This window comes from Budorcas taxicolor, chromosome 1 (assembly GCF_023091745.1).
Source record: "Budorcas taxicolor isolate Tak-1 chromosome 1, Takin1.1, whole genome shotgun sequence".
Lineage (NCBI taxonomy): Eukaryota > Metazoa > Chordata > Mammalia > Artiodactyla > Bovidae > Budorcas > Budorcas taxicolor.
Genome location: NC_068910.1, coordinates 135,563,183 through 135,635,271, shown reverse-complemented (window position 1 = coordinate 135,635,271; position 72,089 = coordinate 135,563,183). Strand labels below are relative to the sequence as shown.

The window sequence follows — 72,089 nt, the reverse complement described above, 5'->3', positions numbered from 1 at the left end:
GGATATGAGTTTAAGCAAGCTCCGCAAGTTGGTGATGGATAGGGAAGCCTGGCGTGCTGCAGTCCATGGGGTCACAAAGAGTCGGACACGACTGAGCGACTGAACTAACTGACTGATGGAGAGTACAGTGTTCATTTTGTTTTTTGCCGATAAACATCTTCAAAGACTACATTGCTAAGAGAGTAATGTTCAAAATCTTCAGCTTACCTTCTCTCACGTTTTATTCCAAAGTCCACAGATGGTCCCCAACCCACCTTTCCAGCCTTGCCTCCCAGTAGACTTCAATGCACAGGTTGTGCTCCCTTCAAACTGAACTCTTCACTGCTCCCAAACCCTCCCTCTTTCCTTTCCATTGTCATTTCACTGTCAGGGCTTCTCTCCTATCCTTCCCACTACTCATCTAGCTCTGTGAATAACGTGCATTACACAGATACAAAACTAAGAAATAAAAACTGGCAAAAATAAAACAAGAACAGATGTGTTTCTAAAAAGCCAATAACTTCTTCATTATGTTTTATGTCTTTTGAATTTTGTACAATGTGCCTATACTGCATATTCAAGACACATTAATTAAATGGCTTTTTTCTTAATAAGAAAAAAATAGATTAGAAATACTGGAAATAGACTCTTTATTCAATGACTTTACAAATTTAGCAAACAGGAGCACAAAAAGAAGGTTTGTTAATTAAAATATGACAGAGTAGACACTACAAAAAACACTTTTTAAGTAAAAAAAAGGGAACAGCAGCCAAGTGACATAGAAAATAGTTTGAGTTTCTAATCCAATCTCTTTTAAAAATCTCATAAGAAAATAATTGGCAGAATTTTGAAGAAGAAATTTTGAAAATTAATTCATGTGTATATCTTCATGAGAAAAAATGAAGTTGGGCCCCTACCTTATACCCTAAACAAAACTTATCTCCAAATGACCATAGACCTAAATGTAAAACCTAAAACTAAGACTCTGAGAAAAAAACAAAGGAATAAATCTTTATGATCTCGGATTAGGAAATGATTTCTCAAATATGACACCAAAACTTCAACTGATAAATAAGAAATAGATAAATTTGACTTCATCAAGTTAAAAAATGTTGTACTTCAATAGTGAATAGTGAAGTCATGCAGTCGTGTCCGACTCTTTGCAACCCCATGGACTGTAGCCTACCAGGCTTCTCCAGGCAAGAATACTGGAGTGGGTTACCATTTCCTTCTCCAGGGGATTCTCCGGGGGATCTTCCCGACCCAGGGATCGAAGCCGGGTCTCCACATTGGAGGCAGACACTTTAACCTCTGAGCCATCAGGGAAGCCCCTGTACTAGGGCACCATTATTCCAGGGTATATAAAGAACCTCTACATGTCAAAGATTAAAAGACAAATTTTCTTATTGAAAAATGGGCAAATAATTTGAATAGACGTTCCTCTAAAGATCTTGTATGAATGCACGTAAATACATAAAAAGATACTCAACATTATTCAAAACCCACAAATTACCACTTCATACCCACTAGGATAGCTATAATTTAAAAAAAGAAAAAAAAAGCATTTGTGAGGATTTGGAGAAACTGTAACCCTCATACTCTACTAGTAGGAATGTTAAAATGGTGTGGTCACTGTGGAAAACATTTTGGCCTTTCCTTGAAATTTTAAACATAGAATTACTGTATTATCCAGCAATTCTATTCCTAGGGAATGCCACTGAAGGAAATTGAAAGCATATTTTCATGCATAGGTTTGTCTAAAAATATGGATGCAAATGTTCATCACAGCATTAGTAGTAATAGCCAAAAAGTAAAGACCAAAATGTCCTTCAACTGAGGAATGGACAAACAAATGCAGTATAGATATATGGAATATTATACAGCCATAAAAAAGGAAAGAAATTTGGCACATGCTACAACATGGATGAACCTTGAAAAAATTATGCCAAGTGAAAGAGGCAAGACAGAAAAAGTCACATATCACATAATTTAATTTATTTGTAATGTCCAGAATAGGCAAATATATCAAGATAGAAAGTAGGTTACTCGTTGCTAGGGAACTGGGGAAGGGAAGAATGGGGAAGGACTGCTAATGGGTATGAGATTTCTTTTTGCTGTGTTGAAAATATTCTGTGCTTAGATAGTAGTGATGATTATATAGCTTTGTGAATAAACTAAAAACCACTGAATTGCGTACTTTGGTGAATTTAATGGTATGTGAATTATAAAGCTATAAAAATGGTTGAAAGTTTTTTAGAATTGAAGAAAAATATGAGTCTCCATATGAAATGCACATGGTGAGTATCAAGCAAGATAAGTAAAAATAAATTCATATCTGGTTACATTGAAGTGAAATTGTACAATAATAAGTATAAAGAAAAAGATTTAATAGCCATAATGGAAGAAAAGATTAGCTATAGAGAAGAGAGAGTTAAACTGACAGCAAAGTTCTTATCCTGCCAGACAACAGTGCTATTTTCAAAGAGCTAAGGAAAAGGAATTGCTAACTTAGAATTTGTTTCACTAGTCACACTCATTCAAGCATTAGGGCAAAATGAAGACATTTTCTAGACATTCAAAGATAAAGAGAGCCTCAGGAAAAGATACCTGTTGAGTGCCCAGATACTGGTTTCTAAATGTCATTCCCCGCTAAAAGAACCAGGCTTCTTGATAAAACAATTGATTTCAGGTCTGGAAAAGTGCCAGAGGAGCCTAGGACATTTTGTCATGCTAGAAATTTATTTCATGTAAAAAAGATGACATATGGCGATTTCTCTGGTGGTCCAGTGGCTAAGACTCCATGCTCCCAATGCAGAGGGCCGGGTTCCATCTCTCGTCCTGGAAGTAGATCCCACATGCCGCAATGAAAACTGAGGACCTGGCGTGATACAACTAAGACGGAGAGCAGACAAATAAGTTTTGTTTTTTTTTTAAGTTGACACATGTATAAGGTTACCCATTGCAGTCTATCTGTAATAAGGAAAGACTGGAAATAAACTAAATGTTCATCAGTAAAGATTGGAAAAATAAATGATGGGTCTGTCATACAATGGATACCACAAATTCGTGTGAAAGAAGTCTGCGTGGCGATGCCGAGTGATAACTCTGGAACTAGACTGCCTAGACCAGAGCCAGACTCTGCCGTATCCCAGATCTGTGACCTTGACAAGTTATTTAAACTCTGTTGCCTCAATTTCTTTATCTAAAAGAGGGATAATAACATTACTTACCTCATAAGATGGTTCTAAGCCTGCTGAAAATGAGTTCATCATAGATAAATCAAAAGAATTCCTATATCCCCATAACTGATGAAAAAATGTAATGAGGAACTAATTTCATTCTCAATTTTAAAAGACCAACACCTTATATAAGGTATATAATATAAAGAAAGAATATTTCTTTCCTACTAGTAAGATTTCCATCCATTTGAAAGGAGCTCTACTGGTTAACAAACACTCCTAATTTCTCTGCCTCTTTCCTTCTTTTGCCTCTTGGAGTACTAAGTGTTATTAAGTAGTAAATTTAGGAAGAATAATTTGGACATGCTAGGTTCAGCTCTTTTTTTCTTCTTCTTGGGGAGCAAATTGCTGACAGTGTCCTGTACATAGCTATATCTATGAGATCTTTTGTATAAATCTTTTGAATGCCTACTAATATTTAGTACCAAGAACTTGACTATCTGACCTAAAACTATATTCTCTAACCTGGTCTCCATCAATGAAACATAGTATTTTTTGTCTCCTAAGTACTACTCCTTTATTTCTCAATTTTTCCAAATCCAAGTGGAAAGCCCTATCTAATTATCATACCCTCAAAGATAATACTGAAGGTCATAAAAGATGACAAGCTATACCATGATCATGGATGAAAATACACTTTATCATAAAGTTGTTTTTTAATATCATTTCTTCCCTAATCTGTTAATTAAACATGTATATTGATTTATATTTTCTGACATCACAATAGAACTTTCAGATAACTTGACAGGTTAGATATAACATTTACACAGAAGAACAAAAGAACAAGAAAAACCAAAACAATTGTTAAAAATCACAAGGATAAGGAACTTACTCTTTCAACAATGAAGATTGACAATAAAGTAAGAATATGACTATATGGTATTAGCCTATTGTAGAGATATAAACCAAAGGAATAGAAGAGGGAGCCCTCAAACTCATTATGTATGTATGAAAACTTGGTAAGTGATGAAGGGGATATTATTGCAAATCAGTGGAAGAAAGCATAAGCTATTTAATAAATAGGACTAGGATAATAAGTTAATCATATTTTAAAATAATAATATTTCTACTTTCTCCAAAACAAAAAGTTCTCAATAAAGACCTATATTAAAAATGTTAAAACGCCCTTTCTTCCTTTGAATCACAGATGTGGACAAGAAGTCTGAAGTATCTTTTCTGTCTTTCACAGCCTTTGATGCGCATTTGTCACAGTGCTGTCAACCGATACCTTCCCTGTGTCAGGAGTCCTGTGTTTAACAAGACTTCGGGGGCAGAAGTGTAACATAGAGAGAGAAACCAACAGTCTACTGGATGACTGCTGTGAGCCTCTTTCAGGCAGCCTACCAACGAGCAGGCTCTCAGGGAGGACCACATAGCCCAGTCTACAAATTTTCTGAATTATTGGACTGTTTTTGATGCATTACTCATGCCAGCAAGGCTAAAATCTTAATTATAAAGACAGCTTGTTCAGATGATTCTGATTCCTCCACGCTGCTGCTGCTGCTGCTGCTAAGTCACTTCAGTCGTGTCCGACTCTGTGCGACCCCATACTCCCCTGTAAATGCGTGAGGTCACAGGAAGTGTGTAGTCCCTCTCCTGTACACAATGCATAGTGTGTCCAGCTGTGCCTGGCCTGAGCACACTTCCTCAGGGAATGGTCAGTGTCTGTGGTACCACATGCATGACCTGCATTCCCTTATAACTGCAGGGTGACACATGCCTGTACCATTATCTGTGGGGTTTGACCTTGACTGCTTGATAAACAGAAATATTGCTAGTGAGAGTAAATTGGGCCAAATGTTTTGATAATTAATTAGGCAACACCTAACAAAGGTGAAGATGAGTATAACCTATAGAATGCCATTTCTAATATATTCTAGATAGACTATAGCATATATACATAACACAGTCAAGCTTTGTTTGTAATAATAAAAAATTGGAAATAACCCATTCGTCAACAGAAGAATGAATATATTGTAGTTATTTGTAAGATGAATACTGTAGAGAAATCTAAAATGAGTTAACATCTCTGTTTAGGTATGGATAAATCGTAAGGATATAGCATTACAGAAGGATGTAAACAGTATTATGATATGTATGTACATACATATATAGTTTTTAAATATGCAAAACAATGGTAAACTTTCGTGGAATCATGTATATGTAGAAGTGAAGTGAAGTTGCTCAGTCGTGTCCGACTCTTTGCGACCCCATGGACTGTAGCCTACTAGGCTCCTCCCTCCATGGGATTCTCCAGGCAAGAGTACTGGAGTGGGTTGCCATTTCCTTCTCCAGGGGATCTTTCCAACCCAGGGATCGAACCCGGGTCTCCAGCATTCCAGGCAGATGCTTTAACCTCTGAGCCACCAGGGAAGCCAAGTATAAAAATTAACATGGGAATGAGAAGTCAGATTCTGGAAAGGAAAGGAATCAAATCACAGGCAAGGGAATACAGGGGCTTCAACTGTATCTATAATATTTTGTTTCTGGGGAAAAATTATCTTAAGCACATATGGCAAAATGTTAAGATTTGTTAAAGCTAAACAGTGGGTGTTTGTTGTTATTCTCTTTATTATTCTGCTTATTTTAAAAATGTCAAAATTACACAGGAATAGTCATAAGATAGAGAAAGCTTCAAGTATGTGCCTGCAGAAAAGTGTGTGGGAATCAAGTCAGTGGAGTCGCAGAAGTCCAAGGATACAGAGAAATGAATTTAAAGTTGGTTGGAAGCTATTCATCAGAAAGGAGAAGGTTCAAAACAGTATTGTATCCAGATCCTGAACTCACCCCATCCCATGGGCACAAGAGATCTACAACTACATATGGAAGAATACACTCAGTAGGAAATCTGAAAACTGGATGACTAGAACTCATACAACGAAGGCTAAAATGACAGCATCAAGACAGGTCATAGAAGCAGAGAGACGGGCTCATCAAGGGAAAACGCACACCCCAGCTGCAGTGATCCTCACTCAGAGGGATCACAAAGGTATGAATCTTTTCCCCAAGGAGCAAGGGATTATAGCTCCACATCAACCATTAGATCCTACATTGGAGAGAAAGTCAGTCAAGCACCCCAAACACTTGGCTTTGAAAAAACAGTGGAAAATATGTTCAGCAAAACTATAGAAATTCAGGTAATGGAAAACCCACTTTTCTCCTGTTTTTTATTTAATTGAAGTATAGTTGATTTACAATGTTAATTACTGCTATATAGCAAAGTGATTCAGTTATACAAATACATACACATTATTTTTAAAGTATTCTATTATATCAGAGGATAGTGAATATATTTCTATGTTATATAATAGGACCTTGTTGTTTATCCAGTCTATTTATAAAAGCTTACATCTGCTAACCCTAACCTCCCACTCCATCTCTCCCCCGAACCCCTCCCGGTTGGCAAAACCACCAATATGGACAGTGCATGTGTGTGCTCAGTCGTGCCTGACTATTTGTGACCACATGGACTGTAGCCCGCCAGGCTCTGCCTGTGGAATTTTCCAGGCAAGAATACTGGAGTGCATTGCCATTTCCTTCTCCAGGGATCTTCCTGACACAGGGATCAAACTTGCATCTCCTGTGGCTCCTCATTGGCAGGCAGATTCTTTACCACTGAGCCACCTGGGAAGCTCTCCAATCTGGAAAACCCATTTTTAAAGGGCTCATGCACAGACTTAACCCAAAAAACAGTGCAAAATTATCAGATTGACAGTCATATGGACCATAGGTGATAGGGGTTCCACTTACTAATCTGTAAATTGGTGTAGCCACGATGGAAAATAATATGGAAATTCATCAAAAAATTAGGATTAGAACTACTATATGACCCAGATATTCTATTTCTGGGTATTTATCTGAAGAACATGAAAACACGAATTTGAAAAGACATGAAAGTTGCTCAGTCCTGTCTGACTCTTTGCAACCCCACGGACTGTAGCTCCCCTCTTCTCCCAGCCTCCTTTGTCTATGGAATTCTCCACGCAAGAATACTGGAGTGAGTAGCCATTCCCTTCTCCAGGGGATCTTCCTGACCCAGGGATCAAACCTGAGTCTCCTGCATTGCAGGCAGATTCTGCACCATTTGAGTCACTAGGGAAACCCACACTGTATGACCCAGCTATTTCACTTCTGAGTATTTATCTAAAGAACCTGAAAACACAAATTTGAAAAGATGTATGCACCACCAAGTTCACTGTAGCATTATTTACAACAGCCGAGATATGGAAACAAGTAGTCACTGATGGATGAACAGATAAAGAAGGTACGGTATATATACAACGGCGTGCTATTCAGTCATGAAAAAAGAATGAAGTCTTGCCATTTGTGGCAACATGAATGGACCTTGAAAGTACTATGCAAAGCGAACTATTCAGGTGGAGAAAGACAAATATCATATGATTTCACTCATATGCAGAGCCTAAAAAAACAAAATGGATGAACAAACAAGATGAAACAAAAATAGATTTACAGATAGAGAATAGATTGGTGGTTGCCAGAGAAGAGGGTTAAGGGGTAGGCAAAATGAGTGAAGGGGGTCAACTGTACGGTGATAGATGGCAGCTAGACTTGTGATGGTGATCACTTTGTAATGAATACAGATGTCGAATTACTACACCTGAGGCTCATACAATTTTTAGTTATTAAAAAAATAAAATTGGGTGGAAGAGAGAAATCAACTTTATGATATTTTTGACATCTGGGACATGAACATTGCCTGAGATGCTTTAAAATAATAATGAACAATATTTGGAAGCCTTGGTAAAACACAATTTGCTACAAATTCTATAAATAATTAGAACAAGATTTTAGTGAAGTGGTGGTTTGACAAACTGTAAACTGCTATTAATGAACTGCTGCTACTGCTAAGTCGCTTCAGTTGTGTCCGACTCTGTGCGACCTCATAGATGGCAGCCCACCAGGCTCTCACATCCCTGCGCTTCTCCAGGCAAGAACACTAGAATGGGTTGCCATTTCCTTCTCCAACTAGTGTTCAACAATTTGCTCTTTAGTAAATTGAGAGATGTTTGAGTACAATTTATCCTTTGAGGGTATGTTCAAAAGATACCTCCTCCATGAAGGTGCTTGGGTTGAACCTCTCCCTCACCCACTTCTTCTAAAGTCCCACAGCTTTCTCTCTGCACTTCCCTTAGGTGTTATTATTTTCTACTGTACATTACAGCTATTTAGGCAGATCTTGGCTTCCTTGGTCGGTCATGAGATCCTTGAGGACAAAGTTTTACTCATCTCTACCTGCCTGATAGTGTGGCAATCATAGTAGTTCCTTAGGAAATATCTGAATAGGGGAAAGGAGAAAGAGGGATCAGGAGTGATAACTGAGGAAAGGATCAAGTAACCAAAAGCTCCTGCTTTTTGCAACCTACAAAGTGAAAGGTATTTATAACAATCTGTGCTTTGAGTTTAGGCCATAGACTTCCACTGTTCCAACATTTTCTCCTCTTGGGCCACGTCCTTTGAGATGAAGTTCTGCCAATTTCTACCTGGATGCTCTGCCTACTCTGCCAGCCTGCCAGTATGGTGCCAGGGAAGTGCTATCAGAGGAAACAAAGCAAGAAAATATGATGAGAGCTTTTCTCTGCAGCAGTAGCAGACCCCACTCTCATGCTGGGGCATGTACAACAGCAGATGAGGAAGGCTTGGGTGGAGCCCAGGGGCCCAGAGCCAGGCTGCCGTCAGGATGCTACACAGAAAAGCCAAGAGATGAGACAGGTATGGCTGCTGACAGTCAGGACCAAGCAAGAGGTCTCTGGATGGGTTTAAAGTTGCCAGATTCAGCAAATAAAAATGCAGGACATCCAGTGAAATTTGAATCTCAGATAAACAATGAATAATTCTTTAGCATAAGTTTATCTTATGCAACATTGGGGCATACTTATACTAAATTATTCATTTATCTGAAATTCACATTTCACTGGGCACCCTGTATTTGACCTGGCAACCCAGACACAGGTTAAGGGTTATGTAGTTATTGCTGATCATAACTACCAGGCAGGGCACAAGGGGACAGTTCATAGACGTGAGAGAGGAAGCACAGACGCTGCATGTGGCTTGAGAGCACGGATGTGAGCTGTGCCCCTTCCATCTCCTCCCCACCCCTGACCCCCACCATCCTGACAAATAAAGCAGCTGTCAGAGTGTCTCTGTGATCCCGCCACCACCACTATTCGTGTCTGCCTCTTCGAGTATACTCACCTAGTTATAGGTTGTTTATCTGTTGACATGAATCTGCGTCCCCCCCTTGAGTGGAAAGCAATCAGGCTTTTGAGTCAGAGATCTGGGTCCAAATCCCAACGCTGAAACTTAGCGAGTCACTTATCCTCTGAGAGACTTGCGTCTCTCTTGGGAAAGGGTACCATTGAGCTGTTGTGATAAATAAATGAGAGGATGTAGGGAAAGCACACCACAGGTGCTCAGAAGCATTAAGCACAACACCTGTGAGGATGAAGAGTGTGGGGACGGAGTCTAGCATGGCACCATACAGGCTATGCTGGAGGTGCTGGATAGATGTGCGAGAGCTGAATGAACACCCAAGTGAGGAGGGCGAGCCCCACATTAATTCCCTACACTAGAGACTTTTGGTATTTAATTCTTGCTTCCCGTCATGATTCTGATGGAAAAACAGATAAGAAAGACGATCATAATTTTCCACTAGCCACCTCAGATAGGGCCCTGAATGAGAGACGTGCAGAGGACAAGACTTCGTAATACACTCGTCCTTTACCGTACCTTTGTGCTTCCTCACGGGAGATGCAGCTGGGTGCTAATGAAGCCAGATCAGCCAAACAAAAAGCAGATCCCAGAGCTTGCTTTCTCTTTGGATTTCAAACCTCACCAGCCTTTCGTCTCTCTTTAAAGCAGGGAACAGAAGCATGAGGCAAGAATCATAGTTTCTTTTTTCAAGATCCAAAAGACCTGAGCTTTTTATTCTTACCCTCGGTTTAGCAAACCAGCTCCTGCTAAGGTGCAGCCGCTGCTGCCCAGGCAGTGTCTGTTGCCTCTCAGGGCTGAGTCTGGCATGGAGCCGCCTGTCCTCTCGGGTGCTGTTTCGCTGTGAGCCTCAGCCTCCCCACAGGGTTGCCCTGCTCTCCTCTCTGTATCTCTCATTCTCCTCACCTCTTTCTGCCTCTTTTGTGTTCCCCCCTCAGAATCCCTAAAAGTGCTACTCTTCATATGGCCAAAGCACCTTTATTAGTGTTTGTGTGGTATCCAACCTCTCTTTGCTGTTACCCTGCCCACCCTCCCAGCCATTGGGTACAGAGTTGGGACCCTAGCAGCTTCCGGGGTATTAGTGAACCCACTTCCCACCCACCACACAATCACAGCTGACTGGACACCTAGGAGTGGGAAGTGGAGTCCCTATCCTTGGGATTTGGTATTGGGACTAAGAGTCCAATCTTATCCTTGGAAGGAGCGATATGGGCAGCCATTTTCCACAAAGTGAACAATGCAGAAAAGAAAAAGTGAAACGACGTCTCAGAGGCGAGGAAGAGGTGATACTGTTGAGCATCTAATTCTTTTCCCTTGCCTTGTCCAAGTCCCTTATGAAGTTCAACTGCCTTTTGGCCATTGACCTCTGTGAAACACCTCTGTATCTGTCTGATTAACTTCTTTTGTTTAAACTACCTGAAATTTCTATTGATTTGAATATTTAAAAATATTCCTTATTTTAGGACAAAATGAATTTAAAAAAATTTTTTACACACACACAGGAACACACAAAAATTGCTTTTCTCTTATGATTGACTCCTAATGTTATTTACCTATTATATAGTATAGAACAATAATAATAACAAGAAATGTACTGAATGCTTACTATAATATGTTCTCAGTGCTGTTCTAAAGCAGCTCAACATGCCTTTCATTTCAACCTCACAACATCCTTTAAAGCAGGAGCCCCCAACCTCCGGGATCTAATGCCTGGTGATTTGAGATGGAGCTAGTTTAATAAAAATAGTAATAAAGTATACAATAAATGTAATGTGCTTGAATCATCTCGAAACCATTTCCCACTTCCTGGTCCGTGGAAAAATTTAGTCTTCCATGAAACCAGTCCTTGGTGCCAAAAAGGTTGGGGACCACTGCTTTATAGGAGTTAGCACCCTCCTTTCACAGGGAAGAGAACTGGGGCATAGGCAAATCAAATGTCTTCTCCAAAGTTACAGAGCTAGTAAATGGTAGAACTGGGGTTGAGTCCAGGTAGTCTTGACTCCAGAATTCATGCCCTTAACCACTATGCTATGTACTTTATAAACTCTGAGTTACCAATGAAACCTGACAAAAGACCTTCCGACGAATCTGTAACACCCTCGAAAACAGTTCCTGGCCTTATCCGCTGATCCAGTGACCAAGAGAATACAGCATCAAAGTTGCTCCCAAAGAGAAATAAGAAAATTGGTAGAGCAAAAACTTACCAAGTATGTTAGTTTCCTAGGTCTGCCATAGCAAAATACCACACACTGGGTGACTTAGAAATTTATCTTCTCTCTGTTCTGGAGACCAGAAGTCCAAGATCAAAGTGTGGGCGGAGCTGGTTCCTTCTAAGAGTTGGGAGGGAGGAATCTGTTCCATGCCTTCTTTCTCCTAGCATCTGGTAGTTTTGCTGGCAATCTTTGACATCCCGTAACTTCTGCTGAATCACCTAATCTTTGCCTTTCTCTTCACGTGGTAGTCTCCCTCTATGCATGTCTGTGTCCAAATATACCCTTTTAGGCAACAATGGTTTAGAGGCTCACCCTATTCCAGTATAATCTTAACTAATTACACCTGCACTAACCCTATTTCCAAAAAAGGCCACATTCTGAGGCGCCTGGACTTTGACATATGAATGTGGAGGGTGGGGTGGGACACAATCACCCATAGCACCAGCTTTTATCATTTATCTCCTGTAGCAATTTTCAATGATTATATCTCCCTTTTTTCAGAGGTAAAAAGTTTGACTCTAACATGTGACAAACCATGGGTGCAGCTTCTCAGCTTTGGTTTAGCACTCAGATTTCATGATCACTCTGATTCAGGAAGGATACCAAATCCACTGTCCCTGAAAGAATCCTGCTAAGGACACTGACCTCTTAAATGACTGCCTAAATTTGACTCACTAAAGATGACAGAAGGATCGACAGAAGGATCAACAGAAGATATTTTAGATGCCATAGCTCCAGCTCAGGGTCTGCCACTGACTTGTTCTCAGTATAGGGCTAGAGTTTTATAAATGCATACAACATAAGGGCTTCTCCAGTGGCTCAGTGGTAAAGAATCTGCCTGCAATACAGAAGACATGAGTTCGATCCCTGGGTTGGGAAGATCCCCTGGAGGGCATGGCAACCCACTCCAGTATTCTTGCTTGATAATCCCATAGACAGAGGAGCCTGGTGGGCTACACAGTCCATGGGATCACAACGAGTCGGACATGACTGAAATGAGTTAGCATGCACACATGCATACAACATAAATTACATAAACATAAAAGTATATCTTATATGAATTATATATTTTCTCCTGGTCATAAAAGAGATTTTGCCACCACTCTCAGTCTCTTCAAAAGTCAGTTGTGGACTTCCTTGGTACAGATAAGAATCCACCTAACAATGCAGGGAACATGGGTTCAATCCCTGGTCTAGGAAAATTCCACATCATGGAGCAACTAAGCCTGTGCTCAACTACCAAACCTGCGTGATCTAGAGCCCATGAGACACAACTACTGAGCCTGTCAAGTGCAATTACTGAAGCCCACGCTCCCTAGAGCCTATGCTCCACCACAAGAGAAGCAACCGCAGTGAGAGGTCTATGCACCAGGAAGGGTAGCTTCTGCTCACTGCAACTAGAGAAAGCCCACTGGCAACAACAAAGACCCAGGGCAACTGAAAATAAACAAACAAAAGAAAAAAGTCATTCCTGAGTGGTGATTTCTAGTCAGGGGAGAATTACCTAGGAACTAAAAAAAAAGGGGGGGGATGACAGAGGATGAGATGGTTGGATAGCATCACTGACTCAATGGACATGAGTCTGAGCAAGCTCTGGGAGATGGTGAAGGACAGGGAAGCCTAGCGTGCTGCAGTCCGTGAAGTCGCAAAGAGTCAGACAAGACTGAACAACTGAACAATAACAAAAAAATCTAGTGATATTGATACCTGAGTGCATCCCCTCTCCATCTAATTTACTTGGGCATCTTATCATTTAGAAGTTTCCCAGGTATATATTATCTTGATGGTAATGGGTGTATACCTCTGTCAAAGTGTGCACTTGAAATAAGTGTAGCTTGTGCATGTGAAGTCGCTCAGTCGTGTCCGACTCTTTGCGACCCCATGGACTGTAGCCCACCAGGCTCCTCTGTCCATGGGATTCTCCAGGCAAGAATACTGGAGTGGGTTGCCATTTCCTTCTCCAGGGGATCTTCCCAACCCAGGGATCAAACCCGGGTCTCCTGCATTGCAAGCAGACGCTTTATCCTCTGAGCCACCAGGGAAGCCCGGTGTAGCTTACTGTATGTCAATTATATCTCAATAAAGCTGTTCAAAACATTAAAAGCTTCCCAGGTGCCTAGGAAATTCCATGGACAGAGGAGCCTGGTGGGTTATAGTTCACGGGGTTGCAAAAGAGTCAGACATGATTTAATGACTAAACAACAGGTGATTATAGTGAATATCCCAAAGTGAGAACCATTGAGCTAGGTCAACCTCATCACTGAAGCACATAAGGAAACAGCCCTAAAGGAAAGAAATCTGCTCTGGAATCATGTCACGGCAAGCAAGACTGCCAGGACTCAGAGCTCGTGACTCCTGAACTATTATTTCAATGTTCTGGACTTAAAACCAAGATGATAAAGCATTATCGAGCTCCTCAGAACATTTTAAAAGAGGCACTTGTAAAATCTGAAGTTCAGCAATTGTTACACAGAGATGTAAGCCATGAGTTAAAACCAAAAAACCATACCAGCCTTTACTTGGTAGTTCAGTTCAGTTCAGTTCAGTCATTTAGTCGTGTTCGACTCTTTGCGACCCCATGAACCACAGCACGCTAGGCCTCCCTGTCCATCACCAACTCGCGGAATCCACCCAAACCCATGTCCATTGAGTTGGTGATGCCATCCAACCATCTCACCCTCTGTCGTCCCCTTCTCCTCCTGCCCTCAATCTTTCCCAGCATCAGGGTCTTTTCCAATGCGAAGAGTCAACCCTTCACATGAGGTGGCCAAAGTACTGGAGTTTCAGCTTCAACACCAGTCCCTTCAATGAACACCCAGGACTGATCTCCTCGCAGTTCAAGGGACTCTTGAGTCTTCTCCAGCACCACAGGTAGAGTCACTACTTAAAAGCATAGTTGGTTGTCCTTTCAATATACTCCAGGTATACGCTCCCCTTACTCTGTCCACTCTGTTGTGAAGTCTAGTGGGGTTGGTAGAGCTCTGGACAATTTGGTTGTGAACTACATATATCACTCTCTGGACTGCCAAAGGGGGAGAGGAGTGATTGACCTCCCTCATTCCAACCCTAAGTATCCTTTCTTTCAAAAGTAAAGGTAACCAACAAAGGGCACAGATAAGTAACAGACCTCTTGAATGTTGGTTGGAAAACATGAATAACATTAGCTACATTAAAGATATCTGGCCTACTTCTATTGTTTCTAATTAATCTAATTGGATATTAGCATTTTAATAAAATTATTTCAGGAGCCTTTCTCAAGGGAGATAGGACCTCACAACTACTCGCATTACTCAAGTTTATCCTCCATTTCATTTATAAAGAAAAGGAGCAGAAAGACAATACAGCTTACTAGGTGTCTACCACAGAATAGACAGGACTTGACTTCCCTATCTTTCTCTTATGTTTTCTTCTTTTAAAAGAAACAGAAATTAAGGACTGTCAACAGAGTGACCTAAGAAAATCTCCCTAAATGATTATTGCTTCTTGAGTCACTCATTCATAGTGAAATCCTACACACACAAGCTGAATAATGACAATCTTAAATCTTGAGGGGCTAGTTCTTTTAACAAACCATATTCTGAAAAGCAGAGAACAGGTTGCTCTCACAAATTTTAATGAATACATTAAATAAAAAGCAAATGGCTTGGGGGAAGATTCATAAAAGAAATTAAGGCAACAGACTAGTTAAGCTGTTCCTGGTATCTCTTTCCACTAAACAAAAAGATAAATACTGCACCTACTTAATTTTCCTTTAGAAAATTAACTCTTTAATTGTAACATATTATTAATACATCAGGCAACTTTTAGCAACACGACCAACTGATTCTTGTAAGCTTTTGGATCACAGGAGCCATTTGTTCAGCCACTCCTGCTTCTTGTACTTCTTATAACTCTTGGCGAACAACTGCATTATCAAACAACTGTTAGCTGGGGGTGGAGGTGAGAGCAAAACAGGATCCTAGTGAATTACTATTCCCTACAGTCTATGTTCCATTTCAAATGTGGGAAACACGGATTCCATTGTTAAAAGCCATGGAATTTATAGGTAAATCCCATCAACACATTTGGCTATGAAGGTATTCTGCTTTTCTTTCTGACCAAAGTATAAAAAAAATTCCTTGTTTTAAATGTAAGCAATCACAAATAGTTAATGTTTGTTTAAACTTTTATTAAGAAACTAAAGCAAAAAAAGAACTTCAAAAAATTAATATACAGAATTCTAATTTTAATTCTAAACAAATAAGAAATCTACACCAAGAACTAAATAGCAGAGTTTACTGATATTCAAGAATAAAGGGGAATGGTTAAAATGCATTCACAGTCACTATTTTTTCCTTACACGCCTTAGATTTGGACAGGATATAAAAATTTGGACAGGATACAAAAATTTTTCTCATCTATCTTTTGTTATTATAGCCTATAAATTCAGAGAAGGTGTTTTCTTCCTATAGCATATATGCAATTATGCAATTCCCTGCTTACTGGGTTTGATGACATGGGTGTACAGATGAGTCCATCAAAGATTCTTTCTTAATGTGTTTAAGGAAGATAAGACATGAACAAATAATAAATATAAATAAATTTATACAAGTTATAAAGTAATACAGCATGAGTTGAGTATAGATAAATACAAAGACTAGGAAACTTCAAGGAAGAAGAAATTACATTCAGCTAGAGAAACTGAGGAATGCTTTATTAGAATAACATTTGGATTGGGTATGGACTGTTCCTTCTCAGAAGGCTTTATAGTGGTTCTGACTGTGGTGGTCTTGATTTCTAGAAAGTAATCTCAATACTGATCTTTAAAACTTAAGTTTCTATCTTATCAAACTGTTCATTTTTTAAAGTGATCAAAAATATAAATATTACAGTCTATATAAACAGCAGTTTGGGGACATAAATAAAAAGTTAATTATAATACCTACTATGTGGGTTAGGGCTCTATTATTTTCAAAACTCTCTTTCTCTGATCAAATCATATCTAAAAGTCAGAAGATGCCTAATCATAGAACCACGATTTTTAAGTATTCAACTGAGCAATACCTACTTGCTTTACATGCCTTATCAAATCTATATCCAAAATCACAGGAATAAGAATGAAGGAGATGAAATCAATGGTTTAACATTCAAAAGTCAGATAATGAAAAAATAACAGCAGCTACGAAATGATATATATTAACCACAGAACTCTTTGTATGAAAAGTTTTAATGAATTGTGAGCCATTGACCATTACAGACTTTAAACCTTAATATTTCTTCTTTCCTGTGTGAAACCAGATAATTAAACCAGTCTATCTCAAGTATGACAGAAGACCATAGTATGAATAAGAGTAATGTTTTCTTACCCAACGCATGCTTCACTAAAGTTAAGAACCAAAGAGAGTGCTCCTGGTTTCCCAAGTCAACAGAGCAGATCCAATTACACATTTCTTCCTAATCACAGTTTCAGTTGAAATACAACAAATACAGCTTTGCCTTTCAATAGCACTTTTTATCCACAGCACAAGCACTTTCCCATTATTTTCTTCTTTACCCTCAATATCCTTGTGAGGTAGTGAAGGGAGGGAGCAAGGATTTTTTTTGCAGATGAGAAAACTTAAGGTGAATCTTGATCAGTGGTTCTCAGCCTTGGCAACATACTGAAATCATCTAGGATTTTTAAAATCCTTATGGTCATGTCATACCCCAGACCAACAACAGAATCTTAGGGTATGGGACCCAAGTATCAATATTTTTCAAAATGCATATGACTCCAAAGTATGGCTAAGGTCGAGAACCACTGGTTTAGATTATTTTTATTTAGTTCAGACGTAACTGTCTTCTACTTAAGTGCTCTCTCAGTAGCAGTGAAAAAGAGACTCCATTTCCTCAAACACGGGAACAGTTTGTCTTAGTATTCTATACAACTACTATTGGTATCCGGTAACAATTTACCCGGTTATAAAGGAAAGCTCCTTACTCCCCTGATGCTCATGCTAAACAAGAACCTTCATTTTATAAAATTTGCAAATCAGATATTAAAGAATTTAAATCTCTGAGATAAGAATGGCTTTTTGTTAAATATTTAGGCAATTATTGGATTCTAGGTTCAATATGCAATAACCATGTGTTTCTGTTTTTCATTCAGCACCTTCAAAACTTTGTTACAAATCAATGTTTACTAATAAGACAAAACGTAAGATATAAAAAAAGCTCTGAGCAAAAGCTCTTGGAATTGATCATATCCCAATCTAGTTTTCTAATTAGTTCAGTATTTATCCTGAATCAGATCTCTTCTTTAAATTTTAACGTTTGCCAAACTGAGTTGTTCCACACCAAGAAAAAAATGCATTTCTGTAGCAGCTATATTCTCTAATATATTTAACATATAATTTCACTCTGTAGTATTAAATATGGTTCCTAGGAAGTTTCTTCCTTGATGTGGGTATCAAAAAGGATCTTTTACAGATTTCACCTTTAAGCAACATACCAAATATACAATAAATACTTCTGTACACCTTTCAGGTGGCAAAAATGAAATCTTTGCTCATGACTGAAATCCCTTGCTTCATGGGAGTACTGATAATATTAACTCTCAAGGAGCAACCCAAGAACCCCAGCCAACTGCTTGCTGTCCCTAATTTTATTAGATGCAAAACAAAATATGCATACAGCAAAACCTAAAAAGTACAAAGATCCCACTTGCCTTAGTCAATTCTTATCACAAAGATGTATCTGAAACCATACAGTTTATACTTTCATACAGAAAGATACTTGTTTCTGTTTCTTTTCTAACAAAAGAAATTTTCAGTTCATGTATGTTGACTTATTAATTTGAAAAACTATTAGTGAAATCAGATTAGTCAAAAATTCTGAATAGGAATTGATGTTAAACTCTTCTACTACAATGAAACCTTCAAAATATTGCCAACCTGAAGTTTCCAGCACAAGGTCTTTTATTTCAAGTCCCATGGGGGCAATTATCTATAATGAGATTAAGAACATTCTTAAGCTGGGTTCAGGCTGGCACTGTTTCAGGTGGGTGAGTAAACATTTTCTTGACAACCCCAATGACAAGTTTGAGGCTTAGACTGTTGCATGATGTAAACAATATGAACTTAAAAAGATTATAATATCTACAGCATTATAAAGTTACAAAATAAAGGATCATTGATCAATTATTTTCTTAAGGTCTGTGACTAACAACTTTCATATTTGAGGCCTATAAGAACAAATGGCAATGTTCTTTATTCTTACAAGACACTTTCTCAGAAGGTCAAAAAAATAAAACCAGATACTATAAGATGCACATTATTATTACTGATACATGTATGATTAGAAATAGATTTGCCTTCCCTCAATCTTAGCCTGGAGACGAGGGACCTTTACAATAATTTTGATGGTTAAAAAAATAAATCAGACTGTAACAGCCATGGAAACTGTAAGCCAAATATAATACGAAACGAGCCGATGCAACACATCTTCTCTCAAAATCCTCTTCTTTGTAGTTACCAAACTGTCCCTAATGTTTTCCTAATTTTGTACCATGTAGTGGTTTTTAAGAAACTGAACAAAGCAACTCCTTTGCCCTGTTTTTTTTAACAGTTTTTTTTTTTTACACACATACTGTATATACAACTTTTAAAATAGCTGCACAATTTTATATCTCACTGTTAGAGAAGTGCAGTCCAGGCAGACCATGCTTCTCAATATATTAAAAATATTAAATAAAACCCAACCAGTTTCATACTTTTCCAATAGTCAAGCTGGTTGGAAAAAAGGGTCTGGAGAAAAAACAGGCAGTTGTAAAACAGGATCAATCTTTCTTCACAAACACACTACTTAAAAACTCTTGCTAGTTCCTTATCTTATCCCTTTGACACCATCTCTATGATCTCACCTTAAAAGTTGGAAATAACACATTGCTAACTTACAGACAAAATCTGTTGAAACATGCATATGTCAACTGCCCACTCAACCAACTGCAACCCTGAGGATTTTTCTGGCCCAGTAGAAAGAGGAAACACTAAGATCATCTCTGCTGTAGAGTTGCTTCTCCAGTTAACAATATCATGTGTTTTTCAGGATGTTTCTTGGGCATGCATGTATGACACTGTCACTTCATGATTCTACTTCCCACAAGCAGATATCTCCTCCACTCTGTCTTTCATCCCAAGAAAGCCACTGTCATCCATCCAAAGGTTTTCCAAGGTAAACCAAAGTCACTTCTGTGTTGCCATATACAGCAGAAACTGCTGGATATAAGCAGACCTTTGGAAGTCCTCTAAAGGCAACCCCCAGGAATTCATATCCACGTTCAAAAGCTAGAGTCTTATCTTCCATGTCCAAGATGACTCGAATTCTTTCTCCTATCTGCAAACAGACATCAAAAGAAGGTTAGAAGAAACCCATCAAAGGCATAGCTAGAGGAAGTTAAGTTGAAAATATTATTAAGAATATACATCTCAAAAGTTATCTAGAAAAACCAACCAAGTTATTTGGTCAGGGAGAAACATCGAGAAAAACAACACACGTCAATTTCATCACAAATGTTTTGATGGTTTTTTTTTAAACTTAAGACTTGTATGGGATCAATATTTAATACTGAAAATTTTAATATTCTTTCTGAACAGTCCCAAGATTTTATTTATTCTTTTTAAGGGCTTTTTAAAGAAGGTTACCACTAAAACCTATAACTTGGCACATTTTACCAAAAAAGGCACTCTAAATTTTCTCAAATTACTACAGTAAATGCATACAATGGAATGTTATCCAGCCTTAAAAAGAAATTTTAGTATGTGCTACAACATGAGTGGACTTTGAAAACATTATGCTAAGAAAAATAAGCTAGACACAGAAACACAAGTATTATACTATTCCACTTATACCAAGCACCTGGAATATTCAAATTCACATAGACAGAAAATTGAATAGAGGTCACCAGAGGCTGGGGGAGGAAGAAATGTGGAGTTACTGTTCAGTGGGCACAGAGTTTATGCTGGGGTGATGAAAAAGTTTTGGGTATATGTTGGGTATACATAGTGGAGATGGTTGCACAACCCTGTGAACGTATTTAATGCCAATGAATTATACACTTACAAATAGTTAATAATAAAGACTGTTGTGTATATTTCACCAAAAAAATACTATAATAAAACATTCAGCCATTAAATTATACAAAGCAGTTCTATATACAATATGGAAATTATATAATTATGAATTGTCGAATCTGGCTATAGGTTCTAAAGACATAAAATACACTTATTAAACAATCACTTTGTGGTCGGTCCACTACTCTGAAAGGTCTGTTTGTTTAAAAAATAAAAAAAAGAGCAGCACTGATTGTTAAACTAAACAGAAGCACAATTATCCAGTTCTTTTCACATATGGAAAAGTAAGCAAAGAAGTAGCATGTTTTATCCTTATAATTTGCATATATTAGAGGTTGTTCCATCTATATACTTGGAGGCAGAAAGTCCTAACATTCTTCAATCAAAAATCATAATTGAACACTTTCCAGTTATGATATCCCCCAACTGCTATCATTACCTTCCTTCATTGTATTTCCTATCACAAACAACTACCAATATCTTTTCCTCTTTCTCTGCCCAACTCACAGATTAATCCCATTTTACGGACCTAAGAACTTCCAAATTACCAACATCATTACTTTACAAACAAAGCACAAACAACAACAAAAATAATGAGTATTTGTTGAGTGATTTTATATTATCTCATTTAAAATCTCACATCACTCCTAGGAGTTAGCCCTATTTTACAGAAGATGAAATAAGAAAACAGAACCACTCCCCATGAAATTTTCAAGTTTACTTTACCTTTGAGCATATAGCAAGCCACAGCACAAGGAGTAGAAAGGCCAAGTTTTAGGTGTCGGAGGACAAAATTTAGAGATAGATAGCCGCACAATTAGAAACTTAGAAGAACTCCAGAAGCAACAAAACCACAAAGAGGATGAGCCCCAAAATAAACTCTGCCCAAATCCTTGTGTGAGGACTGCATTACACAAACACAGGGAAAACCGCCAGGGAACCAGGCAGAAAAAGCAGCAGCTAGAAGCCAAAAAAATGAACGAAGACATTAACTGCTATATACAGTTTCAGTCCAGGCAAGTTAACTGCCTACTAGAACCAGAAAACCTACAGTTTTCAGCACAAAGCAGTTTCTAAAGGAACTAAACATTCCAGAGTTATTGTATTGTCCACCAGGTCCAGTTTTCACCAGTTTTCAATTTAAAAAATGAATGGATATGAAAAGAAGCAGGGAAGTACAACTTATACACGTGGAGAAAAAAGAAGTCAGTAGAAACAGACTCCAAGTGGGCCCTAGATGTTGGATTTGGAAAAGACTTCAGAGTAGTTATTATAAAATATATACAAAGAACTAAAGAAAAACACAGTATTAATAAATGAACAAACAGAGATCTCAGTAGAGAAATGGAAACTATAAAAATGAACCAAATGAAAATTTTAGAGCTCAGGGGCACAATCACCAAAATTCACCAGCCTGACTCAATAGTGTTGAAATGACCATTGAGTTTAAATGACAAGAAGAAGAAAAAAAACTATGAATTTAAAGATAGAACAACAGAAAGTAATAAATCCAAAAAACAGAAAAAGGGACATAGCTCCAAAGGCACAGAGACAAGGAGAATATCAAGCAGTTCAACAATTACATTAAATATAAATGGACTAACTACTCAGATCAAAAGATTGGGTTACATAAAAAGAAAGATATAAGCAGTCTGGGGGACTCATTTTAAATATAAAGACAAAATAAATGTAAAAGGACGAGGCGAAAGAGGTACTCCGCAATAGTAAACCTAAGAAACTTGGACTGGTTGTACTGACATAAGACAAAATAGACATAAACACAAGGAATATTACTAGAGTCAAAGAAGGTCATTTTGGGTTTCTCTGGTGGCTCAGTGTAAAGAATCTGCCTGCCAGTGCAGCAGACATGGGTTCAATCAATCTCTGATCCTGGAAGATCCCACATGCTGCAGAGCAACTAAGTCTGTGCACCACAACTATTGAGCCTGTACTACTGAGCCCACGCGCCCCAACTACTGAAGTGCCTGCACCCTAGAGCCCGTGCTGCACAAGAGAAGCCACTGCAGTGAGGAGCCCACACACCTCAACCAGAGAGGAGCTCCTGCTCGCTGAAACTAGAGCAAAGTCTGTGCAGCAGTGAAGACCCAGCATAGAAAGAAATAAATTTTTTCTAAAAAAAGGTAGATATAACAATCATACATATGCACCTAATAACAATTTCAAAACACATAAAGCAAAAACTCACAAAACTGAAAGTATAGACAAATCAACAATTATAGCTGGAGATTTTAATAGTCCTTAGTAAATGACAGAACAGGTAGACGAAAAATATAGAAAGCAGAAGACATATATATTGTTAACCAATTTGACCTAATTGTCTTTAATAGATTATTCTATCCAGCAACAGTATATATTCAAGTACACATGGACATTCATCAGGATAAACCATATGCTAGGAATAAAACATGTCTCAATAAATTTAAAAGGACTGAAATCATATACAGTATGTTCTTTGAAAAACAAAGAATAAAGGACTTTTACTTCAAAATCACGGCTAGTGACAGAACTTTATCTTCAATGATTATTAAGTCCAGACATCTTTCTCCTTAGTGTATCTGTAGACCCTGAAAGAACAGTAAGGAAAGGATTCTATGAAAGAAAACCTTCCATACTTTTTTATACCTCAGGAAATGAGATATATTAGTTCTTCTACTTTATTATGCTTGACTTGAGGTCAATACTAAGGCTAGAACTTTCAAACCACATGTTCTTCTAAAATGTGCCATCTATAATTCTTTAAAATTTCCAACTTATCAGATTATTTTTTAGATTCTGCTGAATCTATGGTGATCATATAGCTTTTACAAATGGGAACTATAATTTTGATCCTAGAATAAAATGAATATGGCTGAAGGTTAAGATGAAAATAATTTTAAAATGCAGTAGTTTTGTCCAGTGGTTAAGGTTCTGTGCTTGCACTGCAGGGAGCAGAGGTTTGATCCCCGGTCGGGGAACTAAGATCCTACATGCCATGTGGTGGGGCCAAAAAACAAAAATTAAAGTAAAAATGTAGTAGTTTGCCTGAACTTGCTTATCTTTATAGAAATCACTGACACCTCCACAGGCTTTGAATACAATCCACAGCTCAGTAAGTAGCAGACAAAAAGTATGTATATACATGCACAAAGGTGCATTTGTGGGGGTGAGGTATCTAGAAAAAGCAATTTAGATGTGCCATGTTGTAAGAAAGATTACAATCCAGAGTACAAGATGGCAAACTCTGGCTCCTGGGCCAAATCTGGGTTGCAGAGTATAAATAAGGTTTTACTAGAATAATAAACAATAGAGTTGAACACTTATGAGAGACAGTATGGACCACAAAGTCTACATATTTACTATCTGACCCTGTACAGAAAAAGTTTGCCAACCCGATATAAAGACAGATTGCTCAGACTGAATATGTATAAGGAAAAAAATATTAAGATACTAAAAGATAATCAGAGTGGCCAAAAAAGGCCAGTTACACTATTTATTTAAAAATTACCAAAAAGACAAATAATGCTGCTATATAAAACTTTGTAAATGTAAAACAAATTAAGGCATGATTTAACAAAGGCTCACTTTTCAGAAAATATTCGGTTTCTCACCTGATATTTTGGTGCATTGTTGCATTGTGGAAAACTGCCATTGACTTCTCCATTATGTAGTAGATTATTGTCCACTAGATTCCAGCCCCAGCTCTGGTCATCGCTGCCCAGCAGTGCCACATAACCTTGGCACTGCATGGGGGCTCGTTTTGTAGCAATTCCAATCACTGCCACAGTGCCCAGAGGGCCCTCCCACCATACTTCCCACGCATGGCGGCCCTCACTGAAACCAATCTTGGTCCTTGCACCATCAGTGCTCTGAGCGATGGGGTTTCGATGTAAAGTAAAGCCATTCTTCTTAATGTATACATTCCTGGAGCAGTCATTAGTGCTGAAAGCATGTTGGAAAGCACGTATCTGAAAAGATGACCAGAGAAGAGAATTTTATTTTTCTTTAACATTAAAAAGTACCCAAACTTTAGGGCACATGTTTTTAAACAATAAAATTATATATTTTAAGTACTACAATAAGTATTTCTCAAAAATGGCTTTTTGGGGATGAGACACTAACACAATAAATTATACAACATTAAAGATAAAAGTGCCAACTGTTTCATTATTGACCAAAATTTTAAATCACTGTATAATTTCTCCAAATAGACTTAAGACATCAAAAGATATACACAGAAATCCTTATATTTTAGAGGGAATACTGAGATGTTTTTGGGTGACATAATGATATTTGGGAACTGCTTTGAAATATCCAAGAGTGGAGTGGGAGATTGGACAGGGTAAACATGAAACTAGGCTGCCCACGAGTTGATCCTTGGTAAAGCTTGATGATGGGTATAGGGAGGCTGTTGCCTCTACTCTGGTTTATATTCCATATTTTTACATTAAAAGTTCAAATATGTACAGTTTCCATGTAGGCAATGCTGTCATCAAAAAGAACGGTATTTTAAGTAAAACAGGGAACTCAGTCACATTAGCTATCAAAAATTTTAATAACCACAAACTATCTTAGATCTCTGCCTCCTTGCTAGGTATTACTCATACACTAAGACATCACCACTCTCATTTTACCAAATCAAATAATCCCCTAGATAGCATCTAAATTCAACCACTAAAATTTATAAAGAGATAGTCATTAACAGCAGCTACCATTAACAGGTTAGTTGACTTTCAGTAATTACTAGTCTTTGAAGCTTCCAAAATAAAGACAGTAAGAAAATTATTACTGTATCGTTTCTCATGTTTTGGACTTCCCTGGTGGCTCAGACAGTAAAGCGTCTGCCTACAATGCGGGAGACCGGGGTTCAATCCCTGGGTCGGGAAGATCCTCTGGAGAAGGAAATGGCAACCCACTCTAGTACTCTTGCCTGGAGAATCCCAAGGATGGAGGAGCCTGGTAGGCTATAGTCCATGGGGTTGCAGACGGTCAGACACAACTGAGCGACTTCACTCACTCACTCTCATGTTTTAATAGCTTATAGCTTTTTGGTCTGTATGTTTTTCAGAAAATCCCTTCTTTACTCCAACTGTGCAGAAGCAGTTGAAGGCTAGGATCTATTGCTTTAGTTAATCTGAGAAACCAATTCTAGAATCAGAATTTCAGCATAGGAAAGACCTTAAGACCTTTACCTAGTTAAACTTAGGAATTAGGACACAGGCATAAAAGTCAACATGTAGTCAGCATAAGCACCTCAAAGATAAGTCAAACATCCAGTCCCCGCATCCAGTGTGCCGTCCCCTTTGCCATCAGTGAGTACTTCACTGTTTAACTGTTGTACACCATCAGATCACAGATTAAAACAAAAACAAAAAACCTCTTTGGTTCAGGTGTCCCATGTTTTCATAAGGGGGATGTAAACCTGAAGTATATCTTATTTTTTTCTGTAACTATTCTTATTATAACAACCTGAAAGTGCTATACACATCCCAATCATTTGATTCTAGCCAAAAAATATCTTAAAAAAAAATCTAATCTAAATTTATCAAACTTTTACAGGAAATACATGAGAACATGTTAAGCAAAACCACAGGAATGAAATCAGCAAAATCCAGACTGAGGATTATTCTCTACAGGGTAAACACCTGGGTTTCTTCAAGAAATAAACTGCAGGGGTGAGAGGTGGGAGAGATGGAAGGAGTATCTGCAGACTAAATTAGCCTTAAGAGACATATCAACTGTCATGAGAACCTTACATAGATAGATCTTGCTTACATAAACTGAAAACTAAAGACACAACATTTGACATTTTTATGAGAAAACTGGAATTTGAATGCCACACTTCCCATATTAAGGGGTTATTTATTTATACTACAGATGTAATAACGGTTTTGGGATTTAGTGTCCTTATCTTTTAGAGATAATATGAAAAATGAGATAAAATGAAAAATACACAAATAAAAACAGTCTATAGTTCTTGCTATGCAGTCTCATACACAATATGGATTTTGCATTATAGCAAACAGCTTTCAGATCTAGTTTAGGATGTAAGTTTGAGATTTAGAGAATTACAATTAGATGTCAAGTATGACTGGAATAACTAATGTTACTTGGTAATATGTAAAACACGAATTTCTAAAAAGAAGTCAAATCCTAATTAGACTGACAACTCCAAATGCTTTCCAGTTTTACACTGGCCCAAGCCTGTTCTTATCCTTTCCTCAGTTACCCTCGGTCCCTGGAAATCGTATTTGACTCTTCCTTCTTCTTCATCCCACCTCACCCAGTCAGTTGTCCATCTATGTGGACTTGTTTTCTTGCAATTTCTCTCCCAGTTATCCTCTTCTCTGCTCCATACACTTATTCTGGTCTTGAATACCTCTGGTACAGAAACCAACCCCTGCCTTCTTGAATTCATCTTATGGACTACTAGTTTTTCTAAAGCACAGCTCTTACTTTGTCATTCCTTTGTTTAAATTTTGTGGTTTCCAGCTGTAAAACAAAGCCTAAACTACAGGCTGAAGCCTGTATGTCAAGGACCTCCATGATATCTCTAGTTTCAGCTTACCTTTACAATCATATCTCCCACTACAATTCAATCTAACCTATTTTATATCTTTAGCCTTCCCTCTAAGCTACAAACTGTAACAGATGCCTATCTGAAAACTCTTGATGTCTTAACACTGTAAATTCTGTGCTACCAAAACTGAACTCATTGTTATTTCTCCAAAATCTAGCCCAGGTAATCCCTATATTACGTAAGCCAGATACCTAGAAGTCATCCTGAGCACCTCCCTCTTCCTCACCCTGATTTCAAATCTACTGCCAAGTCCTGTAGCTTTTATTTCCTAAATTTCTCACCATCTCTTGTTCTACATACTTACTACCATACATATTTCGAAGGTTCCCCTCCAATTGGTTGTCCATTCTTAAGTCACAATCACCTCCTAAAAATGTAAAACTATCACATCACCAACCCCCATACTCCTAACTGTCCTTCACTTACAATTTAAAATGGCTTCCTTTTGCTTGGCTCCAGTCCACCTCTTCATCTTTATCAAACTTGCCTCAATTTTGCTCTCTGTGGTCCAGCCACACTGATTATCTTCTGTCACTCATACTCACCAGGTTCCCTCCTGGAAGGCTCTTCTCTCTTTCTCTGGCCTATTTATCCTTTTTTTTTTTTTTTTCTGGGTCTCAGTGTTATTTTCTCAGAGAAAGCCTTTCCTGACCTCACTACTTAGGTCAAATTCTCCACTATTGACATTCAGAGCACCATGGATCTAACCTTCACAGGACTCATCACAAATCACAAAGCATCCATAAGCATTTGTTATTTGTTTTTATTCAGCATTGCATCTGCAAAAATGAACATAGTACCTAACATTCATTTTTTTTTTAATAAAAATATATACTATTCAAATCCTCTGCCTTCCACTGTCTTGCTTTTTGTTCAGGGTATTTCCTCTTGGTAAAATGTTCATATTCTCCCCATTTTAAAAATTCAGCTCAAATACAATCTCAATCTCAACCCTTCTAAAGCTGTTCATTCAACTTGTGAATCTCTTTCACTAAAATTCTAGTTTCTAACTAATAACCACTAGTTATTTCTATACATTTTTTTTCCTCTTCTCCTAGACTGAGGACTTTCCTACTAGGCTATGTATATCCTTTTGAATTAATCTTTTATCTTCAAGATATTCAAGAAAAGTCCTGCAACATCTGAATGCACAAGTCTATAATACCTACAGTTCCAGTGGTACAAAGGCATACAAAGTATTAAAATTTATAAGCCTCTGCAAGGATACAGAAAAACAGGTAACATAGGCTGCCTCCAATCTGGATGGTGGGGGTATAAGGACTAAAGGAAGACATTTTGCTTTTAGATCACTTTGCTTCTTTTCAACACTGACTCACATGAATACATTATTTATTACATATTATTACATGAATCTTGAATCATGTGAACATGTCTATTACAGGCCAACTACAAAAATGTCTTAATTTAAAATAAGTAAAAATGATAAACTTTACGGAAAAATAAAAACTAAATAAGATTCATGAAACCTATATGTTTATTAGGCACAGTAAGACAAAACAATCTTCTGCCCTCTACTATATGAATTACAATTATTATCCATTTAGCATCTACTAACTGTCCTTGCAACTCAACATGTTATTTCACTTAATAGATAAACAATTTGACATATTTAAAAGTAGTAATCATTATCCTAACCTTATTAAACTGAAACCTATTTTATTACAGAAGACTACTTTTACATTTATTTCACATGGAAAAATTTTCCATGTGAAAATTTACTTACTCTGGCCCCACTGGCAGTCTAGCATTAAAAAGATGTTTTCCCTTTTTTAGTTGTTAATGTATTTTTATGTTTACTATATTCTAGATCAGACTTTATCCTCTCTCATGTATACTCTTGGTGACTGCAATCCTAAATAGCTGTATCCATCCAAACTCAACTCAAGTTTACAGCCATTTGTTTATATTGCTTGAGGAATGCTCTCAGTCCTACTAAGATCTGTTACTTAACATTTTTATTTGTATATGAAAGCAAGACTAAGCACAAGAGTCTGGCAGCGGGGGGGGGGGGGGGGAAGGCACCAAAAATGGAAACGGCATGTTGGATGACAAACAGAACATAAGAGACACAGCAGCAAGGTGGAACTATGAAAAAGTTGGCAAGGCAATAGCCAGTAATAGTGGGACATGGCAATATTACGACTGTTAAGTGGCGCCAATGGTACGATGTTCTATTCAAAGCCTTTATCTTTAAAGTTAGCAGATGCCTTGGACCACACTTATTTATAAGCCTGTAACATAGCGGAGGGAATTTAAGGTACTTGGGCAAAAATAAAACAGTTATAAATCAGAGCTTGGAAAACGTGAGGTGAAAGCAAAAATCTTAGAAACTAAGTCAATAAGGCAGCCGAGATGATCTAATAAAGGACAGAGAGAAAAACAGGATTAGAGTATTGAAAGCTACAACAATGGCAGTTTTTAAGGGAACAGACGGTGGAAAGTAGAATGAATGATGGAAATCAAGGATGGAAAACCATCTGATCCTTTAAAAAGTACATCACGGAAGTGGGGTGGGTTAAGGAGCAGAACTTCAACCCAAAGAGATCTTTATGGCGGGGGAGGAGAGGTAAGGTACTGACTGGAGCGGTGGGAAAGCGCTTCTGACTCAGAAGCTTAGCTGAGAAACACTGAGAGCTGCGCGGAGAAGCGGGACAGGGGGCAGCGGCGTGGCGCGGGGCTCCCTCACCTTGGCCTTGTAGCTGGGCAGGTTGCAGAGGATGTCCGTGCGCAGAGCCTCCTCTGCCAGGCTGCGGGCGCACAGGCTCCGCCACACCTCGCTGTTCTCATCGCCGTGCAGGCAGCGGTACCAGTGCTTGCACACCAGGGCGCAGCTCCGCAGCTCGGACAGCTCCAGGTAGGAGAACACCAACTCCAGCACCCGGCTGGGCAACCGGCCCCCGGCCCCAGAGCCCGAGCCGGCGCCCGCGCCGCCGCCACTACAGCCAGCGCCGCCCGAAGCTGCCCCAGCCCCCGGGGCCGGCGCCGCCATCGCCTCACCAGCCGGCCCGAGGGCCGCCGCCGCCGCCGCCGCTTCCCCCCGTCTCTGCTCCAGAGGCCAAGCCTCGCCTTGAGACCGGAGCAGCTCGCTCACCGCCCCTTTCACAGCTAACCGCCCGGCCCCTCCAAACCACTCCCGCCCCTGCCCGGGGGCGTCCGCCGCGCGCCCCGCCTCACTGAGGGCAGACGCACCGACTGCACGGGCGTCCCCCGCCCCTCCCCCGCGGCTCAGCGCGGTCGCCGGAACCGCCCGACTCGTACGGCCTCCCCGCGGCGCGCCCGTGGCTCCGCCATGCGGGTTGAGGGCACGAAGCAAGGACGCACGCCCAGCTCGCGCGGTTCCTCTCGGCCCCGGATGTGACTATTTGGCTGCGGCGCCTCCCGCCCTACGCTAGATGGGATTGGGCGCCCGTCGGTGAGGTCATCGCCAGGCGCCTCGGTGGGAAGCTCAGGTATGAGGTTGGCGCGGGTGGGTTTCAGGCTATCCTCCGTCTTTCCCCCTTTTCGATCTAGTGGCCTCGCGTTGGCTTTTTTGGTCCCCTTTTCCTATAAGGTTTACCTGAGTCATTTGCGTTCCTGCTTGACCATTCCACCCTAACACAGGAAACTTCCCTCTCCTTACTAGCCAGTCCTGGCTCCGCCACCTTGAGTTTGAGTTAGATCTTCCTTTTCCTTCGGCAGCTGAGGTCGTGTTTTCCTGGTCAGGCCCTCTTGTTCTCCCTTAGTCCTGTATGTAGCGTGAGAGGTCGCTACATTTGAACACCTGCCGCCCTCCTCCCATGTTTGGGTAACCTTAAAGCGCTCTTTAAGTGCTACATTATTTTGGACAAAATATGGCCTTTCCCAGTCTTTGCTACTAACCCACCGGTTAGTAGGCGAATTGAGGTGTGTTTTTAACTAGTCATTCTAGTAGGGAACAATGACATGGAGGCTATAATTAAGAACACTATTTGGAAGGGAAAGAATTTCAGCATTATTTAGTCATATTAGTTTTCCTAGGTGGCCAGAACGTTTTCCGACAGCCTTTGAAGAATGCTCGGTAAGAGAAAATAATAACCATCATGTAAGACAGGCAATCTACTGGGGCCCTTTACGGGAGAGTTTATATAACTCTCAAAGCAACACTGTGAAGTAATTGTTAAATAGGGTTCACGGATTCCCTTAGTAGTTAATTCCACCAGTTAATTCCAGTCTTTCCTTTATGTAGTAAGGAATCTTTTCGAAAGCTCTCCTGCTGTGAATAATCCATTTCTTGTTTTCTAGTAAAAACAAAAGAACAGCACCTACCATCTCTACTCTCTGGTAAGTGGTGTTTGATTACTACTTGCCAGTCCCTTCTTCCTAGCTGTTTTTTCCTCCAAGCTTAGTCACCAGATTCTTTTCTTTCTTACTAGTATCAGTGCCACAGCCCTTCAACCACTCACTTTGGAAAACTGAAATGTGTAAAGAAAAGTTGACCAGTATACTTATTACAATGATAGTGACTATCATATTATTTAAACCTCAGGCTAGGGGAATTTATTATTCATTTTTCAACTTTCAGCTATCCCAGGAAGGCAGTCCATGTTTTGTCTGGAAAGGCACTGAAGTTTCTTTTACATCTTCAAGGATAGAGTCGGTCCATCCAAGAAGGTGACAAAGAACAGACAAAATGAACAGCTTTAAAGGCACAGTCACTTGAAAAGGACAAGTGGATACATGGAGATAAGACAGGAGCAATTATTTTAGAGAGCATTCGGTTATGAAAGACATTGGCCTCTATTCTGTCTGCCCTGGTTAAGTGAGGGAGAGCCTGTGAAGGATCTGATTAAATAAATCTAGTCCAGTTAGTGAGGTGACTTTTTATGGCAAAGTACCCCCAAGTGGCCCAGGTAGGATTTCAAAGTAGGGAAAGCTTTCCTTTATCACTGCCTCCTGTTTTCTTCCTTGCCTGCTCATCACCCTCTGGACCATGTCCCCTCCCCCCATGTTCAGTACCCTCTTTCTGCCCTTTGGCTGCTTAGAACTTCCATCTTAGCACTCCACCCTTCATAAAAATGTTTTCAAAGTACCCCACCTTCCTCATCCCCACACTCCATAATCTCATTAGGTGCTGGAAGAAAGGACTCTTATTATCTCACAATAGGAAATGACTAATTACTGTGCTTGACCCTTTAGGCATCTACCTTTGAGAAGAGAAGCTTGTTGACTTGATACCTGAGTGGAGATAGTGGCACTTAGCTACTTCCAGGTAGCTCTCCAGTCCCCGTAAAACAAAAACAAGAAACAGCAGATTGCCAACTCATTTCTAAAAGATTGTTTTGATTTAACCCATATGTAGTTAATTTTTCCCACTACTTTCTACCACAGCAGTCTGATTAACACTTTTTGATTGAATATTTCAAATAATAAATAACTTCAATTTTGTAGATTAAGTAAACAAGTGATTTGGGTCAGGAGGTGGGGGGGTACGCTGGTTGAATCCCTGATCAGTACTCTGGGTGATTAAATGCCTCAGAATATATGGATTTCTGGGGCTTTCCCAATTCTTTTTTCCTAATATTTCCTGTAATAGGTCTCTATTTTAATTTTTCTGACTAGCTGGGTAATCAGTGAATATTATCCATGTGGTGTAGAGATTGAAAGTGAAAGTGAAGTCACTCAGTCGTGTCCTACTCTTTGCGATCCCATGGACTGCAGTCTACCAGGCTTCTCTGTCCAAGGGATTTTCCAGGCAAGAGTACTGGAGTGGGGGTGCCATTGCCTGAAGTTTCATTTGTTCTTTACTCTGGTGGGTAGACATTAAGGTTGAACTGACCTTGGACTTGTTGGGAATAACAGTCCAAGAGATACTACTGCTTCCATTATGAAAAACTACAGGAACTGTATTGTTGTCTGTAGTAGTCTCTTGAAGTGCAAAACTCATTTATTGCCTAACTTCTTACACTTTGGGGTGGAGTTTAACCAGATGTATCTTTAAAATTGAATTAACCTTTTCTGGAAAAGAGTTACATTAGGAAGAAAACCTAGAACTCTTGTCTGCAAGTCAGCCTTACTTAGGTTCTCTGTGGGTAGATCTGTGATGGAGAAATAGAAGTACTAGAAACCCTGCCTTTTCTTAGTGAAAAACCTAATATTCCAACAGAGATCCAAAACCTTTATGGACACAAAATCCTAAAACTGTAGAGGGCAGACTTCTCGACTTTAAAGTTAATTCATTGTAGAAAAATTAAAACTCTGACTTAGGAATAAATGATCAATGCTTCAAAGATTCATGACGTAGTTAAACTGTTTGTAACTTAAATAGCCTTTTCAACGATTAATTAAAAATTCATATTTTTAGTTAGGATATTGTCTCTATCATGTGAGTCAACAGTCATCACAAATGACAGTTCCTAAGCCTAAATATTAATACCCTTCATTTTAAATTGTGTTGAGTGTCCTTTTTCCTTAGTTTACCTGGAACATTCGGCAAAAGTCCTTGTTATGGTTTGTTGTTGTTCATTCGCTCAGTTGTGTCCGACTCTTTGTGACCCCATGGACTGCAGCGTGCCAGGCTTCCCTGTTCTACACTATCTCCCGGAGTCTGCTCAACTCATGTCCTTTGAGTGGACGATGCCATCCAGCCATCTCATCCTTTGTTGCCCTCTTCTCCTCCTGCCCTCAATCTTTCCCAGCATTACACTCTTTTCCTATGGGTCGGCTCTTTGCATTAGGTGGCCAAAATTGAGTGCTTCTGCTAAAATTTTTAAAATGTATTTTTGTCTTTTTTATACTTTGTTTTGTATATGAAAATTGCTATATCTGATTTTGTGACTGTGTTTCTGTTACTTTGATTACTATTCAGTTCAGTTCAGTTCAGTCGCTCAGTCGTGTCCGATACTTTGCGACCCCATGAATCGCAGCACACCAGGCCTCCCTGTTCATCACCATCTCCTGGAGTTCACTCAGACTCACGTCCATCGAGTCCGTGATGCCATCCAGCCATCTCATCCTCGGTCGTCCACTTCTCCTCCTGCCCCCAATCCCTCCCAGCATCAGTCTTTTCCAGTGAGTCAACTCTTCGCATGAGGTGGCCAAAGTACTGGAGTTTCAGCTTCAGCATCATTCCTTCCAAAGAAATCCCAGGGTTGATCTCCATCAGAATGGACTGGTTGGATCTCCTTGCAATCCAAGGGATTCCCAAGAGTCTTCTCCAACACCACAGTTCAAAAGCATGAATTCTTCGGCGCTCAGCCTTCTTCACAGTCCAACTCTCACATCCATACATGACCACAGGAAAAACCATAGCCTTGACTAGATGGACCTTAGTCGGCAAAGTAATGTCTCTGCTTTTGAATATGCTGTCTAGGTTGGTCATAACTTTTCTTCCAAGGTTTAAGCGTCTTTTAATTTCATGGCTTCAGTCACCATCTGCAGTGATTCTGGAGCCCAAAAAAATAAAATCTGACACTGTTTTCACTGTTTCCCCATCTATTTCCCATGAACGGATGGGACCGGATGCCATGATCTTCGTTTTCTGAATGTTGAGCTTTAGGCCAACTTTTTCACTCTCCTCTTTCACTTTCATCAAGAGGCTTTTGAGTTCCTCTTCACTTTCTGCCATAAGGGTGGTGTCACCTGCATATCTGAGGTGATTGATATTTCTCCCGGCAATCTTGATTCCAGCTTGTGTTTCTTCCAGTCCAGCATTTCTCATGATGTACTCTGCAGAGAAGTTAAATAAGCAGGGTGACAATATACAGCCTTGATGTACTCCTTTTCCTTTTTGGAACCAGTCTGTTGTTCCATGTCCAGTTCTAACTGTTGCTTCCTGACCTGCATACAGATTTCTCAAGAGGCAGGTCAGGTGGTCTGGTATTCCCATCTCTTTCAGAATTTTCCACAGTTGATTGTGATCCACACACTCAAAGGCTTTGGCATAATCAATAAAGCAGAAATAGATGTTTTTCTGGAACTCTCTTGCTTTTTCCATGATCCAGCGGATGTTGGCAATTTGATCTCTGATTCCTCTGCCTTTTCTAAAACCAGCTTGAACGTCAGGGAGTTCACGGTTCATGTATTGCTGAAGTCTGGCTTGGAGAATTTTGAGCATTACTTTACTAGCGTGTGAGATGAGTGCAATTGTGCAGTAGTTTGAACATTTTTGGCATTGCCTTTCTTTGGAATTGGAATGAAAACTGACCTTTTCCAGTCCTGTGGCCACTGCTGAGTTTTCCAAATGTGCTGGCATATTGAGTGCAGCACTTTCACAGCATCATCTTTCAGGATTTGAAACAGCTCAATTGGAATTCCATCACCTCCACTAGCTTTGTTCGTAGTGATGCTTTCTAAGGCCCACTTGACTTCATATTCCAAAATGTCTGGTTCTAGATTAGTGATCACATCATCATGACTATCTGGGTCGTGAAGATCTTTTTTGTACAGTTCTTCTGTGTATTCTTGCCACCTCTTCTTAATATCTTCTGCTTCTGTTAGGTCCAGACCATTTCTGTCCTTTATCGAGCCCATCTTTGCGTGAAATGTTCCCTTGGTATCTCTAATTTTCTTGAAGAGATCTCTAGTCTTTCCCAATCTGTTGTTTTCCTCTATTTCTTTGCATTGATCGCTGAAGAAGGCTTTCTTATCTCTTCTTGCTATTCTTTGGAACTCTGCATTTAGATGCCTATATCTTTTCTCCTTTGCTTTTCACCTCTCTTCTCTTCACAGCTATTTGTAAGGCCTCCCCAGACAGCCATTTTGCTTTTTTGCATTTCTTTTCCACGGGGATGGTCTTGATCCCTGTCTCCTGTACAGTGTCACGAACTTCATTCCGTAGTTCATCAGGCACTCTCAGATCTAGGCCCTTAAATCTATTTCTCACTTCCACTGTATAATCATAAGGGATTTGATTTAGGTCATACCTGAATGGTCTAGTGGTTTTCTCCACTTTCTTCAATTTGAGTCTGAATTTGGCAATAAGGAGTTCATGATCTGAGCCACAGTCAGCTCCTGGTCTTGTTTTTGTTGACTGTATAGAGCTCCATCTTTGGCTGCAAAGAATATAATCAATCTGATTTCGGTGTTGACCATCTGGTGATGTCCATGTGTAGAGTCTTCTGTTGTGTTGTTGGAAGAGGGTGTTTGCTATGACCAGTGCATTTTCTTGGCAAAACTCTATTAGTCTTTGCCCTGCTTCATTCTGCATTCCAAGGCCAAATTTGCCTGTTACGCGAGGTGTTTCTTGACTTCCTACTTTTGCATTCCAGTCCCCTATAATGAAAAGGACATCTTTTTTGGGTGTTAGTTCTAAAAGGTCTTGTAGGTCTTCATAAAACCGTTCAACTTCAGCTTCTTCAGCATTACTGGTTGGGGCATAGACTTGGATAACTGTGATATTGAATGGTTTGCCTTGGAGATGAACAGAGATCATTCTGTCGTTTTGGAGATTGGATCCAGGTACTGCATTTTGGACTCTTCTTGACCATGATGGCTACTCCATTTCTTCTGAGGGATTCCTGCCCGCAATAGTAGATATAATGGTCATCTGAGTTAAATTCACCCATTCCAGTCCTATTACTGATTACTGTTAGATCAGTGGGGTTTTTTTGGCAGTCTGATTTTGTATGTGTGTGTGGCTAAAAGTGGGAGGAAACAAACTCGTATTGGGAATAGAAACTTTAAGCAGATTAAATTATTCTTCAGTATTTGGAAATTTATCTCTGTACAATTGAACTAAATTCAGGTATTATATCTGAAAATACTAAAGCAACTATTTCAGTTTCTTAGTAGAGAAACTCTCCTTTGTCTTGTGGAATGAAAAATTTGTCCAGATAGATTTGTTCGCTTCCTTTTGTCTGATCACTTAATTGTATAAATTGCCCCAGTTTTCTTTTTTGCTCTACCCAGGAGGTAATTAGGCTTCCAGGTGGCAGTAGTGGTAAAGAACCCGCCTGCCAATGCAGGAGACATAAGAGACGCGGGTTCTATCCCTGGGTCATGAAGATCTCCTGGCGGAGGGCATGACAGCCCACTCCATTATTCTTGCCTGGAGAATCCTATCCACAGAGGCGCCTAGTAGGCTACAGCCTAGTTGTGGGAAGGGTCACAAAAGACACACATTTGAAGCGACTTAGCAGCAGCAGCAGCAGGAGATAGTTAAGGCAGGGGGTAGTATTATGTGGCAATTCCAGTTTAAAGAAGCAGGCTGCCTAGCATATCAGGAATCTAAATAATGCACATAAACGCTACTGTTACATAAGTGCAAGTAGGTGATAATGTGATTTTTTTTAAAAATTTGAATATATTTAGAAGCAGTAATGAATTATTAGTAGCTTTTGGTCATGTTCTGTACTTTCAAATACTAACAGATTAAACCTGTTATCAAGTAGAATTGTTATAAAAAGGTCTTCATTATTTATAAGTTTAGGATTGTTTTATTTTAGATCCTAAGTACAAACCCTGAATGGGTGACTTTGGGGAAATTATTTTAAATTTCTGAGACTCAGTTTAGTTATCTGTAAAATGGAATGATACCAATCAGAAATGTTTTGAGAATAAAATTAAATAATGTACTGAATTAGTCTCCAGTGAGAGGACCCAAGGGTTTGCATTTTTAACCAGTTCCCTGATGATAGTGGTACAGTACAGGTTCTCAACGGCTTCCATGGTGGCTCAGTGGTAAAGAACACATGTGCCATGCAGGGGCCATGGGTTTGATCCCTGGGTGAGAAAGAGCCCCTAGACAAGGAACCTACTCCAGTGTTCTTACCTGGGAAATCCCATGCACAGAGGAACCTGACGGGCTACAGTCCATGGGGACAAAAAGAGCTGGACTTAGCGACTAAAACAACAGGTTCTCAGATTCTAGCATACATCAGAATCACCTGGAGGGCTTGTTAAACCACATTGTTGGTGCTGACATCAGAGTTTCGGATTCAGTGGGCCTAAAGTGGGGTCCAACAATTTATATTTCTATAAGTTCCTAGGTGATGCTAGTGCTGCTGGCGACCATACTTTGAGGACCATTGGTGTAATATATATGATGCCACTTTGACTAGCCTGATAAAAGTAACCAAAGTGACAGTGATAATACTTTTGTTGAGTTCTCATTACATACCAGCCATTGTTACATGCACTTGACATTTATTATGTCATTTAATCTTATCTTATGAAATGGATGTTATTATTACCCCCATTTTATCAAGAAGAAAAGTGGATCATAGATTCAGTAACTTGCCCAGCTGATAGGTAATAGAGCTATTCAAACCCAAAGAGTCTAATTCCAGAACTCATTTTTCATAAACATTATTCAGATAAAGGATATAACCCGATGATTGTGTGGCCCTTTCTTAAAAAGGACTTTTCTTAATTTAAAATAAGTGTATTTATTGTTTATTCCTATGTGAGCCTCACATCAAAGGCTGGAGGACCAGGCTTATCTGGGTACCTGATTGCAAGGAAAACATGTAGGCATGTGCCACAGTTTTGTGTTAACCAGGCTTTGTAGGCTTGATCTTCAAATGTCTTTTTATTGATTGAGTTTTTTAGATGTCTTTTATTTTATAAATGAAATATTAAGTTTGTGTCTTACGAAGTTCTTATATAAAACGTGAGATTATAGTTTTCCCCCCTCTTCACAGAGTTACCTGGGTCATTATGGCAGTCAAGTGGACTGGTGGACATTCTTCTCCTATTCTCTGCCTGAATGCAAGTCAAGAAGGGCTAGTGGCTTCTGGAGCAGAAGGTGGAGATCTCGTGGTTTGGGGTGAAGATGGGACTCTTTTAGGACACACGTGCTTCCAAGGGGCAGAGGATGTTACCAACGTCTTATTTTCTCCATCCTGCCCCACCAAACTCTATGCCTCACATGGAGAAACCATTAGCATACTGGATGTCAGGTCTCTGAAAGAACGCTTGGACGATTTTCATGTGAATGAAGAAGAAATCAACTGTCTTTCATTGAATGAAACTGAAAACCTGCTGGCTTCTGCTGATGACTCTGGAGCAATCAAAATCCTAGACCTGGAAAATAAGAAAATTAGCAGATCACTGAAGAGACATTCCAATATCTGTTCCTCTGTAGCTTTTCGACCTCAAAGGCCTCAGAGCCTGGTGTCATGTGGACTGGATATGCAGGTGATGTCTTGCAGAGAGTACATGGGTAATTTCTAAATGGGACTTGCTAATAGAATCAAATTATTGATCGGGCTAAATATGTCTTGGCATTTTCTGTTTTCTACTGACATGCCTTATGTATTTAAGAACCGTAAACTTTATGTCTACTGAATGTTTAATGATAACTTGACAAAGTCTAGTAGATTAACAAAGTAATTATTAATCTTTTTCTCTATGCTTTTTCTAAAACATGAGAATTCGAATATTTTATTCTAAACATCTGTTTAAACAAAGGACCATGCTAAATACAGAGTTTATCACCCACTCACTCTCCATAAAGTTTGTAGTTTTAAAAAAAAAGTTAGAGGGCCTGAATCTATTATTGTTTTTACTCTAAATCACTGGAGTGAGAATAGGCATGGCTTCCCTTTGGTGATCACTTACCACTTTACACTGCTTTACATATATTAGTTTTCTTTCTAATCAAACCCTGATGATACTATTTCTTTTTTAGAAATGAGGAAACTGAGATTCAAATTGAGTTTTCCCACAGCTATCTGAATTGGAATTCAAACCTCAGTCTCTCTGACTTCAAAGCCTATATTTTTTCTCTGTGACACCAAAGATAGTTATTTAAATAGATGATATGTGTGCCCAACACTGCTCTAGGCATTTAATCTACTTTCTCAACTGCTTATAGTATCTTACAAGACTCCTTGTCACTTCCAGGCCAGTGATCTTTACCACTCCTCTATCCTCCACACCTCCTTATAATTTAGAAATAAATGAGACTAATTTTAGTTGTTGTCACTCTGACTGCTACTGGTCTTTTTACTAGGAAGAATCAGTGGATGTCCTGCTGTGCTGGGGCAGCCCCCAAACAATTAAAAATTGTCCTACCAAAAATTTGTAGTGCCTCTGTTGAGAATCATTTTACACCTACAGGGCACAGTGATCCCATGACATCAAAATTCCTTTTCTACTCCTAGGTCTTGCCCAAAACTTTAATAAATTTGTATTTTTCTACACTAATGGAGATAATCTGCTTACTTTGTTGGGCAGAAAGACCTATACAACCAGTCAGATACCTGTTTTAAGTAGGCGGATTGTACAGTGTCTCTTTGACTACTCATTCATTCATCCTTAAGCTATACCAGTTTTCAATCACTGGTTCATTAACTGTGTTAGACATGGCAGTCAACCAATTAGATGTATAGCAGTCACAGATTAGACAAGAAGCAGGCATCCAGAATTTACCATTTTACCTCCAGTTCCAGATGAGAAAGTTTAGTGCCAGGCAGGTGTTAGAGAATACTCTAGGAAATAAATATATTGTGAAAAGAAGTCTTTTGGTTTTTTATTTGTCAAGAATTGCTAAAAATTCACTATAGATTAACTGCTGCATTGGGTTGTGATATATAATAAGAGTGACTAAGATAGTACAGTCATTACTTCTGACTGAAATTCTTTAACTGGAGTTGAAAGTATAATTTCTTCCAGTTTACTTCTTAAAATCTGGTTATCTGGTATTTTTCTGAACTTTAAGAATAGCCAGCCTATGGAGGGGTCCAAGAATGTAGGTGTAATAGTGGAAGGGAGTTTTTATCAGATTAATGATGAGAGTTATTTATCTCTGAACAAGGTGTTTTATCTCAAGGCAGGAACTAAATTATTGCCACACATAATAGATAAGTTCAACATACCTATCTTTGTTATTAGAGAAATTATAAAAATTAGATCCTTTGATTTAGATAGGTTTAAGTAGAAAAAGCTTACTCAAAGAAGCAGGGACCTTAAGAATGAAGTGTGATTTATTAAGACACTTGAGACTACTTAATCTTTTATTAAATAGACACAATATTCATATTGTATTTTTAAGGTATAAATAATAACACTAAATAAATACATGTGAACCCACCACTCCAATACAGTTTTTTCTTGTAAGGACATTTGGAAATTTGAAGCCGTCATGAATTTCTGTAGCATACACACTGGTTTTCTTTATCCCTCATTTCCACATTTGAAAGTAAATGGTTTCAAGTTTGTTTTCTTCTTTCTGGAGTTTGAACAGTCTCTAGGACCAAAACCTAAGTATCCAGATAGTGGAAGAGCCTTTTTTTTCCCCTTGAAAATGAATCTTTTATGTGGAAAGAAATGTTTTTGTATGAGAAATTTTTGAGCAGGGTCACTTTGATATGCTTGCATTCATGTCTGACTGTCACTTCTTTTGAAAGTAGGCTGACTTGAAGGAAGTTACTTTGAATAGCAAACCAAACCTTGGTATAATCAGCAGTGGTAATATTTTCAGTTCAGATCTGTGCTTTTGACTAAACAAGGCCATGCTTATCCTAGTGTCCCTTTTAAATCATGAGCCATAATTCAGGGACGGTACTAGATGGTGAAATAAAGCTGTCTTTTCGCTCTGAAAGTATGAAAAATATTTGCTTTTTCAAGTTGGTTGCTCTAGGAAGACAATTGCTGAAGTTTGGAGAAAAATCTATCCACAGAACTTATTGTTTTGTTTTAAATATTTTTAAAATCGCATTTTATCTAAATCCACTTAGTAGGTCCAAGATCATGGTACAGAACAACAGTAAAAAGCCAAGTATACCAGGATGTCAAATTAACAGACTTGTTTAGAATTTCTGCTCCTTTCTACAGGTACTGTGCCAGGCATTGAGCTTCCCTGGTGGTGCAGACAGGAGAGACTCTGCCTCCAATGTGGGAGACCAGGTGTTATCCTGGGTTTAGTTTATTTAGTTGATAGGTATTTCTACTTGTAACAAGCATAGGCTAAAATTAATAAATTTCCTCATTTTCAGTTTTACTTGTAGCAGTCAGGGTAGGATGACTTAAAGAAATTGGCATCTTGCTTAAGAGTTTGGATTGCACATTAAAGGGTTTGTTGATCCAGAGTTACTCAGGATCTTGTGTTTAAATTATACCTTCCTTACTGCCCTTGGCATTCCAGTTTTGGCACCAGGGTAGCATCCCGCTGGCATGTTGTGGTGCCATCTGAATTTTTTTTTAATATTGCTGGGAATGTATCCTGCCAATCATTCTCAGACTAGTTTGGTGATTTTGTTAGAAGCAGAATAAGCATGTTCGTGAAACAAACTTAGAACTCTAATTGTGTAACTTCCACTTACTTACAGGTGATGCTGTGGAACCTTCGGAAAGCCCGGCCACTCTGGATTACAAATTTACAGGAGGATGAAACAGAAGAAATGGAAAGTCCACAATCACCTGGTCAGCTTTTAAACCCTGCCTTAGCCCACTCTGTGTCTGTGGCATCGTGTGGCAATGTTTTTAGTTGCGGTGCAGAAGATGGTAAGGTTCGAATCTTTAGGGTGATGGGAGTCAAGTGTGAACAGGAACTGGGATTTAAGGGCCATACTTTAGGAGTTTCTCAAGTCTGCTTTCTGCAAGAATCCTATTTGCTGCTTACTGGAGGGAATGATGGAAAGATAAAGCTGTGGGATGTAAGCAGTGAAATTGAAAAAAAACATAAGAGTCCAACCAAACATACTCACAGGAAGAAAACCAAACGGGCAACTTACACCAAGCAAGGTGGAAACACTCATGCTTCAGTAACAGGTGAAGATGAACATGGCAAAATTTTACCAAAGTTAAGTATTGAACATGGAGAAAAAGTGAACTGGCTCTTAAGTACAAAAGTAAAGGGGTACCAAAATATATTGGTAGCTGATCAAACTAGTTGTATATCAGTGTATCCCTTAAAAGAATTTTAAATCCAATAAAACATTTGAAAAACTGCAGCAAAACATTTTGTAAGTTAAAAAAAATCCTGATTCTTTGTTTAAACTCTTTGTCATATGTGGAATAATAGCATTGCATAACGTGAGCAAAAGGAGATAATTGGTTAACACTTCATATGGTAAATGAAATATTAAAATTTGGTGAAAGAGAATGAATATTCACTGAGTCCTGATTGTGCTCCAGCATTTTACATGTGTTTCATTTCATATTCCAGATCAATGAAGTGGGTGACTTCCTTCATTTTATTACCACAGGAATCAAAACTCAGAGATGTTAACTAACTTGAGGATCCAAGAAAATTGCAGGCACGATTACTCACCTGCAAAGGATCTTCATTGTCTTGTCAAGTTCTTGCCTTAGGAAAGCTCACATCCTGATCCAAACATGGTCACTGGATTAGTTATAAATTAGTAATTCCAGGATGTCATGAGGATCTTTACCAAGTCGAAAGAAGAAACCTGTTCTTGCTTGTTCTGTGTAAAGCCCAGAATACTTTACTGACAATCACTTTTTGCCATTTCTAAGAAAAGTGTTCCAGGGTCAAATCAGTTTAGGATATTAGGCAGCCATCCAGGCTGTGATGCTGTTGGGACCAAGAATAAGCTGAAGTTATGAATAAGCAGAAACTCTGACTAAGCAGAAGATATGAGGTAGATAGAAGCGGTTGAGAATAGAAGCCAAGACATTGTGTTAAGAGTAAGTTTTCATCATGCCCTGGATTGCTGATTTTTCTGCATGTTCTTTCAACTTCAGCTTTAACTGACTACTCTTATGTTCAAAGATGTAAAGAGAGAATCTGATTAGTTACCATTAGCTCTGATACAATCACCTCTGATCAGGAGGATGTTGTCATTTAGTATCAGTATTGCCAAAGGAGCCCCCACAGGTAAGGGAGCTAGTTCTCAGGGAAGAAGAGTAAGGGTTGTACTTATCGTCCCCAAAGATCTACAACCAACTTGATATTTTGGTAAATTTACAATGTGAAAATTACAATGTGAAATTACAACGTGAAAAGGTGCAAAGTGAACTCTTCTTAGGTCAGTCATTTTGTTACAGTTTGGCTTACATTCTCAAGCAACACAGTATACCTAGATTAGTTAATGAGAGCTTAAAGAAACACTGGTAAAGTAAGCAAAAGAAAGTGCCATCACCTTGGCTTATAGAGAATCAGGATACTTTTTTTTTTACACTGTGCAGCATGCAGGATCTTAGTTCTCCAACCACAGATTGAACCTGTGTTGCCTAGAGGAAGCATGGAGTCTTAACCACTGGACTGCCAGGAAAGTCCCAGGATACCATTTTTAAATATTGCTTACCTTGATTAGCCAACCGGCCCCTCAGATAACTGAGTGAGAACTTAAGTGGCCTCACCTTCTAAGTGGGCTGCCAAAGTCCCCAATCTATAGAAGGTTGAAAATGTAGCCCAAAATACCAGGTTCTAATCCCCGGAACCTGTAAATGTTACTTTATTTGGCAAAAGGTTATTTGCAGATAAACGTTACAACTAGTAAAGGATTATGTTAAAGGAACATAATTAAGATAATTATATACTTACCTTTTTGCTTTATTAGACTATAAGATGCTTGGGGGCAAGGGTCTGCCTGTTGAATTTCAGAACTTGTGGTTTGGCCTGTCCTGGACCCCCCAACTCACAAACAATAATCATTAAATGAAACAAGGGAGATCCAGAAGGTGAAAATGTTAAGAGATGTGGATAGAAAAAAATAAAAGGTCAGCTTGAAGGGAGCTGGCAGCAGGGTTGCCTGGCAACCAAACTGAACCCTTTGCTTATGCTTTAGGTTATTTTTAATACCAGTTATGAGGGCTACACATAGCTCTCCCAACCAGTGCTCAGTTTACAGATACCCAGACATGCTCATTTCACATTTGATGTTCTCTCCAAATGACAGTCAGTTTGTACTCTGGAATAGACAGTCCTGAAGCTGATGCAGTGCCACCCAGTTGCTTCTCCCTGCCAAGAGCAGAAATACCTTCAGGATTAATCAATCACCCTCTGGCATAATTATATAATTCTGATGCCTTAAACTATGAATAGCTCTTCCATCATCTCAGTTTTCCTGTTTATAAGTGGAGGATTAATGAAAAACAATGATACTGCACATGTGTTCTATGAGTGTATTTGGTTTTCTGAACTATCTATGACACTTGACCTCAAAATGCATCAGCATGCATCTCCTAAAAAGGTCACTTTTCAACATAACCGTATTACTGATATTATATCCAAGAAACTTAGCAATAATTCGCATTCTTGTTCTTAGCCAGCCAATTGTGACTAATATTCTTAACTAAAGTCTGATGATGAGAGAGTAGCAACCAGAACTGCAGAAGACAGGTCCCTTAGCCTTGAGCAGGTCTCACAGAGATGAGAGACGGAACAGTAAGGATCTTGTGGCTCAGTCTGGGGTCTGAACAGAGGTAGGTCTCCATAGCCAACCCTCTTCCTGTGGCATGTTCCCAGTGGGGAATATTGCTCCTTGCACTGGACTGAGGTTCATTTTAGAGACTAAGTTGTCAGACAAGAGGGAAATTGTGGGAGAGTAAGGACACAAGTAACTGAAGTGAACAAAATATGCTGTCACCACCACTACCTGGGCCATACTCCAGCCAAAGAAGCAGGATTTAATCTAGCCCAGAAGAGGATGTGAGAGAATTCAGGACCTGTCATATACCTGGAGAGCCCTGCCATACCCTAGTACTCTTAGTGGAGGAAAGGACTGAGCTGAGGTTTGATAGAGCTCCATCAGGTCTTTTTCTCTAAAGCCATAAAAATGCTTGAGGAGAGTGACCCAAAGTTCACTTGGACATGGTTTCCCTATAATCATTCTAGGCAATGAATGAAGAAGCATCAGTGTGCAGTGATCAAGTAAAAACAATAAATGTCAATACAAGAGGTTACAAATAGGTAATGACGTGAAAGTTGAATGCAGTATTTTTGTTATGAACAAGATTGTTAATCATGTTACAAACCAATGTGTGGCTAGATAAATGCAATGTTAATATTTTATTAAAAATCATTAAGATATAAAAGATTCAACTAGGGACTTAGCTGATGGTCCAGTGGTTAAGATGCCATGCTTCCATTGCAAGGGGGTGTGGGTTTGATCCCTGGTCAGGGAACTAAGATGCTGTATGCTGTGGGGTGTGGCAAAAAAAAAAAGAAAGGACTCAACTAAAAAACTGTTGAATCAGTAAAGTTCAAGGGTTTAAAATTGCTACACCAAAATGAGTTGCTTTTCTATATACCAACAGTAAAACATCTGAAAAAAGAAATGTCTCCTATTCACAATAGGATCAAAGCAATAAAACACATGGGAGCAAGAAAGTGAAAGATCTGTAAAATGAAAACTATAAGACTGCTGAAAGAAATCAAAGAAGACACAAACAAGTGGAGGGACATCCTGTGTTCACGGACTGGAAGAGAGTATTATTGTTAAAATGCACATGCTCCACAATGTCATCTATAGATTCAGTGTAAACCCTATCAAAATTCCTACAGCATTTTTCAAATAGAAACAAATCCTAAAAATGCAGGGCACCACAAAAGGCCCCAAATAGCTAAAGCAACCCTGAGAAAGAAAGCCATCACACATCCTGCTTTGGGACTATACAATAAAGCTATAGTAATTAAACCAGTATGGTACTGGCATAAAAATGGACACACAGACCCAAGAAGGAAATAGCCCAGAATTAAACTCCTGCATATATGATCAGCTATCATTTGATAAGTGGGGAAAGGATAGTTTCTTCAGCAAATGGTGTTGGAAAAACTGGGTAATCACATGCAGAAAAAATGAAATTGCATCCCTATCTTACACTACTCAAATTAACTTGAAAGTTTTAAACCTGAGACCTGAAACCATATAACTTACCTCAACAGGAGGAAAGAAGCTCCTTGATGCTACCCTTCACAATGATTTTTTTTGGACCAAAAGCACAAACAACAAAAAACAAGTAGAACTCCATCCAATTTAAAAGCTTCCACACAACTAAAGAAACAACAAAATAAAAAGGTAACTATAGAATGAGAGAAATTTTTTTTCTAATCATGTTGGATACAAAGTTAATATCCAAAATTTATAAAGAACTTGTACAACTCAATAGCAAAAAAAAAAAAAAAAAAAGTGTACCAAGGAATGAAATAGACATTTTTTCCAAAGAAGACATCTAACCGACTAACAGGCACATAAAAACGTGCTCAGCGTCACTCCTCAAGAGATACCTCATCTGTAAGAACGACTACTATCAAGAAGAGAAAACAAGTGTTGATGAGGGTTTGGAAAAAAAGAGACCCCTGCTGCACTGTTGATGAGATTGTAAGTTAGTATGCAGAGTCCTCAAAAAATTAGAAATGAAACTAACATATAATCCAGTAATCCCACTTCTGGCTATATGTCCAAAGAAATGAAAACTGGTTATTGAAAAGACATGTCTGACTCTGTGCAACCCCAGGGACTGTAGCCCACCAGGCTCCTCTGTCCATGGGATTCTCCAGGCAAGAATAGCGAAGTGGGTTGCCATTTCCTTCTCCACGAAGAGACATATAAACCCCACATTTATTGCAGCATTTTTCTCAATAACAGAAACAACCTAAGTGTGTATCAAAGGATAAGTTAAGATGTGGTACATATATGCAATGGAATACTATTCAGCCTTGAGAAAAAGAAGTTCTGCCTTTTGGAACAATGTGGATGGATCTTGGGAAAAATTTGCTAAGTGAGATATGTCAGAGTAAGACAAATACTGTATAGTATCTATTATATGTGGAACCAAAAAACCCAAAAGAATAAGAGAGTGAAGTGGTCATTACCAGAGGCCAGGGGTGGGAGAATGGGAGAGATGTTTAAGGGTACATATTTGCAACTAGTGTATAAATAAGTCCTGGAGATGTAGTGCACAGAACAGTGATTACAGACAACAGGTTGTGTTATAAACATTAGACTTGCAAAGAGACTAGACCTTGGTTGTTCACAGCAGTGAAAGAGTTGATAACTATGATGAAGTTGAAATGTTAGCTATTGCTGCAGTGGCAATCATATTACAATATAAATATCAAATAAATGTGTTGCACACCTTAAACAATGTTGTATGTCAAATATAGCTCAATTTAAAAAAGAAAAAGTTGGGACTTCCCTGGTGGTCCAGTGACTAAGTAACTGCCTTCCAATGCAGGGGGCACAAATTCCATCCCTGGTGCCAAGGAGCAACTAAGCCCATGTGCTGCAACTAGAGAGGCCCACACGCCATGATGAGGAGCCCCCATGCCAAAATGAAGATCCAGCGCAGCCCAAAATGAAGAAATTTTTTTTAATTAAAAGAGAAAAAAAAATTACTGGGACTTCACTGTAGGTCCAGTGGTTAAGACTCCATGCTCCCAATGTAGGGGCATGGACTCCATCCCTGGTCAGGAAAACTAAGATCTTGTTTGTCACATGACACAGCCAAAAGAAAAAAGGAAAAAATTACTAAGATGTAGTAGAATGTCATTATGTCAGATACAGGGGTTATATAACCATAGACTGATGAGGAGAGCCGTTTTTCTGTAGCTTGTCTGTGTACTCACGAAAGAATGAAAATTGAATGAGTTGGTATTTGAACTGAACATATTTTTCTGAAGGACTAAAGCAAACATCTGTGACACAGGATCCTGGCTTCATCTTGCCATTTGATGACACTCCTCTGGGATTCTGTCCCTCCCTCTGAAGACAGGAAGTAATAGATGATGCCCATACCTACCCAGGATCATTCTTGTATCTTGTGGTCCTTTCTCAGCCAAGCTCTGAGGCTGGCCGAAGTGTTCACAAGCACCCCAACTATACATCTCAGATTCAGGAGCTAGACAGAGCTGCAAACAGGATAAGCGTATGCAGACATATGCTGACATGAACTATAAAGACACAGGTGATGGCAATTTCCTCCCTTCTCGATTATTTCTTGATTATTGATACATACACTTGTTTGGAAAGAGGAATTAAAGCTATGAAGAAATTTTGTTTCTAATATGAAAATACAGGATGATACACAAGGAGAATTTGGAAGGTCACAAGGCTGAAGTCCTATAACGTGAAGGGTTTGGGGATACAGCAAGCCATGTTCTCACTGGTCAGGTGGTACCCATGTAGCAGGAGGAAAACCAGAGAGTGAAACTGAGGTCTGACTGTATTCCCAGTGATCTGCAGTTCTCCAGTATACTTTCTGTTTACTTTAGCTGCTTTGGCTTATGTAATTGACATCAGTAAAACTAAACCTTTTTTAAATCTTAACGTGCTTTTGTATGTTTTGTGACTAGAAAAAGTTTTATTCTAACCATGTAAGAGAGGAGACAGCTGCTCTTTCAAACACTGGAAGTAATTGTTTTATGGCACTGGTAGAAATGAAAATATAGCCTTAGAGAGCAAAAATTTTTAATCCATAATTTTGAACGGAGTTTTTAAATCACCAGTTCAGTTCAGTTCAGTTCAGTCGCTCAGTCGTGTCAGACTCTTTGTGACCCCATGAATCGCAGCACACCAGGCTTCCCTGTCCATCACCAACTCCTGGAGTTTACTCAAACTCGTGTCCATTGAATCAGTGATGCCATCCAGCCATCTCATCCTCTGTCGTCCCCTTCTGCCCCCAATCCCTCCCAACATCAGGGTCTTTTCCAATGAGTCAACTCTTCACATGAGGTGGCCAAAGTATTGGAGTTTCAGCTTTAGCATCAGTCCTTCCAGTGAACACCCAGGACTGATCTTCAGAATGGACTGGTTGGATCTCCTTGCAGTCCAAGGGACTCTCAGGAGTCTTCTCCAACACTACAGTTCAAAAGCATCAATTCTTCGGCACTCAGCTTTCTTCACAGTCCAACTCTCACATCCATACATGACTACTGGAAAAACCATAGCCTTGATTAGACGGACCTTTGTTGGCAAAGTAATGTCTCTGCTTTTGAATATGCTGTCTAGGTTGGTCATAACTTTCCTTCCAAGGAGTAAGCGTCTTTTAATGGTATAATTCAATACTATATAATTCACCCAATTAAAATGGAATGGTTTGTATTAAATTGTAACACCATCACCACACCCTAATCTTAGAAAATTTCTCTCCCTCCCTCCCTCCAAAGGAAGCCCTGTACCCATTAGCAGTTACTCCCCATTTCTCCTTAAACCACCCTGCTGCTGCTGCTGCTAAGTCGCTTCAGTTGTGTCTGACTCCGTGCGACCCCATAGACGGCAGCCCACCAGGCTCCCCCGTCCCTGGGATTCTCCAGGCAAGAACACTGGAGTGGGTTGCCGTTTCCTTCTCCAATGCATGAAAGTGAAAAGTAAAAGTGAAGTTGCTCAGTCGTGTCCAACTCAGCGACCCCATGGACTGTAGCCCACCAGGCTCCTCCGTCCATGGGATTTTCCAGGCAAGAGTAGGCAATCATTAATCTTCACATTTCTATAGCTTTGCCAATTCTGGACAGTTCATATAAATGAAATAATATGTGGTCTATATGACTAGCCTCTTTGACTTAGCATAATGTTTCCAAGATTCATCCATGTTATAGCATGTGTCAATACATCATTACTTTTTATAGCCAAATAATATTCCATTACATGTGTTTGTATACAAGTATATACATATACACAAATATATGTGTATATATCACATTTTTTATTCATCAGTTGATAGATGTGTAAGGTAGTTTCCACTTCAGGGCTACTGTGATTAATGGGCTCAGTGGTAAAGAATCTTCCTGCCAATGCAGGAGACACAAGAGACTTGGGTTCAATCCCTGGGTTGGGAAGATCCCCTGGAGGTGGAAATGGCAACCCACTCCGGTATTCTTGCCTGGAAAATCCCATGGACTGGACAGAGGAGCCTGGCAGGCTACAGTCCTTAGAGTCTCAAAGAGTCGGACACAACTGTGCAGACACACACACACAATAACTATGTATTTAATATTTTGAAGAACTGCCCAATTGTTTTCCGGAGTTACTGCAACATTTTATACTCTGAGCAGCAAATTATGAAGATTCCCATTTCTCCACATCCTCACCAACATTTGTTTTTTCTTTTTATTATAGCCATTGGAGTCAGTGTGAATTGTTTGATTGTAGTTTTGATTTGCATTTCCTAACAACTTCTAAAAAAAAACAACAACTTGTTATCTTGAGCATCCTTTTATGCACTTATTGTCTTGCATGTTTATGGCAAACATTTTCAGCAAAGTAATTCAATGTGGTATTTCCAACATCATCAACCACCATGGACCACAATCCAATTATGGTTTTCCAACAAATATTGCTGGAACAATTGGATGTCATATGCCAAAAAAATGAATCTCAACCATTACCTTATACCATAAACAATGGATCATATGAGCTAATACTATCAGTTCAGTTCACTTCAGTTCAGTCGCTCAGTTGTGTCCAACTCTTTGTGACCCCAGGGACTGCAGCATGCCAGGCTTCCCTGTCCATCACCAACTCCTGGAGCCTACTCAAATTCATGTCCATCGAGTCGGTGATGCCATCCTACCATCTCATCCTCTGTCGTCCCCTTCTCCTCCTGCCTTCAATCTTTCCCAGCATCAGGGTCTTTTCCAGTAAGTTAGTTCTTTGCATCAGGTGGCCAGAGTGTTGGAGCTTCAGCATCAGTCCTTCCAATGAATATTCAGGACTGATTTCCTTTAGGATGGACTGGTTGGATCTCCTTGCAATCTAAGGGACTCTCAAGAGTCTTCTCCAACACCACAGTTCAAAAACATCAATTCTTCGGTGCTCAGCTTTCTTTATAGTCCAACTCTCATATCCATACATGACCACTGGAAAAAACCATAGCTTTGACTAGATGGACCTTTGTTGGAAAAGTAATGTCTTTGCTTTTTAATATGCTATCTAGGTTGGTCACAGCTTTTCCTCCAAGGAGTAAACGTCTTTTAATTTCATGGCTGCAGTCACCATCTGCAGTGATTTTGGAGCCAAAAAACAGTCTGTCACTGTTTCCATTGTTTCCCCATCTATTTGCCATGAAGTGATAGGACCGGATGCCATGATCTTAGTTTTCTGAATGTTGAGTTTTAAGCCAACTTTTTCACTCTCCTCTTTCACTTTCATCAAGAGGCTATTTAGTTCTTCGCTTCCTGCCATAAGAGTGGTGTCATCTGCATATCTGAAGTTATTGCTATTTCTCCCGGCAATCTTGATTCCAGTTTGTTTCATCTAGCCCAGCATTTCGCATGATGCTAATGCTATAAAAAGTAGGAAATACAGAAAAATATCTTGTGGCTTTCAGTTAGACAAAGGTTTCTTAGGACACAAAAAGCATGAACAATAAAAGAAAAAAATGAAGTCCAAGTTGGACCTCGCCAAAATGGAAAACTTCTGCTCTTCCCCCCTCCTCAAAAAAAAAAATCTGAAAATAAAAAGTCAAGCCATAAACTGGGAGAAAGTATTTGTCACATATCTATTAAAGGACTTACATACATATTCATTAAGTTCTTACAACTTAATGGAAAGGCAATCCAGTTTAAAAATGAACGAAGGATTTGAACAGACACTTCACCAAAGTGAATTTACAAACAGCTAATAAGTACATGAGAAGGTAAGAAGATATGGGCATCCCTCATACTTCAGTTGATGAAGAATCCGCCTGCAATGCAGGAGACCCTGGTTTGATTTCTGGGTCAGGAAGATCTGCTGGAAAAGAGAAAGGCTACTCACTCCAGTATTCTTGGGCTTCCCTTGTGGCTCAGCTGATAAAGAATCCGCCTTCAATGCCAGAGACCTGTGTTTGATCCCTGGGTTGGGAAGATCCCCTGGAAAAGAGAAAGGCTACCCACTCCAGTATTCTGGCCTAGAGAATTCCATGGACTGTATAGTCCATGGGGTCGCAAAGAGTTGGACATGACTGAGTGACTTTCACTTCACATGAGAAGGTAGCTGACATCAATAGTCACTAGGTAAACACCATATTACAAGGTTATATCTATACATATCCATCAGAATAGCTAAAATTAAAAAGACTGACAATATTGGAAAGGATGCAGAGCAACTGGAACTCTCATATTGTTAAGAATAAAAAAATGGATCAGCCACTTTGGAAGAAAAGTTTGGCAATTTTTATGAAGTCAAACATACTTACCTATGACCCACCAAGTCCACTCCTAGATATTTGCCCAAGAGAAATAAAAACTTAGGTCCATACAAAGGTCCCTACTCAGAAGTTTATAGCTACTTATTCACAATAGCCAAATTGAAAATGAACCAAATGTCCATTAACTGGTAACTATTTAAACACATTATAGTATGTCCATATCATGGAATATTACTGAGAAGAGGAACAAACTGTTGATACATGCAAGACAATTTCAAAAACATTTTGATACATAAAGGAAGTCAGACCAAAATACTGTATCATTCTACATAAGTGACACTCTAGAAAAGGCAAAGCAGAAAGCAGATCAGAGGTCACCAGAGGTCAGAGGTGGGTATAGAATTGATTGCAAGTAAGTACGAGGGAAATTTTGGGAGTAATAGGGGTGATGTTCTGTGAGGTTTACCATGATTGTGGTGATGGTCACATGACTATAAACATTTGTCAAAACTCAACAAACTGCGCTTCTCAAAAAATTATTTTATTGAAATTTTTTATTATTTATTTATTTGTTTTGGGCTGCTCTGGGTCTTCACTGCTGTGTGCAGGCTTCCTCTGGTTAAGGAGAGCACAGGCTGCTCTCTAGCTGCAGTGAGCAGGCTTCTCCTTGTGGTGGCTTCTCTTGTTGAGGAGCACAGGCTCCAGAGCCTGCAGGCAGCTGTGGCACATGAGCTTAGTGGCCCCACAGCAATATGGAATCTTCCCAGACCAGGGATTGAACCCGTGACCCCTACACTAGCAGGCACATTCTTCACCACGAGACCGCCAGAGGTATTCCTGTATTTTTTTAAATTTTTGAATTTTATTGTACATAAGTTATATCTCAAAACTGATTTTTTAAAGATTGCTTGCTATAAAAAGTACATTTTCAAGACAAATTTCTTAGTGTGTTCTTTCCAAACCCATTACTTACCAACCAGTGTCCTTATACATAGAATATTTGAAGCTTTCATGCTTTTGAGGTTTGTCTTTCTTTGAGTTATCACTAATTTTTGACTTAAAATTAGAATTTTTTCCCCATAGATTTTACATGCTTTTTACATGCTTACTTTTTCTAGTTTGAAAGTTGTGTTAGAAATAACAGTACAAACAAGGGTTTAAACTGGGCACATTTTCAACAGAAACACTGGTTGTTCAGCAGGCACAGGTCCCCCAGAATTAAAAATGTCACTCAATATGTGTCAATAAATGCCCTCCCCAATCTTCCATCATCATTGCTCCACTCATCAACAGCAGTAGCAGAAGTAAGAGGAAAAACGTATCTTCTAAATCATGTTGTTAACAAGGGTTCAAAGAATGGAGACCTGGTGAAGGCAAAAAAAGAAAGAAAAGAAAAGCTTTTATTTGGGGTTTGTTAGGACTGCAGCCTGGGAAGCACAAATCTAAGAAAGCACTTGAAATGTGTTCTTCTGGACTACAAAATGGAGGAAGCTTATACAGGCAAAAACTGCAAGGTCACAGTTAGTTACATAAATTGTCAAGAATTAGGATTGGATCTGGCAAGAAGTAAGGGTGCTTGTTAAGCAAGGATTAGTTGGGGTTCAAGACGATTACGTAGTTGCTAAGTAGAGTTGGGGGGCTTTGAAACTACAAGGTTGCATCTAGGAGCTGCTAGTAGATATTGTTTTGAAAATGGCTGATGGTGTCTGAGTTATACACAGTTCAGAAGGTTCAAGTTCTCAGTGATACAGGGACATGTCTAAAACCACATCCACAATGGCCACCCAGCTCCATTTTGGATGCCTGAACCATAGTTACTCCCATTTTAATTTTTAAATGATCTTAAATATGTCATCAGTGTCTGCTTTGGAAAAAACTCATAAAATCTAAAAATGTTTCAAAATACATGGCAGGTGTAAATATTCAGGTTATTGTGTTTCTTTCTATCTAAAATTCACGAACTAAGAATGCATGCATTAAGTGATAGATGTAGCTCAATTACAGAAATGTTTTGTAATTGAGTCATTACTCTGCCCAAGGTAGTATTAATTTGCCAAATGAAAAAAAAATCTCCTCTAAAGCAGTTAGTGTCAAATCCATATTAGAGGTGATTTAGTTTCAGCAAAATAACATCAGCCATCATAATAAATTATTACTGGCAATTTTATTAGTTGTGATTTGGTTTGTGTTCAATATGTAGGTTTGTTTTGATTTTGTAGTTACGTAAGAGTTGTAAGAATCTCATACCTAATATTGGATTTGGACAAACAACTTTGGTATAATAAATAATAATCAATCATAGAAGTCTAATAAGTTTTTTCTTTTGAAAGTGGACAGTACTCAAACTTGAATGCATTGGCTTGTACACAGAGTCCTGAAAATCCTCTTGAGTCGTCTTTGGCATCTCTAGGTAAGACTAAATCAGTCAGGTTGCTGGGGAAGGTGGGGAAGTAGCAAAGTTAGAACCAATAGTGTGTTCGGAAGAGTGTGTTCTGAAGGAGCATTTTTCAGTATAAATTCTAAGGTAGCCAAGTAGAATAACAAGTCACATTTTCAGTAAGAGGTTTTGGAGTCAAGAAGGAAGCCCGGGTTTCCGGTTTCAGTGACTGGGTGGATCCTAATGCCGTAAATCTAGGTAAGGAGCACAGGAGGGTGAACAAGTTTGACTACTTAGACCTGATCTGCCCTGACTTGCCCTGACTAGCACTTCTGGTGTCATTACCATCAGTTCTCCAAAATGACACATAGCCGCTATTATTTGTCAGTACTCTTTGGTTGCACGAGACAGGATCCCACTGGAGAGGCAGGGGGTGGTTTGGGGTCTGTTACCAGAATAAGCCAGAGAGAGGACTAAGTAGACACTTCTGTTTCTCTTTGTTTCCCTTAAACCTCTTACTCCTAGACTTGCTCCCTTTTGAATAACATATTCTAATTTTCTGATTGACGGTACTGATTTTCATGAGGCATTACTTTTTTGGTTCTAAGAATTTTCCGTATTTTCCCTTCCTGCATTGCTCTGCAGAGATTTAGCTCCCCCTAGAGACACAGTCCTGTGGCTGCAGTCCACGGGGTCTCAGGGAGTCGGACACGTTCTCCTTTCTGGGTCAATCTAATTGGAGCAAATCAAACTGTTTTTCCCTATTTCTTTCATACATCATCATTTAAGATCATCAAGAATTCCAGTTCCAGAATCTGCCCTTGTCTCCTTGCACAATATCTGTTTATTTCTGGACAGCTTTCATAAAGGAGAGCACTTTTGGCAGGTTAACCAGGGAAATTGCACAGGCTGGCAGCAATAGCAAACTTGAACAAGACTGCAGTGCCAGTCTCAGGAATGTGCATGCCATTGGCTTCTGCATGGGATTATATGCAAAATCATAGAGTTCTGATTCACCTCATTTGTAAAGCTTGAAACAAATGGAAACAGCTATTATTTGATGTTTCCCTTGAAGACACTTCCAGCTCTGGTTTCTGTTTCCCAGAGGCCTTATGTTACAATCCTCTTGGTGTCTATGATTTTATACTACCACCAAAGGTCAAACAAGAGATAAACAGACAGTAGGTTTACTGCTATTTTGTCTCTTCATTGTTACCCACAGTACTTTTATAATAATCCTGTTTGGAGGGGAAAAAAAAAGAAGAGGGGAGGGAGAGAGGAAGGGAAAACAGAAGGAAGGCAGGCTGGCTCTTTCTTTGTAGGATGACATTTCCTTCAAAGCTTGTGTCTTTTGAGACCAAGGTATCACCATAATTTTGTTTGTAAATCAGATTCACCAGTGAAGATTTTTAAAATATTTAGATGCCTGTGCCCTATCACTCAAATACCTGATTCAGTACCAATTTCTATTTCATTAGTTCCTTTATTAATCCCTTCATTCTACTATCTTTAGCTTTGATTTCCTCTTTTTCAGACGTCTTGAGATGGATACTTAGAGCTCACTGATTTTCCTTCTAAGTGTGGTGTTACCTGCATCCTTCCAGCTACATGTGCCACACTTTCATTATTGTTCCAATCAGTTCAGTTCAGGCTTTCAGTCAGGTCTGACTCTTTGTGACCACATGAACTGCAGCATGCCAGGCCTCCATGTCCATTACCAACTCCTGGAGTTTAACCAAACCCATGTCCATTGAGTCGGTGATGCCATCCAACAATCTCATCCTCTGTCGTCCTCTTCTCCTCCTGCCCTCAATCTTTCCCAGCATCACGGTCTTTTCAAATGAGTCAGCTCTTCACATCAGGTGGCAAAAGTATTGGAGTTTCAGCTTCAACATCAGTCCTTCAAATGAACAACCAGGACTGATCTCCTTTAGGATGGACTGGTTGGATCTCCTTGCAGTCCAAGGGACTCTCAAGAGTCTTCTGCAACACCACAGTTCAAAAGCATCAATTATTTGGCGCTCAGCTTTCTCTATAGTCCAACTCTCACATCCATACATGACCACTGGGAAAACCATAGCTTTGACTAGACAGACCTTTGTTGGAAAAGTAATGTCTCTGCTTTTTAATATGCTGTGTAGGCTGGTCATAAGTTTCCTTCCAAGGAGTAAGCGTCCTTTAATTTCATGGCTGCAGTCACCATCTGCAGCAATCTTGAAGCCCAGAAAAATAAAGTCAGCCACTGTTTCCACTGTTTCCCCATCTATTTCCCATGAAGTGGTGGGACCGGATGCCATGATCTTCGTTTTCTGAATGTTGAGCTTCAAGCCAACTTTTTCACTCTCCTCTTTCACTTTCATCAGGAGGCTCTTTAGTTCCTCTTCACTTTCTGCCATAAGGGTGGTGTCGTCTGTATATCTGAGGTTATTGATATTTCTCCCAGCAATCTTGATTCCAGCTTGTGCTTCCTCCAGCCCAGCATTTCTCATGATGTACTCTGCATATAAGTTAAATAAGCAGGGTGACAATAGACAGCCTTGATGTACTCCTTTTCCTATTTGGAACCAGTCTGTTGTTCCATGTCCAGTTTAACTGTTGCTTCCTGACCTGCATATAGGTTTCTCAAGAGGCAGGTCAGGTGGTCTGGTATTCCCATCTCTTTCAGAATTTTCTTCCACAGTTTATTGTGATCCACACAGTCAAAGGCTTTGGCATAGTCAATAAAGCAGAAATAGATGTTTTTCTGGAACTCTCTTGCTTTTTCAGTGATCCATCGGATGTTGGCAATTTTGATCTCTGGTTCCTCTGCCTTTTCTAAAACCAGCTTGAACATCTGGAAGTTCACAGTTCACATATTGCTGAAGCCTGGCTTGGAGAATTTTAAGCATCACTTTACTAGCGTGTTGAGATGAGTGCAATTGTGCAGTAGTTTGAGCATTCTTTGGCATTGCCTTTCTTTGGGATTGGAATGAAAACTGACCTTTTCCAGTCCTGTGGCCACTGCTGAGTTTTCCAAATTTGCTGGCATATTGAGTGCAGCACTTTCACAGCATCATCTTTCAGGATTTGAAACAGCTCAACTGGAATTCCATCACCTCCACTAGCTTTGTTCGTAGTGATGCTTTCTAAGGCCCACTTGACTTCACATTCCAGGATGTCTGACTCTAGGTGAGTGATCACACCATCGTGATTATCTGGGTCATGAAGATCTTTTTTGTACAGTTCTTCCATGTATTCTTGGCACCTCTTCTTAATATCTTCTGCTTCTGTTAGGTCCAGACCATTTCTGTCCTTTATTGAGCCCATCTTTGCATGAAATGTTCCCTTGGTGTCTCTAATTTTCTTGAAGAGATCTCTAGTCTTTCCCATTCTGTTGTTTTCCTCTATCTCTTTGCATTGATCACTGAGGAAGGCTTTCGTATCTCTCCTTGCTATTCTTTGGAACTCTGCATTCAGATGCTTATATCTTTCCTTTTCTCCTTTGCTTTTCGCTTCTCTTCTTTTCACAGCTATTTGTAAGGCCTCCTCAGACAGCCATTTTGCCTTTTTGCATTTCTTTTTCTTGGGGTTGGTCTTGATCCCTGTCTCCTGTACAATGTCACGTACCTCCATCCATAGTTCATCAGGCACTCTGTCTATCAGATCTAGGCCCTTAAATCTATTTCTCACTTCCACTGTATAATCATAAGGGATTTGATTTAGGTCATACCTGAATGGTCTAGTGGTTTTCTCCACTTTCTTCAATTTCAGTCTGAATTTGGCAATAAGGAGTTCATGATCTGAGCCACAGTCAGCTCCTGGTCTTGTTTCTGTTGACTGTATAGAGCTTCTCCATCTTTGGCTGCAAAGAATATAATCAATCTGATTTCAGTGTCAACCATCTGGTGATGTCCATGTGTAGAGTCTTCTGTTGTGTTGTTGGAAGAGGATGTTTGCTATGACCAGGGTGTTCTTTTGGCAGAATCTATTAGCCTTTGCCCTGCTTCATTCTCTACTCCAAGGCCAAATTTGCCTGTTATGCCAGGTGTTTCTTGACTTCCTACTTTTGCATTCCAGTCCCCTATAATGAAAAGGATATCTTTTTTGGGGTGTTAGTTCTAGAAGTTCTTGTAGGTCTTCATAGAACTGTTCAACTTCAGCTTCTTCAGCGTTACTGGTCGGAGCATAGACTTGGATTGCCATGATACTGAATGGTTTGCCTTGGAAACGAACAGAGATCACTCTGTCATTTTTGAGATTGCATCCAAGTACTGCACAACATTTTAAATTCCATTGTGATTTCTTCTTTGAGATATGGGTTATTTAGAAACATAGTAAATATTAACATGTTTTCCCCTGATACTGGGAACAAGAGAAGAGAAGGATATATCCATCCTTCATTTCTATTTGACATCCTCCAGAAGGTCCTAAGTAGTATGAGGCAAAAAAAAGAAAAAAAAAGGCTTAAGAATTAGAAAGTAAGAAGTAAAACTGTCATTCACAGACAGTGTGGTTGTGCATGCAGAAAATCAAAAGAATCTACAGATGAATTACTAAAATTAAAAATAAATTTAGGGTGCTGAATAAAAGGATAAATTTATAAAAATTGCCAATATTACTATATAACAGCAGCAATAGGGAAAAATTTTTAAATGTTATTTACAGTAGCATCAAAAAACACCAAATACTTAGTATTAAGTCTAAAGAAATACATGCAAAAGGTCTACAGAGAAAGGTGCAAGATGTGATTGAGAAAAACTGAAGAAAATTTATAAGTTTTTCTCATATTTTATTAGATGAATTAGATGACTAAATATAAAGATATCAATGTAACCCTAATCAACATCCCAGCTAGTATTAATATAAGAATTAGTAAGCTTGTTGTAAATTTTATATGAAAATGCAAATGGTTCAGAACAGCCCATTCTTGAAGAACAGACGTAGAAGACTCACTATGTGATATTAAGGCTTATTATATAAAGCTACAATAACTAAGACTGTGGTATGGGCACAAGAGTAGATAAACAGATAAATGGGACAGAATAGAGGACAGAAATAGAAGCTTATAAATATGGAAACTTGATTAATGACAAAGGTGCACTGCAGAGTAGTGAGAACAGGACAGTCTTGCTAATAAATGGAATTGGGTCAACTGCATATCCATATGAAGGAAAAATGCATCTGATCTCTTCTTCAGACTCATCAAAAAGCTATTTCTAGATGCGTTGCAAATCTAAATGTGATAGATAATGTAATAAAGCTTCTAAAGAGAAAAAGAACATTTTCATAACCTTGGGAAAAGGAAAGATTTCATATGTAAGATGAAATGAAAACATTGATAAATGGGACTACATTAAAATTAAGAACATCTGTTCATCAAAACATCATTAAGAGGGCAAGCCACAGAGGGGAATAAGATATGTGCAATGTGTATAACTGACAAAGGACTCTGAGTAAATGATTAAGTGATCAATCAATAAGAGAAAAAAGCAAATCCAATAGTAAAATGGGCAAAAGATGTGAATGGGCCAGTAGATAACCAAAAGAGCAATAATTATATGAAAAGGTGATCAGTTTCATGGAAACCAGAAAATACAAACTAAAACACACCCACCAGAATGGCTAGCATCTAAAAACTGACAATATGAGGTGCTGATGATGTATGGAACAACTGAGACTCTCATACACTGCACATGAAAATAAAAATTGGTACAACCATTTTGCAAAACTAATTGGCTACCTGTGTAAACTTGACGATCAGCACAGCTTGTGACTCAGCAATTCCATCACTAGATATATACCCAACATGAATTCTATACTGAAAGACATGTACAAGAACGTTCATAGCAGCATTATCTATAATAGCCCACCAATGGGAACAACTCAGTTGTCTAACAACAATAGAATATATAAGTAGATGGTGATATAGTCATACAATGGAATACCATACAAAAATAAAACTAACTACTTCACTCAACAACAAGGATCACTCTTCCAAACATAATGGTAAGCAGAAGGAACCAGTCAAAAAATAATACATATGTCGAGCCATGACAGAGTAACTGGTACCAGACTAAAGCTCCTGCAATAAGAAATTAGATGACTGTACAATATATATGAAATACTATACAGGTCTTCAGTCATTGGACCATAGGCAGCCCGGGAGAGTGATTTCTGAAAGAAAGGAAAAGTGAAGTGAGCACTACAATTTTCCTAGCTTTCTGCCTGGTGGCATTTACCAAATATCAGGATAAGAAGAGGGATTCCAAGTAAAGCATGACAGACTTGCTGAGCTGAGGAGAAAACAGTCAGAGCTTGTAGAGAGTGAGGCAACTAAAATTTCTGGAACCAGACTACAAGAGAGACGGGAGCAGATATATGCAAAGAAGGAGACCCAGAAATCTGTGTAGGAGTTGCAGTGTGTCTTTTGCCAAATATGAAGCCAAGGAAAGAAACCTATAGGGGAGAATCTTTCCTTGTCTCTTCCTACCTTCCTACCAACCTTCGGTGTTCCTTGGCTTTAGCTGTAGGACTACAATCTGCCTTTGTCCTCACAGTGGCAACCTGCCATTGTGTGTGTCTGTCTTTTCTCTTCTTATAAAGACACTTGCTATTGTCTGAAAATGTTCCCCCCAAATTCTTATGTTGAAACCTAACTCCGGAGGAGATGTGGAGACTTTGGAATGTGTTTGGGTCATGACGGTGGAGGCCCCATGAATGGGATTAGTAAGTTTTACAGTAGGAGCTTTATAAAAGAGGCTCCAGAGAGATCACCAACCCCTTCTACCACTTGAGGACACAGGAAGAAGAGGCCAGCCAGGAAGTAAGATGTGTGTCCCCACAGGAAGGCAGCCATGCTTGTACCTTGATCTTAGCGCTCCCGGCCTCCAGAACTGTGAGAAATAGTGTCTGTTGTGTATAAGCTATTCAGTCTGTGGTGTCTTGTTATAGCAGCCTGTAGGGGCTAAGACAACACTAGTCTTAGTGCTGTGTTAATGACCCACCCTACTCCAATCTGATCTTCTTTACTTGCAAATGTCTGTTTATTTCATCTTCATGCTGAAGGGTAGTATTACCAGTCGTGGGTTGATAGTTTTTTACCCCTTGTTTTTGTTTGGTTTCATCAGTTTCAAGATGATAGTTCAATTTCTCCTGACTGGTATTTTTTCTGAGAAGTCAGCAATAATGTTTATCTCTGTTTCTCTGTATTTAATTTATCATTTATTCTTCGGTGCTTTCTATTTGTTTATAATCCTGTGTATTTTATTTTATTTTGGCCATTGCATACAGCTTGTGAGATCTTAATTCCCTGACCAGGGATTGAACCTGGGCCCTATCAATGAGAGCACAATGTCCTAACCGCTGGACCACCAGGGAATTCCCTATTCTTTTGTGCTTTTAAAATATTCTCTTCATCACTGTTTTTCAACTTGATTTTGTTGTGCTTTGGTATGAGTTTTGTCAGTATTACTGACAAATTAAAATTATATTTAAAGTGTACAACATGATGATTTGATATACACTGTGAAAGGAATCCTCAATCCAGTTAATTATCACAACTATCACCTCTTTCTTTCTCTTCCTATCTGTCTTTCTTTTTCTTTCCTTCTTGGTGAGAACATTTAAGTTTTACTGTCTTAGTAAATTTCATTTATACAATACAGTGTAATCAACTATAGTCACATTGGTATGCTTTTCCTTATGTATATTCTGCTTGGACTTCTTTGAACTTCTCGGAATTTAATGTGTCACTAAATTTGAAAATATTTCTGACATCAAATGGCTTTTGCTGCTTCCCTCTCTTGTTGGAACTCCAGTACACATATGGCAGAACTCTTTATATCGTCTCACAGATTACTGAGGCTCTAGTTAGTTATTTTTCAGCCTTACTTCTCTGTGCTTCAGTTTAAAAGGTTTCTAGTGCCCTGTCTTCAGACCCATTGCTCCTTTCATCTCCAGTGCATAATTTACCCAGTAAATTTTTTAATACATTAAAAAAATAAAAATTTATTTATTTTAATTGGAGGTTAATTACTTTACAATATTGTGTTGGTTTTGCCACACATCAACATGAATCCACCAAAAAATATGGAACGCTTCACGAATTTGCACGTCATCCTTGCGCAGGGGCCATGCTAATCTACTCTGTATCATTCCAGTTTTAGTATATGTGCTGCCAAAGCGAGCATAATACATTTTTTTAATGCTATTTGTTTTGGCTGTGTTGGGTCTTTGTTTCTGCACGTGGGCTTTCTCTAGTTGCAATGTGAGGGCTTCTCATTGCAGTGGCTTCTGGTTTAGCAGAGCACGGGCTCTAGAGCATGCAGGCTGCAGTAGTTGTAGTACGTGGGCTTATTTGCTCCACAACATGTGGAATTATCCCAGACCAAGGATCAAACCTGGGTCCCCTATATTGGCAGGCAGACTCAACCACTGGACCACCAGTGAAGTCCAACCTAGTAAATTTTAAATTTTAGATTCTGCATTTTTCAGCTCTAGGAATTCCATTTGGTTCATGCATTAGTCTACTGGGGCTGCCATAATAGAATACCACAGACTGGATGGCTTAAACAGCAGGAAATTGTCACATTTCTGGAGGCTAGAAGTCCAATAACAAGGTACTGATAGGTTTGGTTATCCCCTGAAACTTCTCACCTTTGCTTGCAGATGGCTGCCTTCTCACTGTGTCCTCACATGGCCTTTCTCTCATGTGTGTACCTCCCCGCTGACTCTTCTTCCTGTAATGACAGTAGTCACATTGGATTAGGGCTCCACCCTTACAATGTCATAAAATTGTAATGATCTCTTTAAAGTTCCTATTTCCAAATCACATTGGGTGTTAAGGCTTCAACATGCAAATTTACAGTGGGGGTAGGGGATACGATTCAGTCCATAACATTGCATAATGGAATATTATTTGGCAATAAAAAGGGAATGAAATACAAGCACAGGCTATAATATGGGTGAACCTTGGAAACATGCTAAGTAAATGAAGCCAGTTGCAAAAGACTACATATTGTATGATCCCATTTATATGAAATGTCCAGAATAGGCAAATCTACAGAGACTGAAAATAAACAGTTGCTAGTGCTGGGGGCAGTGGGGTGAAGGGTTGGGAAGAAACAGGTAGTGACTGCTGAGAGATATAGGGCTTCTTTTTGTGATGATGTAAATGTTCAAAATTGAGGTAATGATAGTTGCACAACTCTGAATATGCTAAAAACTCTTGACTTGTACATTTAAAATGAGTCACTTGTATAATATATGAATTACATCTCAGTAAAGCATTACAAATACATACTGTATGATTCCATTTGTTAAAAGTTCAAAAATAAAACTAATGTTTAATGAGAGATTGTGGTTATCTTTTAGAGAGAGAGGAAAAGCAATAAATGAGAGGGGCCACAAAGGCCATGACAAATCTGGCATATTAGCAATATTCTTTTTTTTTTTTTAATATAGCTTAAGGTTACATGAGTGTGTTCACTTTGTGATAAATCATTAAAAGGAAAAACACCATTTCCTCTCTATATGCAATACTTCTGACACCAGATGTGTGGGGTTTTCCACACCAAACAATTCTCTAGTTCTTGGCAGACTCTGGCTGGATGTCCTACAATTTAACCCAGTTCTAAAACTAACTGCCTGGAGTTGGGACAGACCCACAGGTTAACGGCTGAGTCACACAAGATTGCCCCCACTTCAGATGCCAAAGTGTAACTTGTACTTCTGAATAACTGGGGGGCTACATATCAGGGGTTCCTGTGACCGCCTCAAGTTTGGCAATTTGCTAGAATGGCTCACAGAACCCTGGAAAACAGTTTACTTACTGTTCCCAATTTACTGGGGTTTCCCAGGTGGCGTTAGTGGTAAAGAACCTGGCTGCCTATGCAGGAGATGTAAGAGACGTGGTTTCAATCCCTGGGCAGGAAAGATCCCCTGGAGGAAGGCATGACAGCCCACTCCAGGATTCTTGCCTGGAGAATCCCATAGACGGAGGAGCCTGGTGGGCTACAGTCCATAGGGTTGCAAAGAGTTGGACATGACTGAGGTGATGTAGCATGCATACATGCGCCAATTTATTACAAATAATAAATTAAAGAATACAAATAAACAGCCGAATGAAGAGATACATAGGGTGAAGGGTCCTGAGTTATAGAAACTTTTATCCCTGCTGAGTTTGGGGTGCACCACCCTACTGGCATATCAATGTGTTCTTGTTCACCAAACTGGAAGCTCCCCAAACCCTTATTAGGACTTTTATGGCAGCTTCATTTCATTGGCATTAGTGATTGCCTTAACATTTAACTACTTCTCCTTCCTCAGAGGTTGAGAGGTGGAGCTGAAAATTCCAACCCTCTAATCACACGGTTGAGTCTCTTGGTAACCAGCCCCACATCCTTAGGGGCTTTCTAAAACTCACCTCACTAACATAAACTCAGGTACTGTTGAAAGGGACTTGCTATGAATAACAATGGGCACTCCTTTCACTTTTGTCACTCTGGAGCCATTTCAGTAACTGGGAATTAAACCAAATGTTATAATAAAAGATGCTTCTTTTACCTGTTTTAGGACCTAAGGACAAAAAAACAATTATAACAGGAGATGTTCTGTTACTCTTACCACTTAGGAAGTTATAAGAGTTTTAGAAGCTCTGTGCCAAGAACCAGGACAAAGACCCAATAAGTATTTCTTATTATATCATAACATCACATCAAGCGTATTGATCTTAAAAGTAAGTTATTTTACTAGCAAAAAATAGGTTTAGTTGGGAATAGCAGAGAGCAGCAGTTCAAGACAAACAAGCCACAGCAAAAACTATAAGCAAGTTCAACAAACAAAGGAGAAGAACATTATTTTATAGAGAAAAAGGAGGAAGTATAAGATTATTATCATGAATGAAAGCCCATTGGAAAAAAGTGGGAGTTCAGGGTGATGACAGTTTCTCATTGGTTAAGTTGCTGGGGTAGCTGATTTCTTGTAGGATACTCAACATACACCTTGTCTGGTTGGGGCCTATAATTGAAGATTCTTTCTTGTTGGTGATTCTTCTATTGTGGTCTGTAATTGACAGTTTTCCTGTAATTAACTGACTTGAGTGGTACTGCATTAAAGCTCCCCCTTCCGCCTCTCAATGCCATTTTAGTGACATTTTCCTTTATTAATTTTCACAAACTTATGATACACAGTGTTCTGTGTGTGTTACACTTCAATGTTTTAAAAACACTTATTCATTTAAAAAATACCAACATACTCGGAGTGGGTAAACTATTTGTATGTTTTTTGCAAGTTCCTTAATGGAAGTTTCCATAAGAACCCCACTGTCTATGAGTATGCCTATCACACTGACACATCTGGGGATCAGTAGTCAATCTAGCAAGTAGAGTCTGTGGAGATTCTTTGAGATTAATATTTGAATAAGAAATGTTATACAGAAAAATAAAAAATAAAGAAATGTCATACAAGTAGAGACGGATAGAATACAGGTGAATTCTATAGAATACATGTGTATTCTTAATTTGGCTTTCCCAGAGCAGGACCTAAGATGAGAATTGCATTTGGCGTGTGAGATGATTCCATTACCTAACTCAGGTTCGGCTGCTAATGGCTCAAGAATCCTATACAGAGAGAGAAATGCTAAATAAAAGGAAAGGTAGGTTGATTGAGGAAGCTGGCAATCCTGGGAAAGAAGTAGACTCATGTCCAAATGAACCAACTCCCTACTCCCCAGAAATTATTTAGGGAAAAGAGGAGGAGGATACATGCTAAGAGAGGTTGTGGGATGTGTGATCAGCACATGGACATTCTTCTGATTGGTTGGTGGTGAGATACTCAGGAGTCAACATCATCAACCTTCTGGTTCCAACCAATCTGGGATCTACGTGCTTGTGGACAGGACGCAGTTAACTTCTTCCATCTGGTGGGGGCTTCATTGTCTGCAAAATACCTCAAAGAATATGGCTCAGAATATTATCTAAGTCCTTGAGGAGGAACTAAAATTCCTTGACTTTGCTTAATGACTAAACTATTATTATTTTGTCTTGTTTGACTGTTTTCCTTTGTTTCTGCATTTTCTCATTTCTCTGATTAAATTTATTCTTCAGAATTCATGGAAGGCCTAGGAGGCTAAAATTTTTCTACAAACAAGAGGCAGGCAGGGGACCTCCCTGGTGGTCTGGTGGTTAAGAATTTGCCTGCTAATGCCGGGGACCCGGGTTCTATCCCTGGTCAGGGAAGATCCCACATCCTGCAGAGCAGCTAAGCCCATGTGCCATAACTATTGAACCAAAGTGCTGCAACTATTGAAGCCCGCATACCTAGAACCCATGCTTCACAATGAGAGAAGCCACCACAGTGAGAAGCCTGAGACAGCAGCTAGAGAGTAGCCCCTGTTTGCCACAACTAGAGAAAGTCCACTTGTAGCAATGAAGACCCAGTGCAGCCATAAATAAATAAATTAAAAGGCAAGTGGAGGACGTGTACGGGGGCGTGGGTAGTGCTGTGTCCTGGGAAGGCCCTATAGGGTCCTGCTCAGTTACAATTCCAGGAAGCGCCCATAGTACAGAAGTAGGAAAGTGAGACAGAGAAGGGAAGGAAGCCAGCACAGAGTACAGGTTCCCTCTGTGGGTAATTAAGTGTCAATCCCTTGAAAGTCCTTTGATAATGGCCTGTATTTTAAAATACAGAAATAGGGACTGAGAGATATTAAGTAACCTGCACAAGCTCACAGATCTAATTTGAAGGGGTAGAACAAGAATTTATACCAATCTGATTAGAGCCCAAGGACAGTTTGGCCTGAAGGACAACAAAGTTTTAGAAACTGGGATTTAGAAATAAGAGGAAAGAAAACCAAGCAGATTGCAAGCAAATGGAATGATTGCCTTGAATCAATGCTGTTGTCTGGAGCTTGCTTTTATCCAATGACTGGGCCAGATGAAAGACTGAGTCTGGTCATGGACATGAAAAAATGTATGGAATTCTCTTTCAAGAATATGAACTCAAACATTCTCAGTGAATTCTTTTTGTAATCTTTATAAATTTGCAAGCTAAAGAAATCTTCTTCTGATGTACAGCTGTAGACAAATATCTGGACTGAATGCATTTTCCTGAAGTTTGAACAGTGAGCAATCTAAAAATGTGGGGGAAATCAGGTTGGCAGCCCCCTGACAAAGTGTTCAATATCATTTTAACAAGTCTTATTTCTATCCACATGAGTACGCTTGCCTGGAAAATCCCATGGATGGAAGAGCCTGGAAGGCTGCAGTCCATGGGGTCGCTGAGGGTCGGACACGACTGAGCGACTTCACTTTCACTTTTCACTTTCATGCATTGGAGAAGGAAATGGCAGCCCACTCCTGTGTTCTTGCCTGGAGAATCCCAGGGACAGGGGAGCCTGGTGGGCTGCTGTCTATGGGGTCGCCCAGAGTTGGACACGACTGAAGTGACTTAGCAGCAGCAGCAGTACTACTCTTAGAAGAACTTGTAGAGCAAGGTGGCTATTAGTAAACTTTATGGTAACTTAATATCTGGCAAAAACTCCTGGGTCTTTTCCCTGAGTCAGAAATAACACCACTCACTTAGCATCTGTACTTTGAGTTCAGTACTCAAAGTATTCAATTGTTAGTATTTGATTCAGCTCTAGGATAAACAACAAAAACCTGCTGCTGCTTTAGATGCTTATTTCTCAGATGCTTGTTTTCACCAACCAAAGTACTATTTACTTCTCATCACTGCTGTTTAGTTCTTGAGTACAGCGTTCTTTCAAAGACCTGTACCCTGCAACAGAAAGCAGATAGGAATCTAGGTTGCAACTTTGCTATAAAAAATGTTTGTGGGAAACAATTTTTTTAAGATACAATTGATAAAGAACTATTGTTCAAAATATACAAAGAACTTTTAAAACTCAACAATAAGGAAACAATCTGACTTTTAACAAGGCAAAACCCTTGAACAGACATTTTACCAAAGATGGCAAGTAAGCACAAGAAAAGATATTCAGCATCATTTGTCATTAGGGAATTGCAAATTAAAATAATGATATACCACTATACACTTATTAGAATCACCAAAATCCAAAACAATGATGACACCAAATGCTGGTAGGAATGTGGATCAACGAGAACCCTAATTACATTGCTGGTAGAAGTACAAAACAGTACAACCACTTTGGAAGACAATTTGGTTGTTTCTTACAAAACTAAACATACTCTTACAATGCAATCCAGTGATCAAGATCCTTAGTATTTACTCAAATAAACTGAAAACCTATGTCCACACAAAAACCTGCACATTATTTATAGCAGCTTTATTCATAGAGACCAAAACATAGAAGTGTCCAAGATTCCTTCATAGGTGAAAGGATAAAAGAACTGTGATACAGACAATGGAATATTGTTCAGAGATAAAAATAAATGAGCTATCAAGCCATGAAAAGACATGAAGAAAATTTAAATGCATACTACTAAGTAAAAATAAGTCAATCTGAAAAGACTACATACTGTATGATTCCAGCCATATGATATTCTTGGAAAGGCAAAATTATGGAGACAGTGAAAGGATCAGTGGCTGCCAGAGTTTGTGGGAACAGAGAGAAGAATAAATAGGCCGAGCATACAGTGAAACTATTCTGTATGACATTCCAATGGTGAATACCTATACTGTATTTGTCAAAAACTATCTACTAGACAAGGTTTACCTGGTGGCTCAGACTGTAAAGAATCTGCCTGTAATGCAGGAAACCTAGGCTTGATCCCTGGGTCTGGAATATCCCCTGGAGAAGGGAATGGCTACCCACTCCAGTACTCTTATCTGGAGAATTCCATGGACAAAGGAGTCTGGCGGCATACAGTCCATGGGGTCACAAAGAGTCGGACACGACTGAGCAACTTGGCACACACACAGACTGGACAACACCTAGAATGAACCTAATGTAAACTAGAGACTTTGGGTGATAAGGAGGTGTCAGTGTAGGTCTGTCCCTTATAACAGATATACACTATGGTACAGGCTGTCTATCATGGCAGGGGGGTGGGGGGGCAGATGTGGTTAAGTCTGTGTGAGGGCAGGGATATATAAATTTTACCTGTGAACCTAAAACTGCTATAAAAAAATAAAGTTCACTAGCTAAAAAAGTTTGAAAACCAATATGACAGGGGACAAGGAGGGTGCAGAAGGTGAGACTGGCAGAAGAGATCAGGAAATTCAAAATATTGGGCAGACAACAGGCCAAATACCAGAGAGGCAATCCAGGATGCAGTGATCAGCAGGTCCTGTTTAGGTGTACACAGACAAGAAGCGTCAGTGCAAGTGTGAGGAGGGGACCAGTCCTGCATCTGGACAGGCAGGCAGCATCCTGGAGGAAGCGGCACTGTGGGTGGAACTGCCAGGCTCTGATCCCACAGCAGAACCGTTTGCCCTCTACCCTGTTTTAAACGTTCTTCCAGGGCCTGGGGGTGGTTCCCCAACGGCTTATTCTGAGTGATCTGAGGACAGAAATGCCAGGTTACGTCAGAGTTTCCACCCATTCCTCTCTTCCTTTCCTGTTTTATTTCCTTGTCAAGATACTAGCCACAGGTCTACCCATTAGAAAACTAATGTTAGCTCTAGAGAAATGAAGTGCTTCCGAAGAAACCCCAGCAAAGAAGACTCTGATGTATAAGGTCTCCTTCGTGGAAATCCCTGACTTCTGGTGGTTAGGTTGCCACACTTCCACTGCAGGGGGCCTGGGTTCAATCCTTGGTCAGAGAACTAAGATCCTGAATGCTGTGTGATGGGCATCCCACACACATACACAAAGTCTCTTTCATTCGCTGAATTCCTTAAGGACCAAGTCTGAACTATAAAAGGCTTAATCAATAAGGCAAAGTCTCTATTCCTCATAATAAGCATACTATGGAGAAGGCAATGGCACCCCTCTCCCATGGATGGAGGCACCTGGTAGGCTGCAGTCCATGGGGTCGCGAAGAGTCGGACACGATTGAGCAACTTCACTTTCACTTTTCCCTTTCATTCACTGGAGAAGGAAATGGCAACCCACTCCAGTGTTCTTGCCTGGAGAATCCCAGGGACGGGGGAGCCTGGTGGGCTGCCGCCTATGGGGTCGCACAGAGTCGGATACGACTGAAGCGACTTAGCAGCCCCAGCAGCAGCAGCAGCAGCAGTGAAACAGTTCTAGGGGAGATAAATTCAGTGACAGCGTCTTTCTTCTTTTTTATTTAACTTTACCGTTTTCCCAGTCTCCTTCTTCCCCTGACTCCAAGTCCCTGGCAACCACTTTTCTACTGTTTCTATGAGTTTACCTTTTATTTATTAATAGATTCCACATATAAATGATACCATGCAGTACTTGTCCTTCTCTGTCTGACATTTTGCTTAGCATCATGTCCTCAAGGTCCATCCACGTTGTTGCAAACATCAGGATTTCCTTCTTTCTTGGACACTTAGCTTGTTTCCATA

The 72,089-nt window shown here is 39.4% G+C and overlaps 2 protein-coding genes and 2 non-coding genes across 5 annotated transcripts; 1 reads left to right on the top strand and 3 right to left on the bottom strand.

The window, feature by feature from the left end:
* Positions 1–19,797: 19,797 nt before the first annotated feature.
* FBXO45 (F-box protein 45) lies at positions 19,798–30,335 on the bottom strand. Its single transcript, XM_052648700.1, has 3 exons — positions 30,033–30,335; positions 24,357–24,713; positions 19,798–20,011 (listed from the first exon to the last, which is right to left on the bottom strand). Exons 1-3 carry the CDS (start codon positions 30,333–30,335, stop codon positions 19,826–19,828), a joined length of 846 nt encoding a protein of 281 aa, XP_052504660.1. The 3' UTR covers positions 19,798–19,825.
* Positions 30,336–30,763: 428 nt separating this feature from the next.
* On the top strand, positions 30,764–43,170 carry WDR53 (WD repeat domain 53). Of its 2 annotated transcripts, XM_052646091.1 has the most exons (5): positions 30,764–30,795; positions 31,607–31,645; positions 32,501–32,573; positions 38,944–39,439; positions 42,574–43,170. In XM_052646091.1, exons 4-5 carry the CDS (start codon positions 38,960–38,962, stop codon positions 43,168–43,170), a joined length of 1,077 nt encoding a protein of 358 aa, XP_052502051.1. In that variant the 5' UTR covers positions 30,764–30,795; positions 31,607–31,645; positions 32,501–32,573; positions 38,944–38,959. The 2 variants fall into 2 exon arrangements, with proteins under 2 accessions (XP_052502051.1, XP_052502046.1); XM_052646086.1 differs by lacking the exon at positions 32,501–32,573 and having other exon boundaries at positions 30,779–30,795.
* A 19,769-nt stretch (positions 43,171–62,939) lies between these two features.
* TRNAE-CUC (transfer RNA glutamic acid (anticodon CUC)) lies at positions 62,940–63,011 on the bottom strand. The gene has a single exon. It is a non-coding gene; the product is annotated as a tRNA-Glu (tRNA).
* Positions 63,012–63,716: 705 nt separating this feature from the next.
* Positions 63,717–63,823, bottom strand: LOC128057937 (U6 spliceosomal RNA). Its single transcript, XR_008200378.1, has one exon. It is a non-coding gene; the product is annotated as a U6 spliceosomal RNA (small nuclear RNA).
* Between the last annotated feature and the right edge of the window lie 8,266 nt (positions 63,824–72,089).

Coding starts and splice junctions, on each gene's coding strand:
- FBXO45 (XM_052648700.1), bottom strand. CDS start 30,335: ATGGCGGCGCCGGCCCCGGGGGCTGGGGCAGCTTCGGGCGGCGCTGGC. Junction 24,714..30,032: donor TGCCCAGCTACAAGGCCAAG/GTGAGGGAGCCC, acceptor TCATCTTTTCAG/ATACGTGCTTTCCAACATGC. Junction 20,012..24,356: donor ACAATGCACCAAAATATCAG/GTGAGAAACCGA, acceptor GTCTGTTTGCAG/ATAGGAGAAAGAATTCGAGT.
- WDR53 (XM_052646091.1), top strand. CDS start 38,960: ATGGCAGTCAAGTGGACTGGTGGACATTCTTCTCCTATTCTCTGCCTG. Junction 39,440..42,573: donor CATGTGGACTGGATATGCAG/GTGATGTCTTGC, acceptor ACTTACTTACAG/GTGATGCTGTGGAACCTTCG.